At 43.9% G+C, this 72089-nt stretch overlaps 1 protein-coding gene and 1 long non-coding RNA gene across 2 annotated transcripts in view; both read right to left on the bottom strand.

Annotated features, from left to right (window-relative positions):
- The window catches only part of LOC135984064 (uncharacterized), a 15413-nt gene extending 11439 nt beyond the window's left edge, over window positions 1-3974 (bottom strand). Inside the window, exon 1 of the long non-coding RNA XR_010601986.1 lies at window positions 3857-3974. This is a non-coding gene — a long non-coding RNA (uncharacterized LOC135984064). The remainder of the gene's footprint in view (window positions 1-3856) is intronic.
- A 14687-nt stretch (window positions 3975-18661) lies between these two features.
- On the bottom strand, window positions 18662-54696 carry LOC122172146 (disintegrin and metalloproteinase domain-containing protein 29-like). The gene is made up of 6 exons (XM_065583644.1): window positions 54667-54696; window positions 52992-53184; window positions 50404-50509; window positions 34586-34769; window positions 23342-23419; window positions 18662-18937 (listed from the first exon to the last, which is right to left on the bottom strand). Exons 1-6 carry the CDS (start codon window positions 54694-54696, stop codon window positions 18662-18664), a joined length of 867 nt encoding a protein of 288 aa, XP_065439716.1.
- Window positions 54697-72089: the final 17393 nt, after the last annotated feature.

Below are 72089 nucleotides of genomic sequence, written 5' to 3'. Positions count from 1 at the left end.
ATGATGGCAAGCATTTCTGACTACCCAGGAGTTCAAACAGGTTGATGTGGAGACTGGTTTCCTGAGGTGACCATCTGCCCTGAGTTGTGAGAGTACTGAGGTGAGCTCCCTATCTCAAGAGAGATGTATCCGTTGTGAAGGGTGTTGTTGGACGTGGGAGAATGAAAGGAATGTCAGCACAGACATTGAGTTGATTTTTCAACCCATCTAGGATGAATAGTTTTGCATGATCAATCACGAAGGTGCAGGCTGACATATGACCCAGGAGCTGTACACAGTTCCTTACTGAGGTTCATGGACTCCCCTGAATGGTCCTGGCTACATATGCTAATGTTATGAATCCGTCTGTGAGGAGGTAGACCCTGACTGTCAATGAATCCAAGTATGCCCCTATGAATTGTATTTTCAGTACAAGGTGGTATGTTGGTACTTGGGAAAAAGCCAGTACAGAGGACGAGTGGGATACCAAAAGACCCTGCCTAACTATGAGCAGAGGAGACTTGGATTCATCTGAGACAAAGAGGTCTTTAGGGAAGCTAAACTTCTCCAGGACCAGAGGTCAACTGAAAAGAGGAGAGACCAAGCTGAGAGGGGTCAGTACCGGTGCTACTCTGGTCTTTGTGGGCTTCTGGCGATCTAGCTGCACAATAGTTTTCTGTGATCCAGAGGCCATGGATGGTGCGGAGGGTGCAGAGGTCAGTACTGAGACTTTAGAAACATCAGAGTGTCTCTTGTATTGCTACATTCACCCATCTCAGGCCAAGACCATTGAGCACTAACTGAGGGCAGATCATCTGATACCAAAAAGGCATCGCTATCCAAAATCTCCAATCAAAGGCATGTTCACACCTGAAGTAGAACACTCATAGGGTCATTACTTGAAAAGAACAAAAAAATCCCCAAACAGGACAAAGGGACAAAGGTCAGATAACAGGGCTTTAAAAAGGACTGCCAGGAGGGGAAAAAAGGAAGGCTATTGGACGGTGTAGCAGGGTGCTGGTGCAAAAGTACCTAATTAGCCCCTGCCCGGTCAGGTCCAATCAGGGGAAACAGATTGGGGCTGACAGAAAAGGCCTGATGCCAGTCTGAGGATTGGCAACACCTGCTGGCCTGACAAGCCAAGGGCTATAAAGGCTGGGAGGGAGCCAGAAGGCAGGGGACAGCCAGGGAGGGAAGTGGAGGCCTCCTAGCTGAAGGCTGTCTCTGCCTGTAAAGGAGGTGACTAATCCTGTAAAGCTTGTATATAAATAGACACTGATGGTGGGACAACCTTAAGTAAATAAAGACACAGGTGTTGCGCAACCCTGAAGACTCTCTGAGCCTTATTGGGGGCAGCAAGCAGGCCCCAAGAAGAGGGTGGGTCGTGAACCCTGTTACAGAAGAACAGAAGTTTTGGGAATGAGACAAAGAGACTCATCAGCCATATGACTGCCTTGGGGATGAGTAAGTTTTCCCCTTGTCAGGTTTTCCCTCTCCATAGCCTCACTGACCAGTCATTCAGGTTTTTAGGTGGCTCCTCTTTTTCTTGTGACTCAACCTTCTGGCCAAGTCACTCTTTAGTCTCACCCCTTTCAGGGTAAGTCAGCGTGCACTCCAGTAACAGTCTGTCAGCCTTGTTCCAGAGTTCTAGACTGACTTTAGGTCCACTAGGCCTTATGACACTTATCCAGAGCCTTTGTTAGGGTTTCCCTTGGTGATCTGTAAGGGAACTCAGTCCCACCCTCTACCCTAGGTTCCAGCCCTAAGGTCCACTTCCTCAGACCTCCTGCTTCTTCCATGGACGTCTTCCTACTGTGGCCTGCTTAAAAATATTCTTCCCAAGCCCTTTTAAGGCCTCAATGGAAAGATAACAAAGGAAAAACACAACAAAAATAGTCCTAACAAGTCCCTGGCCTCCCTCCTTTCAGGATATACCTGACAAGCCGTAGCCCAGCTCAGTATCCTCAAAGGCTACCCGGAAATGTTTGCAGAACTCCCTTGGCAGTACCATCCTCTACAGTACTCCTTTCTGTGAGCTAGTGGGGAGAGATATGTCCACCTCCTATGGCTGGGTCTTTTTAAATTGAGCTTCTCCCTTTTTAATCTCTTGCTCCAAGATTGGCATGCCTTGCAGGTTTAGCATGGTGGGGCTGCCTGAGGCCAAAACTGCATTTTAACCCCTTCCTGACTGGTGTGGAGGGTGTATACTCCATCACATGCCAGGAGACAGGGAGAGATGGGCATGCTTTCATAGCGGGGACAAGGGGGAGGAGAATCCAGTTTGTGAATCAATCAATGTCAGAAACAGCTAGCTTGGATGAAAAGGCTCCAAGAATTTGAAGAGAAGTCACGAGCTGCAGGGGAAAGATTCTAGACACCACAGAAAACTCTGCCCAACCCCAAAGTATCAGAGGGGTAGCCGTGTTAGTCTGAATCTGTAAAAAGCAACAGAGGGTCCTGTGGCACCTTTAAGACTAACAGAAGTATTGGGAGCATAAGCTTTCGTGGGTAAGAACCTCACTTCTTCAGATGCAAGGGAAGAAGTGAGGTGCATCTGAAGAAGTGAGGTTCTTACCTATGAAAGCTTATGCTCCCAATACTTCTGTTAGTCTTAAAGGTACCACAGGACCAATCCCAAAGAAAATTCACAGTGGTGAGGAACATGACACAGGGAAACACTTTTTGGAATGTCTGTTATTTTGTATAGATCTGGTTTTCTCATAGTACTAAGTAAAGAGTAGTGGTGTTTTGGAATGCTGTGCAAAGTTTGTGTATGTCTGTTGGCTTTCACTAGAGGTACCCCTGAAGAGGTAAACTGTAAACCAGACAGCTCACCCTTTCAGTGGGATTCTGAGGAATGTGCAAAAGCTGTTGGGGAGACTGCACATTTCAGCACCTCGGCATTTGGACTGCAGGGGTCATCTCTGCCAAGAAAGGTGTCAGAGTTGAGATCTGCTCCAGCAGGGTTGAGCTTAGGTACTGTGCCTCTAGCCACACAAAGCTAGGAACAGTACCTAAGCTCAACCCTGTCCCAGCAAGCAAAGGGCACGTGTGAATCAATGTGTGGTTTAGAACTGGGCAAAAAGAGGAAGTGTCTGTGTGTGTGTCTGGGAGGGTGGGTCTCTTTCTGTTAAAACTGTCGTGGTTTTGAGAAAATGTAATCCCAAAGCTGGACAGAATGTCAAAACCACCAAAAAATTGCAGAAAGATTTTGAAGAAAAATTCCACTTTGGGACAACCAAAACATATTTTTTCAGCTCCCCAGCTACATTCAAGGAAGGCTCTAATCAATTTCACAAGCCCTGCTGCTGGAGAGGCAGAAAGCCCCTTCCCTCTGCTGCCCTGTCAATCCCCTCGAGTTCCCAGAGCAAGTAAGGTGCTGTCCTGGTGCTCTGCCTGTCTGTCCCCTAGAGTCAGTTGGGAAAGTGGGGAGGCAGAGCTTCCGATGCTCTGCCTGCCTGCCCCCCAGTAGCTATGGGAAAGGTGGGAAGGTAAAGCACAGCAGTCCTTCCCCATCCCTTGGCACTGTGGGGAGATGGTGATTGATGAAGGTTTAGTTGCATCTGTACTAGATTTGATGAAACATTTCATTCTGCCTAATTGACATTTTCTGACTACACTCAGTTTTGGAAGAAAATTTCCAACACGGTCTAGTTTGAATTTTCTCACAACAGTCAGGAGAGCATCCAGCAGCCGGGAGCCCAACCAGACCTGTGGCAGTACCCTAGGCTAATAATGGACCAGTTAGTAAATATAACAGAGGTGCTTTTGCAGGTGGCCAGCAATGCGTGGCAGGCTTACTGCCAAGTGTAACACTGGGGGAACTGGGATTAGAAATATTATCATGTAGTGTAAACATGAATGAAATTTTACTTACCTACTAAAGACCCGAGCAATTTGAGCTCTTTTATGCACAGCAAAGCTGAGAACCAGAAGAAGAAGAAGGATGCTTCCTATTGCTATTCCCATAATGACAATCTCACTACTGGACACTTGGAAAGAAACAGACACAGAACATTACACTTTGTTTGCACTTAGGACTTACTCATATAACTGTAACAAACATTTCCTTAGAAACTCAGGCTTGTCCCTGTATGAAGTGTGCATGGATCACACACACATCCAGCTATCTCATATGTACATTCTCTAACAATACTAGCAACGAGGCCTCCACATTTGTTTTGTCTGCACACAAGGTTCCAGCACTGCTGCTTGTTTCTGCTGTGCATTCTCCCTAATCATGAATACCACGTGTTGTCAACAGCTGGGTAGGCAGTGTGACACAGTCACATGGTTGTCATATTGCACATGAATTTGGGATGTAATATAGCTGCTCCCATCCCCCCAAAAGGCCTTGAAGTTTCAGGCCGTATATGTACAAGCATCAGACCTTGGAGCAAGGCGGGAATACTTCTTTCTTTATGGGCCTAGAGTCACCACACCTAGAATTGTGTTCATTTTTCAGCACTACAGTGACGGAAATATATTTAAAAATTAGAAGGAGTAAAGAAAAAATAACAAAACTATCAGGGATCTAGAGGGCTTGATTCATAAGGAAAATATAACAGATAAAAACGTACAGCTTGGTTGAGCAATGACTAATGGGGGACATGATAACAGTCTACAATTATGTACACATTCTCAAATGAGAATGATCTCTTTCTACCAATCATGGTAATTCTACCAGAGTACCCCAGCTAATGCTAAGCTGCCACTGTGAGAGAGCCTGTCTCTCAAACACTTGTGTCCCGGGCTATATAGAGCTTTAAAGATCATACCCAACACCCAGAACTGCAGCCACAAATGAACAGATACCCAGTACAGATCACAAAACATTACTGTGATATGCCAATAGCTAACCCATTCAGTTCAAGAAGAGACCCACTGTACTCTACACCTACTACCTTCTGGAGGCAGATTCAGACCCACAGGAAGCATGGAAGCTACAGTGCAACTCCATGGTAAAGGAATATATGGGCCAGACAGGGTCCCCCCAGTGACCATACCATGGACATAGAGAAGCACTTCTCTATGGCTCCGGCACTAACACTCAAGGCACCACATGGGAAAAGGATTCTGGGAGATACATATACTGCAGAGCAACAGCCTTCATTCATGTATCTGGCTGCCTCCAGGTATCTCCATGATGTTAGCAGCACCAGAGTATGTGTAACTGCATATTTGTGCAGGAGAGAAGTTTCTGGAGGAGAGGCTAGGACTTGTTGTGTGGAGGGAGAAAGAACATTTATTGGCCTTAAAGTAACTGTGGTTCAGGATGTGTTGTCCCCATGTATTTCACTTCTGGTGTGCACGTGCCTCATGCACTCAAGACAAGACTCTTTTGGCCAGCACTGTCTGCTGAGGCTGTGTCTGCACCTATGCCTGTTCAGCCCATCTTGCTCAAGGGTATCAAGGGTGGACTGGCCCAAACCATCCCTCAGCTCCTTCACCAGTACAGAACGCAGCTGTTGTAGGAGTCCATAGAAGTGGAGGAGGGCAGGTCATGGAATACATGTGGACAACACATCCTGAGGAACTACAGTTAGTGTATGCAAAGTAACCGTTCTTTCCTCTTTCATGTTTGCAGTATTGTTGTAGCCATGCTGGTCCCAGGATATTAGAGAGACAAGGTGGGTGAATCATTGTCTTTTATTGGACCAACTTCTGGTGATGAAAAAGACAACTTTTTCCAGGAACTGAAGAAGAGCGCTGGATAAGCTTGGAAAGTTGTCTCTTTCAACAACAGAAGTTGGCCTCACTCACCTTACTCTTTCGAGTAATTATCCAGAAGCCGTGACCTCATAGATAGGAGGTTGGTGCTCAGAAACTACCTAAATAAAGATTGAAGGATAGCTTTGCCAAAGTGGGCATCAGATTTTGAGGCCTCAAATAGGGAATAGTCAGGGACTAGACTATCATTTCTCATCACATGGGGAGAAATTATGTGAAGGTTAAATGAATAGTTCTGAGCTCTAGCACATTTATGTGAAAGGGAGTTTCTTCAGGAGTCTAGTGGGTTTGGGTCTGAATGTGGTCCAGGTGAGCTCCCCACCCAAGTGTGGGAGCATCCATCACCAGTTTCTTGGTAGGTAGAGGTGAAGAAAATGGTACTCCTTTGCATACCCAGAGAAGATCCTTCCACTAAGTTAATAATGAGAGAGGATTTCTCGGCAGACCTGCACTCTCGTGTCAATGTAATGTCTGTTGAGTAGATATAACAATTTCCCAATTTAACAATCCCTGCATGCAGAACAGGTAAAGGCGAGCATGCTGTGTTACATATATGCAGGGGCCATATGTCCAAGAAGTCTGAAACAGACTTTTCTCCAGTGTTTGAGGGTAAGCTGGCAGCTGGCTGAGATCTACTATGGTGTTGAATCCATCCTGCGGCAGATAAGCCTTTGCTATTGTGGAATCTACTGCTGTGTGAACTCTGTTCTCTGAGTTGAGAATAAAAATAATTTCCCACTGTTGATTCCGAAGCCTAATGTGATGAAAAGTTGCAAGATCTGATGGATGGAGTCATTTACCTACTTTGCTGATCTTCCTTGAATGAACCAATCATCAGTGTACAGGACTACCCATAGGCGTGAGAACTAGGAGTGTGGGGAGTGCTGCAGCACCCCCAGATTTTACTGCGAAAAGTTTGCTGGTGCTGTCAGAAAGAAATTAGCATTATTTTGCCATTCTTGAGAATCTCAGAGCTGTGCTGCAGCTGCAGAGGTGTGGTGTGAGCAGTAATTGCTCTTTTTTCACATTGCTTTTGAACACAAAGGGTTCACAGTTTCCTTAGCTGGCTTTCAGCACCCCCTCTATAAAATGTGTTCCAGCACCACAGGGAATACCTGGATCCCCTGATTTCTCAGGTGAGCAGCCACTACTGCGAAGCACTTGGTGAAAACACTTGGAGTGGTTGCTAGACTGAAGGGCAGGACTCTGTACTGATAGTTTTCCCAGTTGCTCTCGTCCCCTAACGTCCCTACTCTACTTGCGCTACATTGATGCTATCTTCATCATCTGGACCCATGGAAAAGAAGCCCTTGATGAATTCCACCATGATTTTAACAATTTCCATCCCACCATCAACCTCAGCCTAGACCAATCCACACAAGCAGTCCATTTCCTAGACACTACTGTGCTAATAAACGATGGTCACATAAACACCACCCTATACCGGAAACTCTCTGACCGCTATACTTACCTACATGCCTCCAGTTTCCATCCAGGACACACCACACGATCCATTGTCTACAGCCAAGCTCTAAGATACAACTGCATTTGCTCCAATCCCTCAGACAGACATAAACACCTACAAGATCTCTATCAAGTGTTCTTAAAACTACAATACCCACCTGCTGAAGTGAAAAAGCAGATTGACAGAGCCAGAAGAGTACCCAGAAGCCACCTACTACAGGACATGCCCAACAAAGAAAGTAACAGAACGCCTCTAGCCGCCAGCTTCAGCCCCTAACTGAAACCTCTCCAGTGCATCATCAAAGAGCTACAACCTATCCTGAAAGATGATCCCTCAGTCTCACAGATCTTGGGAGACAGACCAGTCCTCACTTACAGACAGCCTCCCAACCTTAAGCAAATACTCACCAGCAACCACACACCACTGAACAAAAACACTAACACAGGAACCTATCCTTGCAACAAAGCCCGATGCCAGCTCTGTCCATATATCTATTCAAGTGAAACCAGCATAGGACCTAACCACATCAGCCACACCATCAGAGGCTCGTTCACCTGCACATCTACCAACGTGATATATGCCATCATGTGCCAGCAATGCCCCTCTGCCATGTACATTGGCCAAACTGGACAGTCTCTACGCAAAAGAATAAATGGACACAAATCTGACATCAGGAATCATAGCATTCAAAAACCAGTGGGAGAACACTTCAACCTCTCTAATCACTCAGTGACAGACTTGAAGGTGTCAGTTTTGCAACAAAAAAACTTCAAAAACAGACTCCAAAGAGAGACTGCTGAACTCGAATTAATATGCAAATTAGACACAATTAACTTAGGTCTAAACAGAGACTGGGAATGGTTAGGTCATTACACTAATTGAATTTTTTCCCCCCATGTTAAGTTCTCCTCACACCTTCTATGGGTCATCTCGATTATCACTTCAAAGTTTTTTCTTCTGCTGCTACTGATAGCTCATCTCAATTGATTGGCCTCTTACAATTGGTATGCGTACTTCCACCTTTTCATGTTCTCTGTATGTATAAATATCTTCTGTCTGTGTGTTTCACTCTATGCATCTGAAGAAGTGAGCTGTAGCCCACGAAAGCTTATGCTGAAATAAATTTGTCTCTAAGGTGCCACAAGTACTCCTGTTCTTTGTACTGATAGTGACAATTTCCCATTTGGAAGCTCGGTGAACCGTGAAAATATGTGCTTTGCAGGTTGAGAGCTGAAAACCAGTCATGAGGAGAGGCTAGAGATACCATCCTGAACTTGAAATGGTAGGTGAAGGCACTGAGCCATCTAAGTCCAGGAGTGGATACCAGCCCCCTTTCTCCTCCAGGACTGGAAAATAATGTGAATGTAATCCCCAAGGAACTTAACTAGGTTCCTGAGGCTCTGTGTGCTTGTAATTCAGGGAGAGACATGCTAGCCCTGGGAGGAAGGGGAAACCCCAGGGCAGATTCACAGTCTGCTAGGCAACAAAGAGGGTTTCAGAGGTCAGAGTGTGGAGGGGAACCCTGACAAAGGTCTGACCTCCTGTATAGTACAGGACACTAACACCACTTGCCATCCCCACACCAAGCCCAGCAACCAGAATTAGACCAAAGTATTACAGGCCTCAGGAGATTAAAATATTGTGTATGTCACAGGCAGAGAAAAAGCTGTTAGAAACCTGTTCGGTAACTGTTGTTCTTTGAGATGTGTTGCACATGTCCACTCCAGTTCAGGTGTGTGTGTGTGCGTGCGCGTGCCAGCGTCCTGAACCCAGAGATGTTTTCCCCCACTGGGGAAACATGAACATATGTGCCCTCCATATGCTCATGTTGCTAGCTGAGGGTATAAAGGGATGGAGCTGCCTCAGTCTGTTAGACCTGCAGCAGGAGTCTCCCTACAAGATATGGGAGCAGGCAGATACTGGACACAGTGTTGGTATATATCCACAAATACTCTTTATTGCTTACAAAATAAACCACTCACTCCACATTCATAAAATTACCATGGAAATTACCACATCTGAGGTGGAAGCTGTGCATTTACATTTCTTTTTAAAGCAGATTAGTAAATCTGTAATTGCACTAACATTTCACCTCAGTTCAAACCTGACATAGGTCACAAATGAGTTTTGGAATCTTAATATGATCCCTGGAAATGTGTTCATCTCACACAACAATGCAAAGCTGTGTATAAGAAAACAACTTAAAGTTCCTAATGTGCTGAAATTGGGGGGACTGGATAATCTGCATCCCAGAATATCAAAAGAACTGGCACGTGAGACAGATTGATCAGAAATCTTTACTCTTAGACTAGCAATAGCCAATGGACATTAAGTAGTAATTCTAACTACACTAACACTGCACTAATAAATGAACTAGTTATTAAGAAAAATAGGTTTTGGGTCACACAGACCACAAGAGTTGTAGACACTACCAAGGGTTCCATCTGGCCACCATAGCTGGGTGATAAGGAGGAACTGAACAATGGTTGGGCATGCTCCATTCTTTATGCCCTCAGATGGGGGTGGAGGGAGGTATGAGGGCACACAGGGTGCATGCATGGCCCCATTGGTCACTGCTGACTGAAAGAATCCAATCTTGAGTGCATGAGGTGCTTGCAAATGTGGACAATAGACTTCAGTATTGATGCAAAAATGGTTATCAGAAATTATTATAATATATTCTTAGAATTGTAGGTCATTGTAAACTTGCCTGTGACGTTCCTGAATTTTAAATACCACTTGTGATTGCTTACATACACATGATGCTTGTAGAATAGAACACCACCACTTATGTTTTTGGTTGCTTATTTTATTAAATGACATGTTCAGGCAAATTTTAAAAAATGCAGGTTTCTGTTTTCTTGTGACACAGTGGGAAGCCAGGTGTCAGGGAAGATAACACCTCTTTGGCTTTTTGCACCCACATTGGTTTACATAGACTCTAATATGCAGCTTTTATAACTTCTATCTTGCTTTAACTTTCTGTATTATTTTTATGTGATGTTTTGAAATGTATATAAGCATTGACTATTGTGATTTGTGCTTAAAATTATTATTTTAAAATATTTAATAGAAGTCTTTAGTTACAAGTTGTAAATATACTGCAAATGGCATGCCATAAATCCGAGGACCATTTTGGTCAGAAAGCAAAGAAACCACAAACAAAGCCAAAGGTCTTTCAAATAACTGGACACATCTCTTATATAAGATACTGCTTGGTATAAATACAATTTCACCTCTGGATTTCAATAATGGCTTAAATAAGTCTTTTGAGATGTATATTTGCAAACACTTTGTATCTAAGTACAAATCTCATATAATAACTTCCTAATGCCATTGTTATGTGAATAGGAGATATATTATGTACAAATATAGCAAGATCATTTAATACTACAACTGTTACTAATGCAAGAAGCCATTTGAGTATAAAATATAACTGAAGGTTACTTACTTGTAACCGGATTTCTTCACGATGACTGCACATTTACACTAATGGGTAATATGTCGCCTGGTGACACCAAACAGTAGAACCTTCTCAGGCAGTGTCTGTTAGAGCATACGTGTGCCCCCTCTTACCTGTCTCCTCTTTGTCTCCGAACATGCCAATGGTGAGGCCATATACAGGGTGCGGTGCCCTCTACTGTCTCAGTTCCTTCTACCGCTAACCCAGAAGACCATAACAGGGCTCTGAGAAAGAGGGAGAGGTGAGTGGGAAGCGTGAATATGCAGAATCATCTTGAAGAACTCTGGTTACAAATAAGTAACCTTCATTTCTTCTTTGAGTGGCTCTGAATATTTCCACTTATGGGTAGTTTGACAAGCAGTGCTGAAAAACCTTCAGGGGTGGGAACAGAGTCCTAAGTAAATGACAGTTGTAACACCTTTCTGACAGATTTGTCATCTACTCTAGAAGATGGATCCAGGGCATAATGTTTAGTGAATGTATGCACTGAGTTCCAAGTAGCAGTCTTGAACACTTCCCTAACAGGAATATGTTTAAGACAAGCAAAAGATGCTGCTACTGCACTAGTAGAATGAGACCATACAATGGGAGGCGAAGGGATTTCTGTGAATTTGTAACACTGAATGATGCCCGGTTTAATTCATCTGGAAATAGTATGAGCAAACATACTATGACCATTATGATTCTTTGTGTAAGAAAGAAACTTCATAAAACTCTTAGGTCTATCTGAGTAAAATGCAAGAGCCTAACTAACATCTAACGTATGTAATGCAAACTCCACTTTATTATTATGAGGTTTCATGGGGAAAACAGTAAATTAACTATCTGATTAATATGAAATTCAGACATTCTTTTTGGTAGAAACATGGAATCAGGTCTAAGTACTACATTATCTTTACGCAAAATTGTAAATGGTGGATTAGCCATGGGGGCTTGCAGTTCACTCACCCTTCTGGCTGATATTATAGCAATAATGAAGACTGCTTTAATAGATAACTAAAATAAAGAACTTTAGTGTGCTCAGCCAGGGAAGATGACAAAGCCAAGCATACCGCGTCAAGCAGACTGCAGATACCAAACTCTGGCAGAAGAATCTGAAGCACCAAATGATGCCCTGAAGGCTTTGCTATGTTCTGTTCTTCTGTCAGAATAGCATTAGTCATTCTTCTTTTATCCTCTGGCAAACCTAACAAAGAATGCCATTCTTTCCCACAGATGGAAATGGTAATGGGCCATCACTGCCTGTTAATTAGCCATTCTAATTACCAAAGAAAAGGACAAGAAATCCTCTCTCCCAACTGCATCAATCTTCCTGCCCACTCTATTCACAGGGGTAGAGTGAGCTTGGCCAGACCTAAATCTGTTTCTGGCAGCAGCCACCACCAGCAAATTTGGTACAGGATGGGTGAGAAAATAAGGAAAACCTTATTGAAGACCTGATACAATTCATCCACTTTTCTTGGAAACAGGCTGACAAGAAGCAGGAGTTGACCAAATTACTTTAGGAGCTTGCCAAAGATCATCCAAAATAGGGAATGACCTGTTTGTGGAGGTAGCTCCAAGGATGTCAAACACTGGATGGGTGATTTCCTGCACAGACACCGAAGGTGATTCCAAAGTGACTACTGTGTGATCCACATGTTCACGGAATTCCAAAATAGCCTCAGAAGGGGAGGATACTGAAGCCACACCCACATGCTGGTCAGGTGACAAATCAAAATCAGTATTCATTTGCTCCTGTTGAAAAAGAGGAGGTATCTCCTCATCTTATTCTCAGAAAGAGTATCAGGCAATACTGTCTGAACTACCAGTGCATCTGGAAGAACTAGATCTGAGGACTGTTGAGCACCGGATCCTCAACACATGATACTTCACTTCTCCATCCTTCTCCCTCAAAAATTGTTGTGGTGGAACCCAATAGGGCCATGGAGTCTATGGCTGCCAGTGTCTCCAGTAGGTGGGATCTGGAAACATACCCATGGGAAGAGGAACAAATGGATAGGGTAACATAACCTGGGATGAAATGGGTCTCTTGATTCCTCCAATATCCTGCCCTCAGGACGGCTCTAACCTTAGATGTGCTATGGATGTCATCAGAGAAAACATAGCAACTGGAGGATGAAGAGAAATAAAGGGTGAAAAAGATCTACCCAGAGATCCGGTAGGAGTCTTAGGAGGACACATAGAAGGATCTGGAGAAACCCTAATCATTTCCTCTACTCTTCTCCTCTTTTCAGGTGATGACAAAGCAGACCTTGGAACTGAAGAAGACTGTCTCTTCTCCTTTGTCAATGTTCTGTTGGTCAGATCTGAGGATCGCTCAGGTGGAGGAAGATGGACATCAGTCTCTATTGTTAATCTTCTCTTCGGCTCTGATGATGGTCCTGGAACTGGAGCAGAACATGAGATCAGTACCACAGGCCTGGAAAATAGTGGATCCAGAGAAACATTCAGCTCCTTAAGCAGCAGTACTTAAAGTCTGGTCTGCCTGTTCTTGCGTGCACTGGGAGTGGTAGTTCAGCAAATGGAACACCCGGAGGGAGAGTGCTCTTCTTTCAGGCACTCAAGATAGCTCATGTGTTCTGATGCTTGAAAAACAGCAGGGCACGAAGCAGATCTCTTAAAGCCCGTGCTCTTTGTGACAGCTTGCACCCCACTCTGGGGTGCCACCTGATATATTTGGGTACCACCTGTTCCACCAACCTGTGCTCCCTCATCCAGTCCTGCTGAGTCAGGCTCTCAAGCCTCCTCCAGCACACACAGAGAGTTAGGGACATACCCAGCCACAGAAAGACACAGACACTGAAGTGCACACCCCCTCTGGGGTGTAAACCCAAAATTGTATTGTCTTGTGCTACACAGAAATCTGTGCAGCTTAAGCTCATGAAAATCCCCCCTCCCTCAATGTGGAGGAAGATATGCACATCTTTTTGCCCTCCCTCCCCCCAGTTATGAATTGCACAAACTGTTTTAAAGAAAACAAAACAAGTTTACTAACTACAAAGGATAGATTTTAAGTGATTATAGGGGTTAGCAAACAGATCAAAGCAGATTACTGAGCAAATAAAACAAACATGCAAATTAAGATCAATACACTAAAGAAACTGGTTACAACTAATAATTTCTCACCCTAAATGTTGTTCTAGGCATTTCTTTCACAGGCCAAACACCTTTACCGGCCCAAACTCAGCTCTTCTCCCCTCCTCAGTCCTTGTTTCTTAGATCTTCTCAGCTGTCATCCTGGGGCAGGCTCAGTGGTACCCCAGTATATCAGGTGGCACCCCAGATAGGGAGCTGCCCATCACACTCTTCTTCTATGGTTCTGCCATAACACAAGGAACTGACTGTACAGAGTAAATTACACTGTCTCTTTTATCCTATACCTAAAACTACTGTATAATAAAAACTACACTAAGAACAACAGCTATAAACTAAACCAGGCACTATAAATGGAAAAAACCCTGGATCCAAAGGACAGGAACAGTTCACATCTGTCTGGTGGCTGGAAGGGACTGAGGTGGTAGAGAGCACAGTGCCCTCTCATATAGTCTTCTGCTCAGAACGTTTAGGGACACCAATGGGAGGGGAAGGAGTGGAGACACGTGTGCTCTATCAGGCCCTGCTTGGAAAAGGTTCTAATCTTGGGTGCTGAGAGAGTACCCGTAAGTGGGGATGTGCAGAACACTCAAACAAAAACTAATTAATTCCCCAATTAATAGCAATCTGAAAATGCTTAGCAATTTCCTTACTAAACCCAGAAATACATGATCCACCTCTCCAAAGACAGCAAAAAAGAAGCAACAATGTCTTTGTAAATGGCTATTTAAATTTAAAGACACTTTAAGAATTAGTTAAGTTTAAAAAGACTATTTGAAAACTGAAAAATGTTTATATAGAAAGTAAGGGTGTTTGGACTTATTTGAAAGAGAATATAAAGTCCTATTAAACCCTGATGAAACTCAGATATCTCAGAAAATGGACTGAATACAATAGAGGTATAACTCTAACTTTAAACAGTGTTCAGAGAAATTCCCACCACAAAAAGAAAGACAGTATAATTATCAAGTTCAGGAAAGATAATAATCCTACTGCACAGGTAGTAGCAGATCACCGTTCACTAGCTGAAACTGTTCCCAAGACCAAACCATGAAGGTGCTGAGCTAGTGAAAGGATGACAACCAATTTTGAATCCAGCCAAGCCTGAAAGGGGTGTTTTCATCCTTCCATGAAGTTACAGAAAGAAAAGGATGTAAAAACCCTCTGAATTAAGCAAACTCTTTCTGCTCCTATCCTCAACTTTACAGCATTGACTATAGCCTCTCATCTCTGCTTAGCTTGTCTCTACAAGCAAGCCAGCTAAGGAGAAAACAGTCAAAGAGCAGCATCAAGAAGAAGCAACCTTCCAGTTCAGATGACAACATCATCAAGATTTCAACATGTATGGTGAAATGAAGTTGTAAAGCCCTGTCAAGGGATTGCATTTCATGTTTCTCTTGTAATGGTTTTAATGGTACCAAAATGCTACTAGACAGACACGATGGGTGAGGTAATATCTGTTATTGGACCAACTTCTGTGGGTGAAAGAGAGAAGCTTTTGAGCTAAGCAGAACACTTCTTCAGGTCTGGGAAAAGTCGTACTTGGGGGTCACACTAAATACAAGGTGGAACAAATTGTTTAGCAAAAGTAGTTAGCACAAATTCTAAGGGACCATTCAAGGTGAAGAAGCCCACTTGTCTCTGTCACCAACAGAAATTGGTCCAATAAAAGATACTACTTTACCACTTTCTCTCTCTAATATCCTGGGACCAATATGGCTACAACACTGCAAACATTGAAATACTATTGTCATTTAAGATATAACAGCTTCTTCTGTTAAACCAAATTATTTAGCCTATTGTTATGTTGCATGATTGAAATATGACCATCTATATCATTGATATTGCCACCGTTAGACAATTGCAACAAATCTTGTACAAAGCATGGCATGTAAGGTATCAATGGAAAAGATATGATTTGCTAAGTATGATTATCCTGTTTATATGCATGTATCATTTTTGTATATGGAGCTATGAATATTGGCTTATATGCATGTATCATTTTTGTATATGGACTATGCACTGTTATCTTACATATGTGCTGTATTCCTGGGTAACACCCACAAGAGAAGATGTATATCAAGGCTAGACAGCTTTGAGTTGATGGCCCATTACAGACAGTTACCTCTCACAATAGGCCATAGAAGAAGCTCATTCTGCCCACACAGTTCTTCTGACCAACAGCCTCCAAGGGGCCAATGGCTACCCTCTGTGAGTCATCAAGCCATATAAGGACATGTGATATGCTCATGTGACCCTGGACTCCATCTTGTGCCAGTAACTTTCCACAAACTGGGTTGTGAGCCTTGTTTGAAACATAAAATTTCCAGGCACATGGCAAAGCATATAAAAGACCTCTGTGATGACTCCATTTTGTCTCTTTCCTGCTCTATTCTCTGGATTTACAACTAAAAGGAGCATATTGAACTATGGACTGAGGACCTTCTAATCTTTTGAAAGTTACTAGAAAGACTTTACAAGCCAGCAGTCTATAACATCACTGCTACAAACCTGATATAACAACATTGTGATTATTTTATGTATATGATTTACTAACCCTGTAACTCTTTTTTATTAATAAACCTTTAGATTTAGTTACTAAAGGATTGGTAGCAGAGTGATTATTGGAATATTCACCTGGCTAAGTGGCTGATCTCTTGGGATTAGAAGGACCCTAAATGTGATGAAATTGGTTTTCAGTAATCACTCATCATACAGCCCAGTGTCTGTGTGGTGAAATGAACGCTAAAATGCCTAAGGAGACTGTATTTTGACTTCTTGTTAACCAATTTGGTGAGACAGAAATTTACTTTGGTCACTGGGTTAGTATGTCTAATAATAGAATAACCACCAGCTTAGGGTGATTCTGCCCTATTTCTCAGCTGTTTGTTCTGAATCTGATATTCTCAGCTGTGACCCATTGAGGCACAGTGACACCTATGTATTCCTGAACAGGAGACATAAATTAACATTGGTAACAAAGAGAAATAGTGGGATTTAATTTGGATATAAGGTTTCATTGATTTGCCTCTTTCAACGAAGCTCATTGAATGACTTCTTTTGAGTAACCGATTGAAATAGATTTTTTGATTTCAAAGGACGTAGTTAAGATTACTCACTTTTGTCCATTTATAACCTGTTATGTTATCCGTGATAACTCAAAATGGGCTCACCTGCCCTTAAACAGAAGTATTTTGCCCATCTATAAATGGTTTTATTATCTATGATACACTAAGACAAGGCTCACTATCAATTTTGGGGAACAAGGTACTTTGGCCCCCTTCCAAGGGTAGACCAACTCTGAAAAGGTGTAATCTCTGTCAAAAGCTCTCCATAGAGAGATATATGGACAAGATTGTAACTGAAGTAACCATTGTTTATTGTTTGTGTTCTGTTTTGGTTTTAATTTTTTCCCTTTCCTTAACAATAGTCACAGTTAATAATTATGATTATTTTGCTTGTCTTTAGTTGTGGTATCTGCAAAGGCCTGGCAAAGAACCTCATATGCCTAAACAATGGGAGTCATGTCCCTGCACTGGCATTAAGAGAGACATTTATTATGATTTGGCCTATTATTTTCTATTACTCAACACTATGAAATTTTAGTCATTTTAAAGATTAAATTACTTGGTGCTCAGCAACTTGGAACAGTCCTTTCTACCCCACATGCACCCCAGAAATGTACTATATGTGGACAATCACTGGAAAAATTGGGGAGATATGGAAATTCAGTGAGTTTATAAAAACTGGAAAGTAATAACCAGTTAAAAGGAATGGGTGACTACTAGGGCTGGGGGATTTAGGGTTATGGTAAAATGGAGAAATTCTACATAAGGAAGAAGAAAAATTCAAGGGGTTTGGGTAGGAACCCCCTGGAAGGTAGGCAGGAAAAAAGTGCATCACCTTCTTCACACTATTCTTTTGCCTCTGACGTCTATTTAGGGCCAGATTTTGATACACTCATTCATTATGAATAGTACCTTATCTCCACAAGACCCCACTGATCCATTTGTAAAGTAAGGTGCTACTTGTGTAGCCCAAGGGGCTAGCTTTAGCATTTATTTTATTTGGCAGTAATGCAAGGAACCTACAGGCCTGTAACCTATAGCATAAATGGCCTAACAGTCACCCCTAAGTTTTGGAGAACTAGAAATAGTGTGTGTAAGGGGGGATTTTGTCCATAACGACACCAGCCAACGACAGGAACATGAGCTAACACTGGCTTTTGGATAGAACATCTGCAGATATCTGACCACAAGAGTGCCATAGCAACGAACTGATGTATATGATAATAAGTTGAGATCATTACTATATTAACCAATAGGAGAAGGGCACCTTAACACTAGTAGGGTGAAGGAATACAAATAAAAAAGAGGTGAGAAACCCCTATTGAATATGCATTAGATGTAGTGGCATCAGTGTAATATATTATAAAAGTTCCATTCAAGGCTGTGTGTGGGAGAAGAGAGAGGTGTAGCCCTTGGGAGGTGCCAGGATGATGGCCACTGGAGGTAATGAGGACGATGATGGTGAAGGGAAAGATAATGGCTAACATTTTCAGGTTGTTCTGCCAGGGATGGTGAGAGTATATGGATGTTCAGATGTACATTCTGTATTATCTCTATCCACTTTACTGGGTTCAAGTGTTTGTGACTTTTCTAAATGTATTAATAGACTATTGTAGAAGGGTTCTTACAGTGTGAGTGTTGCAACTGTGCACATCGGAGCTCACAGTTATAGAGTAATTTTAATAATACTAGGCCTGATCTTGGAACAAAAACTTGTCAAATCTCAGAGTGATAACTGAGAATTCTTAAGTAATCAATATAATTAATACATAATCTATGGATCGGGCTACACTTGGTATGAGTAAGGATATCAGAATCAGGCCTTTTGAGTGTTATATAAGTAATGACTTCCAGCTCCTTTCAAGGGCTGCTCCAACTGACCACATTGCTGTAGCATAGCCTGGATGTGACAAAGGTGTGGGTAACAGCTGCATGGACCACATCAGAATACAGGTTATAGGTTCCTGGCTTTAGACTAAGAAACAGGATAAAATATAAAGGTCTTAGTTTTTCACAGCACTTACTACTGGCAGTCGGAGGGGGTCCACTGTCAACACTTCCTCCAAAGCCTTTTAATTTACAATCTGGAGGGGCCCAACCAAAATCACAATGGCAGTTTTTCTTACTGTTGCACAGCTGAAATAGAATAAGGGTATAAATAACATGAACCAAATGAGCAATTTGATGAAAATACGGCCTTTCTGAGCTCTTAATACAGTCTAACTGCCCTGTACTCTATGGCATCATACTAAAATAAAAAACAGAATGGTAGTTTCTTAGCTGATACTTTAAGTTTCTCCAACTCCCTTGATAGGAGCACCAAGATAACTAGTTATCCAGAGTCTCCATTTTTGGTGGGAGGAGTCAATATACTGACTTTGGTTTATTAGTGTGCAATCTTATCATCTAGTGACTGACCAAAAGATCTAAAAATGGAACCAATTTCTCTAACCACTTAAATCAGTTCTCCTTTAGTTTACATTCTATAGGGCTATATTTTGGAGCTGAAAGACAAAATGTAATGGAATCACTGCATACCCACTCTGGTAGGTATCACCAAGCTTTTGAAAATAGAGTACATGATAGAGCAAACTTCTCTTCAGATGAGCAAATCCAATGTTTAGAATTATTAATTTATTATAAAAGACATTTTAATGTTATTGAAACCCTTAGTGAAATCACGTGTCAAGCCTCAAGAGGAAAGATAGGGAGCAAGAAAGCAACAGCAGATTCCATATGGCAGAGTTGGTTTCTTCCTTCTCTCTGGCCTGTACTATAAAAAGTAGAGATCTGGACATTCTTATCCTGGAGGAGTATGTTTTACCCTCAGAGCCAGGGGAAGCTGGTTGTATTAACCTGTAAGCCTTGAACACCATTTTCAGCCATGCAAATGCTATTGTTTCTATTTTTGCACTACACCATGTGGTGCTAGGAATGCAATTTGAAAAGCAGGTGTTGGCTCATTGGCTGACGTAAAGTAGAGAAGGACTCATTGGATTATAAAACAGGTTTTCTACTTCTAGGAGTAAATTGACGTCAGGACACAGTGCTCATTATTATAATTTAACATTTACTTTGCAGTATTGCCTAAAGGACAGAGGAAGGGTGGGCTCCCATTGTGTTAGTTTATGCACAAATATGTGATAAATGACAGTTTCTGCCAAAAAAGCATGGTTAGAAGTTGGTTCAGCTCAGGTTAATGCTCAGTAGTATAGTGTCCTCAGGCAGGAGCGGCACCAGGATTTTTGGTGCCCTAGGCAGGGGTCCTTCTGCGCTCCCAGTTGTCGTCGGCAATTCTGCAGCACAGGGGTCCTTCCATGCTCCCGGTCTTCGGGGCACTTCGGCGGCGGGTCCCGGAGCGAGTGCCACCCCACCAAATCCTGGCGCCCTAGGCAACCGCCTAGGTCGCCTAAATGGAAGCGCCGGCCCTATCCTCAGGTCAGGCCAGAAATCAGCCAGATAGGTTTTTATACTGTAGAACTAGGTTTTAAGAAACATTCTTAGTAAATATTTTTTGTTTCTAGAATTTCATGCACCACATTTATTTTTTCTAAGGTTTCTCAATTAAAATCTCTCCATTCCCTTTAATCAGGACAGCTGAATAATCTGGGTCTTTTCTTCAGGGTGTTAAAGAAGAGAGTGATGGTCCCATTTTCAGGCTCCAATCCACACACAAAATCCTCTTCCCTCCATTTGGGCAGAAGCCGTGCTTCCTCTTCCCAGGAGCACCTGCTTCCTACTGAACCCCTTAATCTCTTATAGCTGCCTCTGTCAGTACCATTCAGCCAGCTAATGTGCGACAGCCCTCACATCTTCTTCTCTAGCCTGGTACTTAAGGTGATCTTTACAGGCTGGGCTCTTCCACTCAGCCTACTGAAGAGTTTAACTGTCTCACAGTCCAGCTAAGACTAGGGCACGTATATCTTGGGCTTCTTGTTCCAGCTTCCCATTTGTGTGTGTTTGATTTAAATAGTAATTGCATCTGTGGTCTGCATAGATCACCTTACAGACGGGCATCTGACTGCTAGACACCAACTCCTGAGAATGTCGGCTGCTCAGGCTGAACATTGTCTAACTGGTTGATGGGTAAGTAATGGACTGACTGTCTCATGTTGCTTTTTTAATGAGCTTCACAGTTCCATTAGTAGCTACTACAGGAGATCTCCTTTATCACAAGCTGTAGAGACTTAGATTTTTTTGGAGCCAGAGGATCAGGGTTCTAGTCCCAGCTCTCCAAGCCTTATAGTTATGTCTAGGAAGTATCCTATCTAGTCTGTGTTACGCTGGGACTTTGGACAGTTTACCAGGAATCCCAGTGACTCCACTGCCATTGAAGCGATATTTAAAACTTTGCTGCAGTGATATACATAGATATTGCATTTCACTGGAATTTGAGGGCAAGTTAAGTCATGCTGTTTCTCAGTTATTTCAAATCCTTTTGGAATGAATGACAATGTTCATCTCTTCCTGATTCCTCTCATTAATTTTGGTGTGTAAGCTAAGCTACTACCTACAAATAACAACCCTTCATCCTGCAGAGCAAATTTCTCCTTTAAAGTTAGCACAGGATAGACTTAGGCTATGTCTACACTATGAATCTTACAGCTGTACCATTTCAACTGTGCCAATGTAAGGTCTCCCGTGTAGCTGCTCTTTGCCAGCAGGAGAGAGCTCTTCTGCCAGCATAATTAAACCACCCCTATGAGCGGCATTAGCTATGTCAGCAGGAGAGGTCTTTAGTTAACCGATATTTGCAAGCCTCACACCCCTCTGTGAGGAATATGGGTTTTACTGTATCCATTAGTAAACCAAGGAATCCCAGGGGATAATGATAGTTGTAAATGTTTTTTGTTTTTTTTTAATCACTGTCTGTGGTCCTGGAGATTATAATCTTTGCTGTCAGATGGAGACATCAGCTCAATTTTTGGCTGAGCAAAGTGAAGTGGTCCTACACTCAACTACACAGTATTTCTCTTCCTTCCTCTCTCTGTGTGTGCAGCCTCCCCAAAGTCTGTTCCATAGTTGTTGTTGGGGAAACAGATCCTTCGGGGAAAGGGGGAGAAGAAAGAGCCCCTGCCACAGGTGGAGTGGGGGGAGGAAAGGCACAGCATGGGGGGTAATACAGAGCCCCTGGTATGAGGGAAGGACAGGGGGGTTGCAGTGACTTCCTAAAATAGAAGTGGATTGGAAGGTGGCGCATAGGGAGCTTATAGAGAGAAATGGAGGACTTGAACCGGCAGATTCTTGCTTGGACCAGGAGGTTTGCCAGATAATCATTAACATACTAATACTTAAAAAGGGGTGTATGATTATTTAGTTTTTCCCCATTGGTTTTTCTTTCTTCTCGTGACAGTTTCTGGAGCTGTTTTTCCCTAGCTACTTGTAGGAATATAGACTTGGTGAACTACAGTTTTAAATTGAATTTGAATGTTAGTGCCAGTGACAGGCCAAAAGCTTGTGACCAAACACAATGAGAAGAAAAGAGGCTGAAATGAGAAGAAAGGATGTTTGTGTTAAATTTATAGTGACCCTGGAAATAACAGTATTATCTTATTTAAGGTTTCGGTTCAGATGCAGTAAATAATTCTTTAAAAATAAAGAAAACATCATTAACTGGGTACCAGGTGCAGTAAAGTATTGATTATATATACTGATTTATTAAAAAGAACTGCTTAATCCAGGAGCTGGGAAGGTATCACCCAAGTCTGATCCTATTGTGCATATTTGGGCATGCCTTATAACTATATTTTTTTGCTAAAAATATAAATGTGTATATGCTGGTATTTGTATTTTGAATGTACCAGCTGGCCTTTAGACTAATAAAGGAATACTTGAATAGAAGCTAAATTATGGTGAACGTTAGTAAATGTATTAGAAAAATTATTTCCAAAAGTACTGCTTCAGCATCTCAGTCTTCTATAGTGTCACCACACCTTTCTCTCCTTCCTTAGAATGAATTATATCTAGCTTATATAGGTCTAAAACTCTCCCATACCCATCAGGCTCTGAGGGGACTTCTTAACTGGAGACAGCTGCTTGGGTTTTTTCCCCCCTTCCCCTCTGCAGCAGTTCACTCTCTAAAAAAGGGATGCAAGATAGTGCGAGCACTGAGCTTGCTTCTGGAAGCAATGGAGTGTGCAACCCTCTACAATTTCTAAATCCTATCATGTATTATGCTCCATTAGGGCTACTGTTGAAGACTCCAAGAAACTTTAATCTTGTGCTATGAGAATGTAACACCTGAGTTTCTTGTTCTGCACTGACTCCCCAGCTGACTGTCAGTGCAACATATAGAAATAATTTATTGGCAATTAAATCCCATGATATTTTGTATCATGTGTCATATGTGGCTTTACATCAGATGGTGTATAGTTGATAAGATTCCTTCTCAAAATACTTTAATTACTGCTTTTTAAGATCTTGTCCAACTAAAATAATCTTATTAAGACTAATGTGAAGCATCACTTGTAAGAGACTAAGTTCAGTGCTCTACGTATTATACTCTGAAAATCTGAGGATGTTAAAATCTTTCCTACTTACCCCTCTGTTACTGCATTTTGTGTAATTACAATCGTAATCCAGAATTTTTATATTGACACATGTCCTGTTTATACATATCTGTAAAAGTTCACAAATAGATATAAATTAGATAATAGGATGACATTAGGAAAGCCTGTATTCTGACTGGTTATTAAATGTGGAAACCACGATACAAGTTGAAAAGAAAGGTTAATGGTAAATAACTGTTTTTTCAAAATTTCGTAGCACAGAGTCATACTCTCGAGAGTGTGTATGACCTTGGCATCACAGTCAAAACCCTCTAGAAAGCAGGAAGCAGTAAGGTCATGTATGTGCTCATTTGCAGAAGAGAGTTACTTCCACTTCTTTAGAATCCATATCAGAGACTCTGAAGAAGTGGGGAGGGTGGATCTATTTGGACAATCTACTCAATGAGTCAGTTTCAAGCAAATAGCATTTCTCCTTTAAGCATTTTTAGTGTAAAGCCTTGCACTATTGCTTTTTTGAAATAGGTATCAGCTGCCAGTCAAGACAGTAATGCTGGATGAAGGTAGGAATTAAGTTTTAAGGAGCAGCTATAGGTGGTAAAAGCTAAAAGTCATCCATAGCCTCTTGACTACTGCAATATCCTTTTTTCTAGTATCTCCACATTGCTCCCCTTGCATTGAAAATTATCGTCGTAGCTCATTTTTCTCCCCCTCCTTTGTATTCCTCTACTGCCTCCCCTTTTATTCATTGCATTGCATTTACATTTCTTATCTTCACCTGTTACCTTGTCACCTGGTCAGATTTAATCATTTTGGCCATATTTCCAGCATTACTCAATAGACAACTAGCCTGTAATTTATATCCTATGCCTTTTGCAGGATTAAGGAAAATACTTGATGGGGAGATCCCCAATGAGCAGCTGCACAAAAGAGAATCTCTTGACTATCAAATGGACATTTGGGATTAAGATTTGTGCTTTATAAATCAATCCATGGTTGAAGATTATATGGGAGATGTGAAAGCAAGGAAGTGAGTAGCTACTGAGTCAGATGGGACATCATCCTGAAATTCCTAGGATGATGGTGGTAAACTGAGATGAGATCAAAACAGGTAGGTCCTACTTCAAACTACAGATTTTCTTTGATGCTGTTGGGGAGAAAAGTTACCAGCGCCAAAGATAAAGAAGCTGTACAGAAGGAGAGATCACTCATCTTGTGCAGTAACTACAGTTCTTCAAGAGTTGCATCCCTATGGGTACTCCACTTCAGTTGTGCATGCACCCCATTTGCCTTTGATTGGAAATATTCAGTAGCTGTACCCATTCGGCCCCCTCATGTGCTCCAGACATCCTCGTGCCCTGTACCAAGGATACATCGAGCTGTGCTGGGGAACTGCCCTCAGTTCCTTCTCTACCATGAAGGCCCACAAGATGAAAATCAGAAGCATAGATGAAGGAGGGAAGGTAACGGAGCTTTGGATTTGAGTCCTATACTGAAGACACAACTTCATTGCCAATAGCAGTATGTGATCTGGTTCTGCGTGAACCAAGGCACAGTGTTGGCTGCTGCTCCACACATTTCAGCCACCAGAACATCTTTCAATAATGCTCTAGATAGAGACTGGGATCTTGCAGAATGGGCTAGCACCTCAGAAGAGATCCACCTTGAGAAACTTTGAACGGAGACTGTGGATTCCCTGGATCTGTCCATAAATGAAACAAACAGTCTGGGAGACTTTCAAAAGGGTTTAGTTTTGTCCAGACAGAAGGTTAATGCCCTTCTGACATCCAAAGCATGGAGAACAATTTCCTCCCTGGTCCGGTATGGTTTCAGGAAGGAGACTGGAAGCTGAATAATCTGGTCAATATGGAATTCAGAAAATACCTTTGGGAAAAACTTAGGACATGGTCGTAATGAAACTTTATTCCTGAAGAATACTGTAATGGGAGGGACTAAATTAAAGCCCCACTGTGACAGGTTCCCTATGTATTCGCGGCACCTCCTGCTGGTCGCTCTCAGCTGCACCCTCCTCTTCTCTCTGTAGGCAGCCTCTCTTGCTCTCATTGCTGCCACTTCCAGTCCATGGCTTGGTACTCTGGACAAGTTACCAAATCCCTCCCCTCCTGGGGAAATCAAGCTTTCCAGGCCAGCTGTCTGGCAGGCATCTCCAGCGTCCTGAGTCACTACCCAGTGTCTGGTACGGGAACCCAGGCCCGCCCTCCACATTGGGTTCCAGCCCAGAGACCCTATTATATATAGCCTAGGCCTGTCCTGCCTGTGACCTTGCTGCTGTTTCTCTGAGCTTTTTCCTACCTAATTGGTTCCCCCGCTCTCTGGGTTCGCCATTTTCCCTATTACCTCCTCTCAGGAAGTCTGAGCAGCTTGCCTTCCTGCAGCCACAAACACTCCTTCCTTCTATGGAGTGACTGCCCTTCCCTAGCTGCCATGCCCCTCTCCAGCAATCTAGCTTTCTACAGGCCCCACATGTCCTGTCCAGGTGAGCCTGTTCCTCATCAATTAACTCTCTTCCTTGCAGCCTAATTAGTAGCTTAGGACCATCTGGTCCCACCCAGCTCTCGCTGGGCCAATGTGGGGTGCATGCCCGGTAACACCCCTAGTTCCCCAACTCTTCATGCAGAAGTGGTACCACCCTGAAATCCATCTTCATGGCCAGGTGATGGCTCAAGGGGGGGTCCATGTGACAAATAAGGACCAAGTGTAGATCACATAAAAGGGTGGGCTCTCTAATTGGTGGAGAAATGGTTCATCAGCCTCTTAATTAATCTTGCTGTTAGCGGGGTGAGGAAACACTGAGAATCCCTCAACGGAGGAACAAAAGTCAGTTATTGCCACCAAGTGAACCTTGACACAACTCATGGAGAATCTTGACTTTTTCAATTCCAAAGACTAATCAAGACCAGCATAGAGGAAAAGTGTGAACAGGGTAAAACTATCACTGGATAAACCTGTGGTGAAATCTCTTCCATTTCTGAAGCTAAGTGTTTTGTGTGGACATCTTCATACTGTTTAACACTACTTGTTTTACCTCTGCAGAACGGGAAGCCTCTATCCCCAAGAACCATTGAATAACCAAGCTCTGAGATGAAGAATTCCCAGATTGGATTGAAGAGTCCAAATGGGGTCCTAAGACAACAGGTGCGGAATGGACAAAAAAGACAACACCAAGAAAGAGGCAAAGTGAATCAGATAAGGGTACCAGACTTGTCTTAGACACCCTTGGACAACTAAAATGGCCCTGGCATAGTCATATTTGACCTTCTTAAACACTCTCAAAATCAACAGTAGTGCAGGATATGCATTGAGAAGGCCCTTCGTCCAAGGAATGAGCAACACATCCCCCAATGAGTGAGGACCCCTCCCTCCTCCCAAGAAGAATGTATTGCACTTCCTGTTGGTGGCTGTGGCAAAAAGGTCCATCTTTAAAAACCCTAAAGTCACAAAAATGTAAATCCAGCTCCCATTCGTAATCCTGGAATAAGTGCCTGGTGATATTGTTGGTCATGGTGTTTTGTGAATCAAAAAACCCAACAACCCCCAAAAGAAAAAAGCTGCAGGAGTAAAAAGAATGCATGCAGAAGTCCAGCAGGAGAGTGGGACTATTGCATTGAATTCAGCATGTGGGCAGGTAGCATATGTGTGCATCAGGTGCAAATAGGTCATGGCCTCAGAGAGTGAGTACTGGCTCTTGAAACCAGAGAGGCTGAACTGGAGGAGTTAAGGGAGACAGAAGTACACAGATGAGCCTTTCTCGGACACAGCAGAGTGGTCCCCGCCCCAGTCTGACAGCCTCTGTAGTGTTTAGGAGGATGAAAATCTTGGAAGGAGAATATCAAACTGGAACAGAGGGAAATGGTCCCAGAGTGGGCACCTTCCTTCCATATCATGGCATCCTCTCACACGGAGGATACCTCTCGGGAGGGAATCCCAGTTATTAGGAAGAGACAGGTGATAATAATGGGGGATTCAAACATTAGAAACATAAATAGTTGGCTTTGTGATGACTGGGAGAATCATATGGTGAATTGCCTGCTGGGTGTGAAGGCTGTGGATTTATTGAGACATCAGGGTTAGAAGGGACCTCAGGAGGTCATTGAGTCCAACCTGCTGCTCAAAGCAAGACCAATCCCCAGACAGATATTTACCCCAGTTCCCTAAATGGTCCCCTCAAGGATTGAACTCATAACCGTGGATTTAGCAGGCCAATGCTGAAACCACAGAGCTATCCCTCACCCAATCTAGACAGTATTATATACAGTGCTGGGGAGGAGCTGGTGGTTGTGATACATGTAGGTATTAATGACATAGGGAAAGGAGGAAGAGCCTGGAGGCCACATTTAGGCTTCTAGGTAAGATATTGAAGTCCAGGATCTCCATGGTAGCATTCTCTGAAACCTTTCCAGTTCGATGTGCAGGGTCAATTAGAGAGGCAAAATGGAAGGGTGTCAATGCATGGATGAGATGACGATATAGGGAGCAGGAGTTTAGGCTTATTAGGAACTGGAGAACCTTTGGGAAAGATGCACCCGATACAGGAAAGATGGGGTCCACCTAAACCAAAATTGAACCAGATTGCTTGCATGTAAAATTAAAAAGCTTTTACAGGAGCTTTAAAACTAAGGCCTGGGAGGAAGCCAACAGATGTACAGGAGCACACAGTATGGACAGACATCCAGTAATGGAGGATATTTACATCCTAGAAAAGAGGAGAGTCTGGATGTTGATAAAGTATATAGAGGAACTGAAGAGAAACAGTCAAATGAAAAAAAAAGAGACCCCGCCCATTACATTACATAAAGGCAGGCAACTAAAAAGTGACAAATTTTAAAAGTGCTTGTATACAAACGCTAGAAATCTAAATACTAAGATGAGTGAATGCCTGGTATTCAATGAGGATATTGCTATAATAGCTATCACAGAAACTTGGTGGAATGATGACGACAACTAATGCTTGAATAATAAGAGTACAGCAGTACGAATAAACTACCTGGACCAGGATAGTGATGGTGATTGTGAAATGCACCCAGAGATTACAGAGGTTATAAAAATAGAAAATGTAATAATAATGGGGGATTTCAACTATGCCCATATTAATTGGGAACATGTCACTTCAGGACAGTCTGCAGAGAGAAAACTTGCTAGACACCATTAATGACTGCTTCTTAGAGCAGCTACTCCTAGAACCCACCAGAGGAGAGGCAATTCTTGATTTAGACCTAAGTGGCACATAGGATCTGGTCCAATAGATGAATATAGCTGAAATGCTTGTAAATAGCGAGCATTATATAATTAAATTTAACATCCGTGTTATGTGGGGGTGGGGGAGGAGGTAATAAAAGAAACCCAACACTAATACTTAACTTCAAAAAAGGGAACTACAAAAAGAATGAGGAAGCAAGTTAAATGGAAATTAAAAGGAACAGTCACAAGAGTGAAATGCTTGCAAGCTGCATGGGAACTTTTAAAAAAGACTAGAATAGAGGTTCAAATTAAATGCATACCCAAATTAAAACAAAGTAGTAAGAGGATTAAAAAAAATGCCACCATGACTAAAAACAAGAGAGTAAAAGAGGTGGGTTAGAGGCTAAAAGACACCATTTAAAATTGGAAGTTAAATCCTGCTGAAGAAAATAGAGAGGAGCATAAATTCTGGCAAGTCAAGTGCAAAAAGTAATTAGGCAGGTCAGAAAAGAATTTGAAGAGCAACTAGCAAAAGGCTCAAAAACTATATAGCATAAAAAAAAGTACATCAGAAGCAGGAAGCCTGCCAAACTGTCAGTGGGGCCACTGGATGATCGAGGTGCTAAAAGAGCACTCAAGATAAGGCCATTGCAGAGAAGCTAAAGGGATTTTCTGCATCTGTTTTCACTGCACTGTTTACCCCTTTTTTTCAGATCATTTATGAATATGTTGAGCAGCACCAGTCCCAGAACAGATCCCAGAGGAACACCGCTACTAACTTCTGTCCATTCTGAAAACTGACCATTTATTCCTACCCTTGTTTCCTGACTGTTAACCAGTTACTGATCCATGACAGGCTCTTCCCTCTTACCCCATGACTCCTTACTTTGCTTAAGTGCCTTGGTGAGTCACCTTTTCAAAGGATTAGTGAAAGTCCAAATACACTATATCCATTCAATCACTCTTGTGCATATGTTTGTTGACCTCAAAAGAATTCTAATACGTTGGTGACACAAGATTTTCCTTTACAAGAGCCGTGTTGACTCTTCCCCAACAAATTGTGTTAACCTATGTATTTGATCATTTTGTTTTTTTTTCTACAGTTTCAACCAGTTTGCCGGGTACTGAAGTTAGGCTTACTGAACTGTAATTGCCAGGATAGCCACTGGGACCTTTTAAAAAAATTGGCATCATATTTATCTTTCATCCAGTCATCTGTTACATGAACTGATTTGAATGACAGGTTACATAATTTCATATTTGAGTTCCTTCAGAACTCTTGGGTGAATGCCATCTGGTCCTGATGACTTATTACTGTTTAATTTATCAATTTGTTCCAAAACCACCTCTACTGACACCTCAGTCCAGGACAGTTCCTCAGATTTGTCACCTAAAAAGAATGGTCAGGTGTGGGAACCTCCCTCATATCCTCTGCAGTCTCCAAGGAAAGGTCTTTCACAGTATTTTGGTGCTCAATGCAGGACAACTGCAATGGAAATTAAACAAGCTGCAGAGTCAGCTGCATCTGAGGATGCTTTAATAAAGTTCTTGCTAAGAGCTCACCCTCAGCTGTGATAGCCTGGAACTGTTCAGGATGTTCCACAGAAAGGTGTTCAATAAAGCTGTTGAACTCCATATATTTGGTGTGGTTATACTTCACAATCACAGCTAAGTGTGTCACTATCTTAAAATTGTAGGGCTGCAGATGAATAACGCTTATGGCCAAACAGGTTGAGGTATTTTTGCTCCTGATCATATTGTGTAGATTTAGTTTTGTTTTGTCTGCCAGGTTCATTGACAGCTTTGACAACCAAGGAGTTGGGTGAAGGCTGCAGAAATAAAAATTCAGATTTTTTGGCAGAAATGTAATCCTTGTTTGTAGTTTTTACATGTAGGTGGTACCGTTGCCAAGATTTGCCAGATGGTCTTGGTGGGTTTTGGTAAAGCATCATTTACTGGTAAAGTCCCTCAAGGTGAGGCTGTCAAATTCAGAATGTCTAAAACGTATGCCGTAACTCTTGGAGGTCCTCTAATGGTATCTGTGGCAAGTCAGCAATTTGTTTCATCTGCTCTTGAAGCTGTTTAAAAAATTGTCAGCCAAAGAAGGTGGGGGAGGCATCATGGCCTCATCTGGAGAAGAGTTGATATTTGTTTGTGGAGTGACCTTTCTTGTCTGTTCATGCCTCTTTCTCATCAAAATTTCTCCTTCAATTGAGCTTGTTGAGGAAGAGGAGATGGAGCAAGAGACCATCTCCCCTGGTGGTCACCAAAAGGAAAACTTGGGACTCTTGAAAACTGTTTTCGATAGGTGGCCCAAGGGTCCCAGTGTGGCCACAGAGGGGAGTCATAAGGCACAAGAGATGGCAGCCAATGCTGCATATACCAAAAAGAAGGCACATGGGTTGTCTTGTCTCTAGGGCCTCTCTTTCCACAAAGGTGTCAGGGAGGTTGTTCCTATGTTGGCAGGTAGGGGAACATTGCTCAGAAATTTGGGAATCTGAAGAGAGGGAATCTCAACATCAGCTAGAGGAGGAGGTCTGCCTAGCTCGGAAAGTACTGGAGAAGCAGATGGTACTGTAGAAAGATCCAATCCCAGTGACCCTGTCAATCTCACTACCAACATACACTTGGGACCTATTAAGTGGGAGACTTCAGCTTGTCTGAGATCAACAAGTCTCTTGAATATCTAAACTTCTGCAGTACCAGGTGGATTTGCATAGAGAATGAATGAGTTTTCACTAGAGTGGAGCTTGCTTTGAGAGGTCCCGCCTGGTGAAAGCTGTCATTACAGAAGTTGTCAAGTGCTTTGGAGGTACTGAAGCAGCATGAGATGACTGGTTAGACTTCGTCAGTCCCGAACGAGTCTGGGTCACTTGTCTAGCTACCGAGAGTAGCACAGGAAGCTCTGTCAATGCAGCCTTTCTGAAAACCAAATGTTTAAAATCTCTGCTGATGCGGTTATGCTTAGGTAGTACCGAGGTATGCTTGGTACCATAGCTCTTTGAAAAGCTCGGAGTACTTAGGAGCCTGGAACCTAAGCAGTACCCAGTCTAGGACATGAGATCTCTGATTTGATTTCTGAGGACACAGAGGCTTTTTTGAAACAGACTCTTTATGAGAACTCTAACTTCTCTTCTTGGGGGGCCTTCCCAGTACCCTCTGATGTCTTTTGCCATGAAACTCTGGATGAACGAGGTGTGGAGGTTAATGCTGAACTATACGTGCTCAGAGACTGATGTACGGGGCAGGTATCTTGGCCTGGATCCAAGGCAAAGGAAGTGTTCCATCATAAGGGGTCTGAGCCTAATTTCCCTATATTTTTCTAGCTATGCTTTTAAAAGTTGAACAAATATTGCACTTTTGTGGGATATGCATGTCCCCCAGACAACAAATGCACTGGAAATGAGTGATCACCACAGATTGGGATAGATTCCCAGCAGGTGAGGCAATGCTTGAATCCTAGAGACCCTGCCATACCCTTGTTACAATTGCCAAAGGGAAACTCGCAGGTAGGGAGGAGGGGAAGAGAAGGGATACGGATTGGAAAAATAACCCTCAAACGAAGTAAAGAAATTAGAATATAATACTTAAAGTAGAAATCAATAACCACACTAAACTAAACACTAGAGGATGCTAAAGCTAAGCTTTGGGCAAAGCAGTGGGCATGACAGACCCTTCATTTCAGGGAGAGGCAGCTGAGAAGGAACTGGGAGTGGTTTGCTCCCGTAACTCTATATAGCCTCAGTATGGGGCTTGATGATGTCTGTAGCATATGTGAGGGCGAGACAAGTACTGCTACTGAAAATCTCTGATCAAAGGCACATGGGCCACTGGAAGTGGAGCGCGAGCAGGGTCAGTACCTGAAGGAGAAATGGTGTTATTTTTAAATTTCCTGGATTTTTCCCCCATTTTTAAGGCAGACTTTAAAAAGCTCTTTTAAATACTCAGCTACAGTGGATATTGAAGGCTTCAGAATATTCTGCTACAATGTCTGTTATCAATATTCAGACATGAAAAAATGGATTTACTTACTTAACCTGAGATGTGTGTACTATGCACCTAGGAGACTGGATTGTGCTGACAATCTCAGATATCAAAATAAAAATACATTCAGAGTGGACATATAAGTAGCTAATTAGGTGGATAAACTCCTGTATACCCACCCAATGGAAGAATAACATGGGACTCGGTCATCCCATCAGTTGTATCTTTACATGTGATGGAACAAATAGACCCCAGACCCCAACTGGGTCTATTTGTTCCAGTTGGATATCTGTCCAGTTGGAAGTCTGTCCATATTGTATGCTCTTTTGCATCCACTATTTTTTAACACTTAAGGATTTTGCATCTAGATTTGTAGTTCAAACCCAGAAAGATATCCAGGCAGAGAAGACTTAATTCAAGTCTAACTATACTCATAGAATGTTGCAAGATGAACTTTTTGGTAAAAAAACATTTTTCCTAGAGAATATTGTCTTTTTCGTCATGCTCTGGCATATACTGAGCAAATGAAGATGGATTCAGACAGTTTAGAAACTTCAGGAGGGAAGAATGCTGTGATGGGTTGGATCACAGAAACCCCCTTGGGAGCTGACACCTAATGTACCAAGACTACTTCTATTTCTGTTTTCCCTGGCAGCTCAGGACTCCAGCACCCTGTCTTGCTGAGCCAGACACTCCCATCTGCTCCAACACAGACCCAGGGTCTGAATCACTTGTCCCAAAGCTGCAAGTTTACCTGAAAACAGCTCACAAAAGTGTGCTTGTCATTAGCACTCAGATGTCCAACTCCCAATGTGGTCTAAACCCAAATAAATCCGTTTTACCCTGCATAAAGCTTATGCAGGGCAAACTCATAAGTTGTTCACCCTCTGTAACACTGATAGAGAGATATGCACAGTTGTTTGCTCCCCCAGGTATTAATACATACTCTGAGTTAGTGAATAAAAAGTGATTTTATTAAATACAGAAAGTAGGATTTAAGTGGTACCAAGTAGTAACAGACAGAACAAAGTAAGTCACCAAGCAAAATAAAATAAAATACGCAAATCTATGTCTAATCAAACTGAATACAGATAATCTCACCCTCAGAGATGCTTCAGTAAGCTTTTTCTCAGACTGGACACTTCCCAGGCCTGGGCACAATTCTTTCCCCTGGTACAGCTCTTGTTCCAGCTCAGGTGGTAGGTAGGGGATTCTTCATGATGGCTCCTCCCCCCCTCTTGTTCTCTTCCACCCCTTTATATATCTTTTGCATAAGGCGGGAACCCTTTGTCCCTCTGGGTTTCTACCCCCCCCCCACTGGAAAAGCACCAGGTTAAAGATAGATTCCAGGTCAGGTGACATGATCACATGTCACTGAAAGACTTCATTATCCACTTGCCAGCACACACATATACAGGAAGACTAACAGGTAAACACAGCCATCTGCAGACAATGGTCCTGGTTAATGGGAGTCATCAAGATTCCAATCCACCATTAATGGCCCACACTTTGCATAATTACAATAGGCTCTCAGAATTATATTTCATATTTCTAGTTTTAGATACAAGAGTGGGACATTTATACAAATAGGATGATCATACTCAGTAGATTTTAAGCTTTGTAATGATACCTTACAAGAGACCTTTTGCATGAAGCATATTCCAGTTACATTATATTCACTTATTATCATATTTTATAAAACTATTCCAGTTACATTATATTCACTTATTATCATATTTTTATAAAACTATTCCAGTTACATTATATTCACTTACTATGTTTTTATAAAACCATATAGACTGCACAATGTCACAAATACAGCTAGGGACAGATTTTTAAAGGCCCTTTGGGGGAATTTTCAAAAGTGCAGTGAACCCCAGACCCCTACTTACCATTTCTCCATCCACTGCTTAAAAAGGAATAGAACACATGCTGCTTGGGGGTGAGAACAGGGTGTCCTTGTAGGGATCTCTGAGGCTTTTCAGGTAAGGGGACAGAAAGAAACCTGAACTGGGGAGGAAGAGTTCAAGGCCTCCCTCTCCATTTAATTGCTGTTCCACCCCATTCACAAATCTAACTATACTTACTACAGTACCTTGTTATCGCCACATGGTGTGCCATCTCTCACTGAGCCAACATCCACCATGTCCCTCCCAGCATGAAATTCTGTACCCCAACACAAGATATCATCAACTGGAGTTTGAACTATGGACCCAAGACTTTTCATTTGAGGTATTTTTTTAACATTAACACACTGCAGTCTTCCACACAAGACATCTCTGAAAGAAAAAAATAACAAGAACAGTTGCTTAAAGGTTTATATGAGATTTGAAGTACTCTGTGTGAGAGTTGTGGTGCGTGATGGTATTGGTGAGGCCTCGCCTACAGTATGTGTCCAGTTTTGGGAGCCACACTTTAAAAAAGATGTAGACAAATTGGAGAGTTCAGAGGAGAACAAGAAAGACGATAAAAGGTTTTTAAAAAGCTGACCTATGAAGGATAGGTTAAAATAACTGGGTATGTTTAGCGCTAAGGAAAGCAAGCTGCAGGGAGGGGAGGGAAAAGGGGGACCTGAAAACTGTCTTCCACGATGTTAAGGGCTGTTATACACGGAGAACAGTTGATCACTGTCCTCCATGTCCACTACAAGGTAGGACAAGAAGTAATGGGCTTAATCTGCAGCGAGGGAGATTTAGGTCAGCTATTAGGAAAAACTATAGATAGAGTCCTATCAAATTTATGGTCCATTTTGGTCAATTTCACAGTCATGGATTTTAAAAATAGTAAAGTTCATTATTTCAGCTATTTAAATCTAAAATTTTACTGTGTTGTAATTGCAGGGGTCCTGACCAAAAAAGGACTTGTGGGGGAGGGGGATTACAAGGTTATTTGTAGGGAGGATTGCAGTATTGCTAGCCTTATTTCTGCACTGCTAGAGGTGGCGGTGTTGCCTTCAGAGCTGGGAAGCTGGAGAGTGGTGGCTTCTGGCCGGGAGCCTAGCTTTGAAGCCAGAGCTGTCTCCAGCAGCACTGCAGAAGTAAGGATGGCATGGCTTGTTATTGCCACTCTTACTTCTGCATTGCTGCTTGCAGAGCCAGGCCCTCAGTCAGCAACTGCCAGTCTCCGACCACCCAGCTCTGAAAGCAGCAGAGCAGAATTAAGGGTGGCATGATATACTATGCTAGTAGGGCATCACCTTCAGAGCTGGTTACACAGTGAACAGCCACTGCTCTCTGGCCACCCAGCTCTGAAGGCAGCACAGAAGTAAGGGTGGCAATACCACAACCCCCCTAAAATAACCTTGATACCCCCGTACAACTCCCTATTAGGTCAGGACCCCAACTTGAGCAACGCTGGTCTTCCCAATGAAATCTGTATAATATAGGGTAAAATCACACAGAAGACCAGATTTCATGGTCTGTGATGCATTTTTCATGGCCGTGAATTTGGTAGGGCCCTAACTATAAAGGTAGTCTAGCACTGGGACAGGCTTCCAAGGGAGGTTGTAGATTCCCTGTCATTGAAGGCTTTTAAGAACCAGTTACACAAACACCTATCAGGGATGGTCTAGGTTTAGTTGGCCCTGCATCAACACGAGTGGGTGGATTAGATGACGTCCCAAGGTCCGTTCCAGCCCAACATTTCAATGATTCTATGTGATCTTTTTGGACTGTGTGGCCAGCTGGGGAATCAGAGGTTAATGGTGTGGTAAGAAGAAGCAGAAGGGGTGGAAGCAAGTTCTCAGGGAAGAAAGGAAGGGGTTTGAAGAGTCATTTAAGAAATAGAGCCTATAGTCTTGGACAGCAGCCAACTTCTCCTGCAACCCCTATCCTGCTTGCTACAAACCAGCACTTCAGCCCTTTCTGCTCCTTATAGCTCAGAGAAGGTGCAGTGTAGTGTTTTTAGTTAGTTATGTTATGAGGTGCTCAAACTAATCAAAGAAATTCCAAGAGGCTTCTGCTTTCTGTCATCCTGAGGATAAGTCCCCCATTGTCAAGGGAGATAAGACCATATTTATGAGGCTATATACAAACTCAGTAAAGCTCCATTTTGAATTTTATTTTGCTTTAACTTTCTATGCCAATTTCTTACTATTTTTTTTTGGTTATAGATGTAAACATGGTTGTTGTGATGGGGGCTTTCTATGTAATATTTGATAGGAATTTTAATTCTGAAAACAGCAACTGGTAAACACCATTTGGTGTAAAAAGGAACTAAGTAAAAGGAATGTCTTATCAACACCAAGACACATCTGCCTGATATATGATTACCAGATTGGTATAGAAATAAATCCTTATCTCAAGAAAACAAACACTGTAAAGAAGATATTTTAGGAAAACTTGGTCATGTAACAGAATGTGATGATGTTCTTTATTCAAGATATTCCATAGAGGAATGTAGGGATGTGTTCTCTAAGCATAAAGTGAACCCTTTCCTTTCTCTTTTTTTCAAAGAAAAGCCTTTAAAAAAACATGTATAGTTAGAAAAGTTATAAACCTTTTGTTTATTTCTTACAAACAGCTTTCTGAAATGCGTGCTTGTATATATGTTATCTAAATGCAAAGCTTCTAATATAATTTCCTAATATCATTGCTATGTCAATGGTAAAATGTTGTATGTACCAGTATGGAATCTAATAATATAAACTACTAAACTGATTAATAATACAAGAAGCCATTTAAAGTATAGAATATTTATATTAGTGGGGGATTATTTAATTATTTAACAATATATAAGCAACTCCCTCACCCAACTCAGGAAGAAAAAAGGAATCATTTCACCATAAATTATTATGAAGAATCAACAACTTCTTTAATAACTATTTCAGAGTAGCAGCCGTGTTAGTCTGTATCCGCAAAAAGAACAGGAGGACTTGTGGCACCTTACAGACTAACAAATTTATTAGAGCATAAGCTTTCGTGGGCTACTGCCCACTTCTTTGGATTCATATCCGGGGCAGTAGCCCACGAAAGCTTATGCACTAATAAATTTGTTAGTCTCTAAGGTGCAACAAGTACTCCTGTTTTTTAATAACTTTATAAGCTACAGATGCTCTTTAAACATTATTGCATTTTAAAGAGACTGTTTAGAAAACTAAACTTTTAAAGAACGGGAGCATTAAGTCTTTTTGAAAAAAAAAACAAACAGAATTTTATGACGTGTTGAATTCTAATAAAATTGAAGGACTAGCTCAGAAAATGGACTGGATAAAAAGAAAGAATTAAAACTCCAAAAATTATCTAGTACTCTTTTGCCACAGAAGAACAAAGCCAATTAGAAGCATATGCATTATTCATTCATTAAGCAAACTGCATATTTAGAAACTGAAGGTTTCACGAAAATCAACACTTGAAGGCACGGAGCAAGTGAAAGGATGACAAGCAGCCAACTTTAAATATAAACCAAATTGAAAGAAGTGTATCTTTTTATAGTTTCAAGAAGAGTATAAAAAACTTGGAAGTGAGCACCCATCACTCTCACAGCCTCTGCTATGACACATAATACTCATCAATTTATGTGTCTACCTCTACAAACAAGGTGCTACAGATACATAAGAAGAACAAAGAAGCTATCATCAGAGAAGCCACAAGAAAATCTCCCCAAGGACAACCTCCTGAAAGGAGAAGAGGTGAGAGGAAGTTAACGAGAATGCTGTCAATGGATTAGATTTAAAGACTCTTGTCATTGGTTTTATTGTGATATTGAAATGCTTCTGTAATTAAAGATGTTAATGGCTTCTCCTTTTAGGTACCAAATGGTATATTTGGCCCTATATTCATAGAGAACCTAGAATTCCTGGAGAGAATACCAATTATAGGTAACAGAAAAAGTAGGGATTTAATTGGATTTTAGATTCTTAAAATTCCTTAATTGGCCTGTTTTAAGACATCTCCTCAAATGACTTCTTCTAAGTAATGAATTTAAATATTTTGAGTACAAAGGATTAGTTACATAGCAGTTTACTATGCTCAGTTAGGGTACATCTACACTACAGCGGGGAGTCGATTTAAGATACACAAATTCAGCTACGTGAATAGCGTAGCTGAATTCGACATATTGCAGCCGACTTACCCCGTTGTGAGGACGGCGGCAAAATCGACTTCTGCCGCTTTTTGTCGGCGGTGCTTACTACCACCTCCGCTGGTGGAGTTAGAGCGCCGATTCGGGGATCGATTGTCGCGTCCCGATGGGACGCGATAAATCGATCCCTGAGAGGTCGATTTCTACCCGCCGATTCAGGCAGGTAGTATAGACCAGACCTTAGAAATTGTATGTTATTCCTGATAATCAACAGAACTCCCCTTTCCTGAAACAAAATTATTTTGCCCTTTCCTGAAACAAAACTCTTTTGCCCATTGTGAGAAAGCAAAGTGAGATGGAGCAAGAGAGCTGCCCTGCAGGAGACTTGAAGCCTGGAGCAGGCTTGCTAAATGAGTCAGCCAGAGATATGTGGCACAGAGAAGGAACCTTAAGCAGCTGATTCCTTATAGGAGAACTCAAGCAGTCCTGGGGAAAGGAGGATGGACAGATTGACTCTGAGAAGCCACAAGGAAGTCAGTGTGGCCAGGGCAGGACTGGGCAGCTGCAAGCTTATGAGACTCTGGGAAGGAACCTTTTTCATTTGCTCAGGCTCTGAGGTAAGAGGCATAACCTAGCCATAACCTGGGATAGATTTTTGGGATTCTGTAAGTGACTGGGAAAATTCCTTTTTTAAATTTGTTTTTGGACTCTCACCCCAAGTGAGTTTGTTTGACTGCTTCTTTTTCTCTCTCTTTCAGATTATTTTAAGCTACAGGATCAGTTGGGATTGAGTGTTTGGGGACTGCTTGATCCTTTGTTCCCTGGATCATCCTTGATCATCTTTGATTAGCCTCAGTCAGCATTGTGATCACCCTCCCACTGTGTGATTAACAAGGGGGTAGGGCTGACCTAGGAGAGAAGGCCAAAGGTGGAGGAGGAAAAGCCATGTACCCCTAAGGCTGGGAGGATTGCAGCTACCACTCCCAGGAGGAAACAGAGGGTAGTGGTGTTTGGTAACTCTTCTCAGGGGGACAGAGGCACCAATTTGTCACCCTGACATGGCATCCTGGGAGTTATGCTGCCTTCCAGGGGCCGGAATCATAGATTGGGATTGTCAAGGATCATCCGGGCCTCTGACTAGTACCCTGTACTATTTGTTTATGTGGGCACTACTGCGAGGTATAACCCTGAGCAAATCAGACTACAGGGCTCTGGGAGTAAGGGTGAAAGAGTTGGGGGCATAGGTGGTGTTCTCTTTGATTTTTTTTTTTTGGTCAAGTGTAGGGGCCCAGACAGAGACTGATGGATCCTGGATGTGAATGCCTGACTGCGAGGTTATGGTGTTGCCAAGAAGGCTTTGGCTTCCTTGACCACAGGATGCTATTCTGGGAAGAAAGACTGCTAAGCAGAAATGGGGTATCAAGGAAGGGGAGGAGTATATTTGGATACAGACTGGCTAACCTAGCGAAAAGAGCTTTAAATTAGGTTTGATGGGGCAGGTGACAAAAGCCCACAAATAAGTCAAAAACACAGAGACCTGGGAGAAGGGTCGGAATCTGGGGGCACATGGGCCATTACAGTAGGGATAAGGGGAGAGGCTGTTCTAGATTTGATTTTGATAAATAGGGAGGAACGGGTTGAGAATTTTGAAGTGGAAGGCAGCTGACATAAAAACACAAGAATGGCCATACTGGCTCAGACCAAAGGTCCATCTAGTCCAGTATCATTTCTTTCAAAAGCGGCAAATACTAGGTGCCCCAGAGGGAATGAACAGAAGAGGTAATCATCAAGTGATCCATCCCCTGTCGCAGGGATTTTTAGATGAAAGTGAACATGAAATGGTAGAGTTCATGATTCTAAGGAATGGTAGGAGGGAAAACAGCACAATAAAGGAGTTGGTAGGTAAGATCAACTGGGAATCAAGTCTAAAGGGAAAAACAATAGAAAAGTTGGCAGTTTTTCAAAGAGACATTATTAAGGGCATGAGAGCAAACTATCCCACTGCTCAGGAAAGCAAAGCAGAAGATCTTAAGCACTTTGCAAAGGGTAAACAAACCCCAGGGTCAACATCTGAAACAGCCCTCAGGCTACAAGTTTCATATGAGTCCTGAGAAGTGCAGACCAATTTTTAAACATTTCTTACCTACCCCATTTGAAGACTATCTATCATAGATATGACATAGCAGAGTACTATAATCCCGTAGTGATTATTATTAGAAATAATACACAGTAGATACCCTATCCAACTCAAATCTCTCCCTTTATCATAATCCCAATTCAGAGCCAACTGTCATGTAAGCCTGAGAACAGAAGTTCTCTCTTCAGGAAGCAGTAGTCATAGTACAGGGGAGTACAGTGTATTCCTGGTACTTCCTAATCCCGAAGGACTAAGGTCTTTGTTTTGTAATAGACGCAAAGAAAATAAATTCCTTGACCTTGGCTCAATCAGGAGATCTTCAAGTGGAAACTAGGTCACATTACAAAGGGTTAATATAAACAAATGAGACGAGTATGTAGGGATAAAATTAGAAAAGCCAAGGCAAAAAATGAGATTAAAGGGTAACACGAAAACATTCTACAAATGCACTAGAAGCAAGAGAAAGACCAAGGACTGAGTAGGCCTGTTACTCAATGATAGTGGGGGGAACAATAACAGAAAATGTGGAAATGGCAGAAGTGCTAAATGACTTTTTTGTTTCAGTTTTCACCAAAAAGGCTAGTAGCGATTAGACGTCTAACATAGTTAATGCCAGTAAAAATGAGGTAGGCTCAGATGCTAAAATAGGGAAGGAAGAAGTTAAAAATTACTTAGACAAGTTAGATGTCTTCAAGTCAGCAGGGCCTGATGAAATATATCATGACATTCTCAAGGAGCTTACTGAGGAGATAGCTGAGCCAATAGTGATTATCTTTGAAAAGCCATGGAAGACGGGAGAGATACCAGAGGATTGGAAAAATGCAAATATAGTGCCCATCTATTGAAAGGAAAATAAGAACAAATTGGGAATTGCAGACCTGTCATCTTAACTTCATTACCCGGAAAGATAATGGAGCAAATAAACAAGCAATCAATTTGCAAACATGTAGAAGATAATAAGGTGATAAGTAACAGTCGACATGGATTTGTCAAGAACAAATCAAGTCAAACCAACCTAATAGCTTTCTTTGACAGGGTAACAAGCCTTGCGGATGGGGGGAAGGGGTAGATGTTGTATATCTTGACTTTAGTAAGGCTTTTGATATGGTCTCACATGACATTCTGATAAACAAACTAGGGAAATACAACTTAGATGGAGCTACTATAAGGTGGGTGCATAACTGGTTGTATAATCATTCCCAGAAAGCAGTTATCAGTGGTTCACAGACAAGCTGGAAGGGCATATCAAGTGGAGTCCTGAAGGGATCAGTTCTGGGACCAGTTCTGTTCAAGATCTTCATAAATGCTTTAGATAATGGCATGGAGAGTACACTTATAAAGTTTGTGGGTGATACCAAGCTGGGAACGGTTGAAACTGCTTTTGAGGGTAGGATTAAAATTCAAAATGATCTAGACAAACTTAAAGAAACAGTCTGAGGTAAATAGGATGAAATTGTATAAGGACAAATGCAAAGTACGCCACTTAGGAAGGAACCATTAGTTGCACACATACAAAATGGGAAATGACTTCCTAGGAAGGAGTACTGCAGAAAGGGATCTGGGGACCATAGTGGATCACAAGCAAAACATGAGCCAACAGTGTAACACTGTTGCAAAAAAACCCAATCATTCTAAGCTGTATTAGCAGGAATGTTGTAAGCAAGACATGAGATGTAATTCTTCCGCTCTACTCTGCACTGATTAGGCCTCAACTGGAGTATTGTGTCCAGTTCTGGGTGCCACATTTCAGGAAATATGTGGACTAATTGGAGAAAGTCCAGAGAAAAGCAACAAAAAGGATTACAAAGAAAACATGATCCATGAGGGGAGATTGAAAAAAATGGGTTTGTTTAGTCTGGAGAAGAAAAGACTGAGGGGACATAACAGTTTTCAAGTACATAAAAGATTGTTACAAGGAGGAGGGAGAAAAATTGTTCTCCTTAACCTCTGAGAATAGGACAAGAAACATTGGGCTTAAATTGCAGCAAGGACAGTTTAGGTTGGACATTAGGAAAAACTTTCTAATTGTCAGGGTGGTTAAACACTGGAATAAATTGCCTTGGGAGGTTGTGGAATCTCCATCACTGGAGATTTTTAAGAGCAAGTTAGACAAACACTTGTTAGTTATGGCCTAGATGAGGGGTCAGTAACCTTTCAGAAGTGGGGTGCCAAGTCTTCATTTATTTACTGTAATTTAAGGTTTCACGTGCCAGTAATACATTTTAACGTTTTTAGAAGGTCTCTCTCTATAAGTCTATATTCTATAACTAAACTATTATTTTATGTAAAGTAAATAATAGTGCAACAAGGTGAGAGGGGCCGGCGGCTAGTATCCCAGGCCAGCAGCGGGCTGAGCGGGGTCAGTGGCCAGGACCCTGGCTGGCACAGGGCCGGTGGCTGGAACCCCAGACCATCTACAGGCTGAGCGGGGCCGGTGGCCAGGACCCCGGCTGGCAGGGAGACAGTGGCCAGAATCCCAGACTGGCTGTGGCCTGAGCGGGGCCAACGGCTGGTATTCCAGGCTGGTGGCCAGAACCCCAGACTGGCAGTGGCTGAGCGGGGACGGTGGACAGAACCCCAGACCATCAGCAGGCTGAGCGGCTCAGCCTGCTGCTGGTCTGGGGTTCTGTCTGCCAGCTCCTGCCAGCCGGGGTCCTGGCTGCTGGTCCCACTCAGCCCGCTGCCAGGCCAAGGGTTCCATTCATCCGGGCAGGCCCTGGCTGAGCGGGGTGGACAGCCCGGACTCCGGCTGGCAGCAGAGTGCCACTAAAAATCAGCTCTTGTGCCGCCTTTGGCACGTGGGCCATAGGTTGCTGACCCCTCGTCTTGATAATACTTGGTCCTGCCATGATTGCAGGGGACTGGACTAGATGACCTCTTTAGGTCCCTTCTAGTCCTATGATTTTCAAGAATGTAACTTTTTTTAGAAGTTCTCCACAAAGAGACATACAGAAGAGATTGAAATAGAAATAAACATTTGTTAAGAAGAATAAGGTTAATATTAACTATGTCAAATTCTCCTTATTTCTTGACCAAACATCCCAGAATCTTTTCTATGTTAGCCAAAGTTTCTTGCTAAACTCTAATGTCAAAGAGGATTTTTGTTTTGACAAATGAATGTCGTTGTATTAGTAGTCCTGTACTTTATTATCAGCTCTTTACTCTCATAGACTCATAGACTTTAAGGTCAGAAGGGACCATTATGATCATCTGGTCTGACCCCCTGCATGTTGCAGGCCATAAAACCGTCCCTACCCCTTCCCTGGACTCTGCTGCTGAAGTCCCCAATCCTGTTATTAGTGACTTCAATCGGCAGAGACCCTCCTGCTAGAGATCCCTGCCCCATGCTGCGGAGGAAGGCGAAAAACCTCCAGAGGCTCAGCCAATCTGCCCTGGAGGAAAATTCCTTCCCGACCCCAAATATGGCGATCAGTAAGACCCCGAGCATATAGGCAAGAGTCTCCATCCTGACCCCTTTTAGCCATTATGCTATTTACCCACCATTGCTTGGTTTGAACTTTAGCTGATCCTAATATTGGTGTTATCAATAATGTGAATTTTAGCTGGACCTTAGCCTGTTATTAAATAATGGATTGTCTCCTTTGTTCTCAAATCTTCTGAAACTTACAGAAATGTCCAGAAAGGAGCTACTTGTAATTTATGGGGGCAAGTGTTTTCTTTAATTGAGAAGATAATCGATTGAAATATGCTTTTAACTCATCAGGAATTACTCTAATAGATTTCTGTCATAATGACTTGGTGATAGAACTTTTTTGTACCTGATAAAATAGTATATGGTTGAATAAATGTCTATAGCTTATCAGTTATGTAAACTAAATTCCATGGTCAATAGTTCCTTTTCTTTTTCTCTTTTCTGTAAACACAGTATATAAAGAGATACCTGTTATTATAGATGTGTGCAGTAAGGGATAAAATGGTTTAATTGCAAATGGATGCTCATAAATGTTCTGTAATTAATAACATTAGTAACTGACTAAATAGAAAGGAACATGTAAGGTGTGTTCTATAATCAATATTTCAGCAAAACAGCAGTGTATGGAATCATGTATAAGCATTAAGAGGTAACTGTAGTCACAGTGCTAGCAGTGATAAATTAATTACAACTACAATTGCCTTATTGATTCAATGTAAAGATAAAACTTGAGAGAGGAGTTTTCTTTGTTCTGAACAGTATATAAGAGATGAGATTTAGGGAGTTAGTCAGACGTGGAATCAAGTAGGCTGCCTCACTTCTCCAGTCTCAGATTTGGTACATATGTTTCCTTTTCTGTATTCTGTATAGTGCTGCATTGAGTAGTGCTTCATTGTCTTACTCAAATAAAGCTCCAGAGGAGTTATTTGACGTTGACTTATTAAATCCAAACACATAACACATTGGTTTTCACCTGTGTTCTATCATTTGTTTGGTTTATCTGGTCTTTAATAAAATACCCACAGTTAACAATTTTAATTATTTTGTTTGATTTTAAATCATGGTGTGTTCTACAGTATGTAAAAGAATCCCTATGACTAAAGTAGTGAACATCACATCTCTGAGTTGGCAGTAAGAGAAACAATTAGTAAAACCTGGACTACCATTCCTTGTTTCTCTAGACTAGGGGTGGGCAAACGTTTTTGCCCGAGGGCCATATCTGGGAATAGAAATTGTATGGCGGGCCATGAATGCTCACAAAATTGGGGTTGGGGTATGGGAGGGGGTGAGGTCTCTGGTTGGGGGTGCGGGCTCTGGGGTGGGGCCAGAAATTACAAGTTCAGGGTGCGGGAGGGGGCGCCGAGCTGGGGCGGGGGATGGAGTGCGGGGTGGGTTGAGTGCTCTGGCTGAGGGTGCAGGCTCTGGGGTGGTGCTGGGGATGGGGTGCAGGAGGGTGTTCCAGGCTGTGATTGAGGGGTTTGGAGGGTGGGAGGGGGATCAGGGCTGGGGCAGGGTTTGGGGTGCAGGGAGAGGCTCGGGAGTGCAGGCTCCGGGCGGCGTTTACCTCAAGCAGCTCCTGGAAGCAGCGGCATGTCCCTTCTCTGTCTCCTATGCAGAGGCACGGCCACAGGCTTTGCATGCTGCCCCATCCACAGGCACCGCCCGTGCAGCTTCCATTCGCTGCGGTTCCTGGCCAATGGGAGCTGCAGGGGTGGTGCTTGGGGCGGTGGCAGCATGTATAGGAGTCAGAGGGGGCCATGCTTTTGCTTTCGTGAGCCAGATGGAGCGGCCTCCGACCCTGCTCCCCGGCTGGAGCACTGGAGGGGGGCCATAGTGCTGATTCCAGGAGCCACATGGAGTGGCCCCTGATCCTGCTCCTCAGCTGGAGCGCTGGAGTGGGGCAAGTCCCAGACCCTGCTCCCCAGCGGGAGCTCGAGGGGCAGATTAAAATGGCTGGGAGGCCGTATGTGGCCCATGGGCCATAGTTTGCCCACCCCTGTTCTAGATTAAATAATTTTATTTTGTTGGCAGTGTTGTTGTAGCCATATTGGTCCCTGAATATGTGAGAGATAAGGTGGGTGACATAATATCTTTTATTGGACCAATTTCTGTTGGTGAAAGAGATAAGTTTTGAGCTACACAGAGCTTTTCTTTTTGAAAGATTGTTTCTTTGACAAACAGAAGTTGGTCCAATAAAATATATGTTCCTCACCCACCTCGTCTCTAAATAAGTTTTAGTAATTTTAGGAATAAAATTAATTGGCACACAACCACCTTTCCATCCCACAGATAAAAGGAGCTGCTAGTCCTGTAACCATAACACTAACTTCCTGGCAGTTTAGAAGAAACGGAAGTCAGAGAGTGACTATGTGGCAGGGACATTCCACTCAGTCTGCAGGTGAAATAGGTCATATGTTACTTGCCAGGTAAAAAATAAGCAGACAAGACACACTGCAGCTTGGGGGGCACATCTCTACCTAGTGCTGCTCTAAATGAGTGAGAAAAGGTAAAAGGGACACTTCACTGGGGAGCATCCTGACTGAACTAAACTAATCCTATAGAAAGCAACAAATTAAAGAGACGCAGTCACCAAAATGAATGAAGACAATCTAATTATTAACATTTATTGGGAAACTTGGCAGGATCAGCTATTCAGCCTCCATTAACAGAGGATGAGACGCGTGAGGCAGATAGAGCACGTTATAAAAATTGAACCCCCAAAATTATGTTTTAGGAAGAAAAGATCTGTTACTGAGGGCAGATCTACACTACCCGCCTGAATCAGCGGGTAGAAATCGATCTCTCGGGGATTGAATTATCGCGTCTCGTCGGGACGCGACAATCGATCCCCGAATCGACGCTTCTACTCCACCAGCGGAGGTAGGAGTAAGCGCCATCGACGGGGGAGCCGCGGAAGTCGATTTGCCACTGTCCTCACAGTGGGGTAAGTCGGCTCCGATATGTAGAATTCAGCTACACCATTCGCGTAGCTGAATTTGCGTATCTTAAATCGACACCCCCCCCATAGTGAGGACGTAGCCTCAGTGAATTAAAATCTAACTTTTCAGTCAGATTTTGTGTTTCAAAATGCTGCTCAAAGTTGAGACACTGAGTACCAACACATAATGGGGAAGTTGTAAGCATCGCTCTGTAGAATAAGGAACTGTGCTCTATATGCATACCTGAATGTATGTATAAGTGGCTGTGAAGTTACTGACAAACTGTGACCGCATAGATCATTGTTGCAACCACTGTTATATATCTGCAGCAAATATTGTACAAAGGTTGTCTTGTGAGGTGTCTATAGAAGAGGTTCTGATTTGCTGGTTATAATTATGCTATCTATATGTGTCGGACCATATCAGGGAATTTCTGTATTAAAACCATAAAGTGTATGTGTATAACAAGTCTGAGGCCAAGAGAGACAAGGGGTAAGATTGAATTCAGTTGAATTCCCCACAGCTTAGGCCTCTTGCTTTTCCATTTCTGTGTCTCTCCTTCTCTGTGAGAAACATGCAAGGTCAAACTGCTAATTGTGTTAACACATCCTGAGACAAAAAGTCTGTTCTCAGAAACAACTGTAATTGTTCTTCTAAACAGAACACAGACTCTAGGTATCTTTTAACTTGTCTGTTATGTATGTTAAAGTTTAAGTAGATTTGCAACATCCTGAGAGTTGCTAGAAGTTAAGAAATAGTAAAGTAATAAGTGATAAATGTATGTTAAAATAGAGGATGTATGTGAATGGATGCTTGATTTAGATAAAGGATAACTTGATTTAGATAAAGAATGAATGGTCAGGGAAGTGCCAGCCTAAGAATTACAACTTCAGTCTCAATTGGCTGAAGAATGCGCAGACTAGAGATAACTGGATGACCCCCGGAGGGCAGGCCGGAATCCACCCAAGCGTTACCCCCTCTCCCCCGCCCCCCCGGATGGAGGACTGAAGACTCCGGAAGAACAAGATAACACTCAGACATTCAGCCATCAGGGATATGCCACCTGCTAATTGATAACCACCTCAAACAAACATCAGCAGGATGAAGCAATTCCCACAGACTTGTATAAGGACAAAATCCTATAAGAACAGACTCTATAAGACTGAAAACTTTTGAGTCTGGTTCTGCAATCACCCTCCAGGAGCATCGGATGCACATCTGACAAGGACTTGGCTCCACCCTCATGTGCAGCTACCTGGCCAGTGCTCTGCCATGAGCAACCTCTAGGCTGGTAATTATAACAACTCTGCAGAACTTGTATGAATGAGTGTGTGAATGAATAAGGAATGGTAGTGAAATAATATTGAATTGCATATCCTGATTTCTCGTTCTTTCTCTATATTTACAATAAACCTGGCATTTTTGCCTCATCCCTCTTATAAGATCGTGTTGGTATTATTTTATTAGTGTAACATATGTGTGTACCATTTTTGTAGTTGAAGTTATGAATATTGGCTATGTACTTGTATTTCAATGTGTTTGATTCTAAATAGCCTCAGTGAAGCATTTGGTCAGCTTCTTGAGAAAGAACTATTCTCAGTAAGTGCCCAATCAAGAAACACTTAACTGACAGTGGACTTTGGGAGACGCCAATCCACATCTGAGCTTTCCTGGAAACATTCAAATGAACATGTAAACAATGGTGTCTGCCTGCAAACTGAGTCATGCATAGACATGTGACTTGCCCATGTGATTCCAGACTCCATCTTGCTGCTGTGATTTTCCACAGAAGAACAAATGGGTGTCCTTCCATGGGCAGAAAATATAAAAGGCCCTAGAAACCCTCCATCTTGTCTTCAATCCTGCTTCTAACTTCTGGAGGAATCTTGCTATAAACTGAAGCTCTGAACAAAGGACTGAATGACCCATCCCAGCTGTGGATGTACTCCAGAGACTGAATTTGAACCTGCAGTTTATTACACCACTGCTACAAGCCTGAACCAAGAACTTTGCCATTACTGTATTTAATTGATTCCATTTAACCAATTTTAGCTCTCATCTATATCTTTTTCCTTTTATGAGTAAACCTTTAGATTTTAGATTTTAAAGGATTGGCAACAGCTTTATTTGTGGGTAAAATCTAATTTGTATATTGATCTGGGTATGGGGCTTGGTCCTTTGGGATCAGGAGAACCTTTTTTCTTTTACCGGGGTATTGGTTTTCATAACCATTTGTCCCCATAATGAGTGGTACTGGAGGTGATACTGGGAAACTGGAATGTCTAAGGGAATTGCTTGTATGACTTATGGTTAGCCAGTGGGGTAAAACCAAAGTCCTCTCTGTCTGTCTGGTTTGGTGTGCCTTGAAAGTGGAGAAACCCTAGCCTATGGCTGTAACTGCCCTGCTCTAAGCAATTTTTCCAGAATTAATACTCTCAGAAGTGTCTCACCAAAAGCAGCATCGTTACAGTGGTGTTTTCCTATTACTTCAATTTCAACTTTTTTGCTTGTTTGCATCATTTTATTAATTTGACTTGGGATTTTTTAGGATGTTTGAGATAATGTCTGTGGACTAATCCCTGACTTCAAATTTCTCAAAATACCTTTGGACCTACTAACTGGATAAGTTTCTTGATCAGTGGACTTTCTGAGTCTGAAAGTACCAGAATGGGGAAGTTCTTGGCATACCCCAGAAGGAGAGGGTCCCATTCTGATTTGCCAAGGGAGTCCCGAGGAGGAATTCCAAGGGGGAGGAACCACCCAGCCACCATCTTCAAAAACTGAAGGAAAAGAAAAAGCCTTGCTGCTGGCTTGTTGGCTACAAACTATGAGTTGCTTGCCTGCCATGGCGGCTGCCCTAGTTGCTGCTGTAGCCCTTGACTGAAGGACTCTGGTTTTGCAATGTTACCATGTTTGACAAAGAATCCTGTGCTTCCTCCACCCTCCTGGCTGACCATCAAGGTCCAGCAACAAGCAACATCTACGATTCAACATCTATAAGCAAGTAATCTAGTCGCCAACAAGTCGTTCAACACAAAACAGCAGAGCTGAGTAGACCACCAGCTAATCTTTTCAACTGTGTACCAGCTTCCTGAAGCTGAATGAAACCACAAGAGTTGGGAGAATGTTTTCCACAGCCTAGGCTGCACAGAAGAATATGTAGAACTCCCTTTAAAAAAATCAAGCCTTATCAAAACACAGTGGAGCTGAAAATGAAAGGCTTAAACTGTACTGCTGGTGAAAGGCTGCTCTGCATCTCTTCTCACTTGTGTATGATTTATTTTCCTATACTACTACTTAAAATAAGAGGGTTTTATTTACAGTGGTTTATTAGTACATTTTCCAATGGTTCAGAAACATCAATATGTATATATATAACTTACTTCTCTTCACATTTATTGTAAGTAAGTCCATCCCCACCGCAGTTGCCACACCGGTCACCTTCAGTATTCACTGCTTTGAAACAACTCAGTGGGGCCAGATGTGCTGCTGCAAAGTGGGGGAAAAGCACAAGGTAAATTACAAGACAGAAATAAAGCACAGAGTGCATTGTACTAATTCCTCCAATCATTTCAAGGGGCTAAGGGGAAACTGAAGTTATTCACCTGTAACCATAGTTCTTTGGAATGGACTCTGCATATTCACACTTATGGGAGGTACCCCTGGTGCAGATGTGATGGTGGAACCTTTAGGTAGCAGTGCCTGTTGGAACTCTCACATCCTCTCCTACCCCGGTCCTCACTGTTCCTGAATTTTTTGAGGGCAAGGCTATAAAAGGGGACATGGTGCTTCACCCACCTCCATGACTTGCACTGCCTCCTCCAAGTCCCAGGACTCCAAGGAAGGAGGAGGGTGGGTTCCGAGTGCAAATATGCAGAATACTTCTTCAAGAATTCTGGTTACAGGTTTACTAACCTCTATTTCTTCTTCAAATGTCCTCTGCATATTCCTACCCATGGGACAGTGTGACAAGCAGTACTCCCTTTAGATAAAGGTGAATCCTATAATTAAAGGGAGATTGAAGTATTGCCCTGCCAAATTGTGCATCCAATCTGGATGCTGAATCCAAAGAATAGGGATTTGTGAAATGTTTGCGAAGAGCTCGACATTGCAGCACTAGAGATCTGTATAAAAGGAATACGTCTAAGGCATACCATTGTCTAAGGCATTCCATTGAAGCTTCCTAGTGGAGTATGTCCAAATTCTCTCCAGAATAGAGTCTGATGCTAAAGTTATAAGTCTCATGAAAGCATAGACTAGCCAATATTGAGAGTGTAGGAGACTAAAGCCCTTTTTTCTTTTTGTTATCAGGATAGAAATGAATAGATTATGGCACAATCTGAATTATTTAGCCCTATCGAAATAATAAGATAAAGACCTTTGGGCACCTAAAGTAAGAAGCATGTTTTCTCCTGCACAGGTGTGGCCTTAGAAAAAATACTAGTGAGTTAATTGACAGATAGATGTAAAATTCAGTCACCAAATTAGGGATGGGGATGTAGCTCTCCTCTATCCTTATGAAAAACAGTGAATGGTGGGTCAGCCATGAGGACCTGTAATTCACACACTCTTCTAGCAGATGTGATGGATCAGCTAAGCAAGAGACTTCAACCCCCATTAGCCCTTCACACTGCATTTCCCTTTCTTGGGAAAGATCACCCGGAGCTTTCATCCTCCTGGTAGGGTCCCCCTTGGCGAGCAGGTCTGAGGCGAGGCTCCTGACTAACCAGGGTCCAAACTTCACAAGACCCCAACAGAGGATCGGGCGCATATAGAGGACCTTTTAATACTCTGTGGCTGTGAAGGCGGGTGAAACTTCACTTTCAAATTTAGCAATCTGAACAGCTTAATGGCTTTAGTTTGGTGTCTCTGGGCACTCATGGGATTTACAAAAAGAGAAGGAAGAGTTCTGGAGACTAGCTTGCCTGAAAGCAGAACTGAACTTTTAGGCCGCTATAGGTAAGGGGATCAAGTCCTACCCTCACTGACAGTTCTGGTTTTGCCTTTAGTCTGATCCTGAGAAGAAGAATGCTAAAGTAGAATATCTTGAGTTTAGTGATATTTCCTAAGGAAATGCTGGATCTAGCAAGAGCTTACAGCTAATTCCCTGTAACCAGGAGCCTCCTCACAAGACAGCATAAGAAAGAGTGTGTTCCTTTCCTGCCTCCCTGACCACAACACAGAAATGAAGTAGAACTGGTTACTCTGCCTCTGCTGCTGCTTCCTTTTATATGGTCCTTTTGGCCCCTGATTGGTCGCTCCAGCAGCCCCTCTGATTGGCTGCCGGGAGGACTTCTTCTCTGCTTTTTTCTGGGGAGGGAAGAGGCAGGGCCACAAGGCCTCCAGCAGGTGGCCTCTGAATCTAGTCTACCCTGTCACACCAAAGTAGATACTGAGAATGATTACATTCTTCCTGGGTGTCTCAGCACTCTTTCCTCTTTAAAACGTTTCCCATCTCATTAGCTCTCACGTAGCACCTTCTGTAGCCAAAGAAGACTCCCATACCACTTAAGAAAGTATCTACTACAATTTTCCAAACCAGCTGTTCCCAAAAGTCAGCTGCTTTGTGTGCGAGGAGCCACTTCAAACCTCTTCAATTGCTTCCTGGGCTGAGGAAGCATGTAGGATCCAGCAGCAGAGGAAGAAGTGTACAGTGAGACTGTTTAGATATTGCAGTGATTGGTGTTATAGAATAACCATCCTAATATATAGGTATGATATGCAAAATCCACTGATCAGACAGGGCAAGCTCAGGGAGAAGGTCAACTTCCCAGCAGAGGTGAGGCAGGATCAAACAATACTGCAGCCACTCCCAGCAGCCACACAAACTCTCCCTCCTTTGTGGCAGAGCCTCCTGCCCAAAAAAGTCTGTTACCTAGCCTCCAGACAACAATCATATAAGAACTGGCCAATTTCCTAAGAGTTAATTCATGCTGCTATGCGTTTTTGTAAATAATAATGCAGGTCTTGCCTTTGCCAAATACAGCTTTGCACTGTCTCTCGTGGTTATGGCATTTCCCTTGGAAACAACAGTCTTTGTCACCGCATGGAGTTCCATCCTGCTTAAATACATCCTCTGGGCACCAGCTTGAAGTCCCATTGCAGTACTCAGGAAGGTCACACTCACCAATACTTTCTCTGCATATTTTCCCTTGTCTATGCAACTGTTAAAATAAGAATACAAGGATCTGGAGGGGATTTCTCTCTGGAGGCCTATTCCACAAGCCGCCATTTGCCTTCTTAAAATATGTTTGTTCTAGGAGTCCCCAAACATCTAACAGGTAAGAAAAAAAGCCACCTGCAGTTGCTTTGACATTTATTTTAACACAGATCAGGTAAGAGGAAGATGCAACATAAATACTCCTAGTGCTGTTAATTAAGGAGTGCACTCTAATTCCAATATTTAAAATATTTATGATTCTTTCCCACTCCCAAATGATAAATTCTTCATATTTTTAATCAATAACAATGAACAATGGAAAATATAGTTTTTGCCTATCTACTCTTTTTTTTTTCTTTCATGTGTAGTCTGCTGAGACTATAGCTGGGGTCTCTTCACCCACAGTGTTCTGTCATTGAGGAGCGGGGGACGGGACCCACCTATCAATATCCTCTACAGAATGAATACTTAGTAGAAGTATTACTGTAGCATCTCGGAGCCGTAGCCAAGGACCTAGATCTCACTGTGCTCGGCACTATATAAATATGGAACAAGAAGACAGTCCCAACCCCAAAGAGCCAGAGCCCAAGTATAAGACAAGAGACAAATGATGGATTCAGATAGATAGGGGAGCATACAAGGAAACAATTTGACTAACTATTGTCAATTTTTGGTAGGCATTAAGGAAAAGGAGAGTTTGAGGTGGGTTTTGGAAGGTAATTGCTTAGTTTTAATCAATGTTTATGGAGAGTTCCTCACAATCATGAGGGGCAGCATGGGAGAAAGCATGAAAGTCCTTGTTTGAAAATGGCTGTCACCATGGTCTCCTGCAGATGATCTGAGGAATCTCTGAGAGCTCGAGAGGGTGCAGAAGAGGAACTTATTTCTGTTTAAATAAGGATATCTTGCACTGGGAGCTGGAATAGGTTCTCTTCCTTCATGTGAGCCATCTTGACAGTGGCCAGGCTCACATGACTCTGGACATATAGGCACTCCATGCTATGGCAGGAAGCCAAGAATGACGATGAAGGAAGAGAAGGACAATAGACAAAAATTAGAAGTCCAGGTAGGAAGATAATATTGGGGAAAATATCAATTGGGGGATGTTTTGAACTCAAATACGGTATGTCTACACAGCATTTGGGAAGGAGCCTCTTAGCCAAGGTCCACAGACTTGTGCTAGGAGGGCTCGTGATAGTGCACTTTTTTAGCTGTGTAGCTGGTGCTTTGACATTTTGACTCAGGCTGGAGCTTGTGCTCTCAGACCCATTCCTTCTGCCCCAGGTTTGGAGTGTGAGCTCCCAAGCCACAACATCAAAGCACTGTCTACACAGCACACTACTAGCACAAGTCTGTTGACCTAGGCTGGGAGGCTCGCTCCCAAAAGCTGAGTAGACATTCCAATAGGGCTTGGAGCCATGCACTGCCAACGGAGGCAGAACATTCTGGAGAGGATGTTGATGGGCAGGTCCTTTCAACCTCTCACCAGTCTGTCATTGACAGCTTTAGCTGCCATCCTAGCTGAGGGCCCTAACTGCCAGGTTATAAAATCATTCTCACACTTTCCCTGGCCCAATGACTATTCAGACATGCATAATGATAATGGATTGTTATCCAAAAACATTTGATTTGGTCAAAGTCATTCAGAGAACTCTACATGAATTAGCGAATGGTTTTGGATTGACTAAAATTTCCTTTTTCAGCAAATAAACTATTTGCTAAAAACAAATTGCTCAACTTTAATCCCAACCCATCTACATGGGGTTAGCAGATGCAGCACTTGAGCAGGAAATTGTGAAAATGAATAGTATTGCCACTGGCTACTAACTTTTAAAACAAGTAATGAAACATTCAGTTTACCATAAAATACAAAACCTACCTGACAGTTTTTGCAGCAAAGTCCAGAAACACAAGCAGCACCTTGTTTTATTGTACAATTGGATAGGCAACAACCACTCCGTAGGCACACCTTCAAGTAGAAAATGAATGGCACCTCACCTTAAAAATCTGTTGTGGGACTCTCCTGGCATAACAGCACTCTTACCATTTATTGTTTGATTTCAAACAGTAACAAAGCTTAATGAATTTGAGAGACAAACTTCTGTTTCTTACCTAGTCCTAATTACGTATAATTTTTTAAAAGGTATTATTATTACTTCTATTATTTGCTATTTCTTCTACTCAAGGAATCCAAATAGAATGCTGCCTACAAGAGAGGAAGGATGGTCCAGTGGTTAGGGCAGCCACTTGGGACTATGGGTACTGGGTTCAATTGTCTGCTCTGCTGTGAGCTTAGGCAAGTCACTTAGTTTTTTATTCGTCAGTTCCCTATCTGTAAAATGGGAGCAATAGGGAAGTACGATCTCACATGGGTGTTGTGAGGATAAATACATTTAAAAAATTTAAAAGATTGTGAGGTGCTGACATTACAGTTACATAAGTACCATAGCTATATGTAATATTTCTAATGATTTTAAGATATTTGCAAACAAAATTTAATAATTTCATTTTAATGTAAACTTTTAAAGGCAGATGCACCAATATACTAGAGTAACACAAAGAAGCCATAATGTACTTTATGAATCTGTCACTCATTTTCTAATTGACTCACTGGCTTGCAGGGTTGTGTTGGTGAGACTGGTACTATGTGATATTAGGTGTGGGGATAGCATAGTCCATGAGTCCCAATGTCGCCATGCTTCAAGGGCATCCCCTGTACTCCTGCCTCAGTTCTCCTGTCTGTGTTGCCAAAATGGGAGTAGTGCCAAGACAACCTTTTAAGGTGGGGAGCCTTTTAAGCACTGATGTTTGAGCTAGTATGCAGCTATGCAATCTTTAAAGATCAGTGAGTTTAGCCACATAAGCTGCATGTTTCCAGTCTCCCCTCGAACCAGAGCCATTCTACCCAATAGAATTGTGGCATGTAAATTAGCTGCAGATGCTGGGTGGTGATTGATTGAGTTAGCAGCACTGCAGCTGTGCCACCCTGGCATTTCAAGTGTAGACAAGCCTTTAGTTATTTAGGCACCTGACTGCCACTTCTTGAAGTGATGCTATATAATAATTATTACAAGCAAGAGCGTATCTCTTGGGCTTCCAGATCCTGGGGAGAAAAGACCAAATCCTTTTAACTCTGAGTCTAAAGGAAACAAGGAGTGAATATGGGATGGTGGCAGCAACAATACCAGATAGAAAGGATATGTGTCAGCTGTTTACCAGAGAAGAAGCAGGTCCTCAAAGTAACTGAAAGTTTATATATTGTCACAATGACCTTTACATCTTTTCTTAAACAATTGCATATAAGATGGAGACAGAAATAATTAATTTAAACAAAGTGGGTTATACTGATATCACTGACCAAATCAGGCCAGAGAAAGGAACCCAGAAGAGCACTCCCACCTCCACATGCTAACTCCAGAACCCCAGCTGGGATGTGACACTTCATCTCTTTTTCTCCACACCCACCCCCAATCTTCCTCTTACTTCCTCACCTTATTTCTTCTCTTTCCTAACACGCTCCTTTTTCCTTCTGTTTAATAAATGCCTGCTTGAGCTGGATAAGACTGTATATTTTGCAACATGGCTGTAAGCCTGTGACCAGAAAGGCAGCTAAAAACAATGCCCTAAACATCCCAATGGTGGTACAAGTTTGTCATGTCAAAGAGTGACTGATAAGACCCTGTGTTGTGCCTGTGTTTCTGCGACAATAAGGTTGCAAGTTAGAGTCGGCATCAGACACAGAAACTGCATTTTCTATCTTTGGTGTTCCTTTCTCTCCCCTGTTGTGTATTTGTCTTGTTTTGCCAGGATCGGACTTCAAGAAAAATGAAAAAACAACAGTTCTAATCCATCTCCATTGACCTTCCTCTCTTCTCCCCAACAAGAATAGATATTATTATGTTTGACACCATCTAAAACACTGTTAAATAGGGTTTTTTTCCTAGTAAAAACTCTGTCCAGCTAAGGAAAAGGAAAAAGGGATATTGTCAAAATAAAATCCTTATTTAATACTTTACATTTCAAATGCTTGAACTGTTTTTCCCTTTTCTTCTCCATGGTTAATAATAGGGTTCAATGGATTTGGGGTGCTTGCCTTAATACTAAGCAGGTTGTGGTGTCTGTATACCAAATCTTGTTTTACACTGGTTAATGTTGAACAATGACTGGGTTATGTTAACAACTTTGACTCTTTGGGCTCATGTATGCCATCTAAATTAGTACAACAAGCCTACTATGGAGGTGCTGGTAATGACTTCATAATGTTGGCTGAGTTCAACTTTGCACTTAAAGCCAGGATTCAACCTCTTTGCTATTGTGTCCAGCGTAGTTACAAGGAGCTGGCCATGGACTGTAATGCAAGTGTGTGAAAAACATCTCAGGTGGAAACAGGAGGATCTCTGGGTGGACAAGCATAGCAAGGGGCATTCCTGAAGTACCACGGTTTGCTGAAGTTCAGAGCAGTATAGTTGGGTTCAGAGACACCAGATCAGCAGGCAGGGGAACAAGATTCAAGATTCACAAGTGCAGAGTGGATCCCTTTTGGCTGAGGCCAGAAGCAAGATCTACAGGCCTTTCTCTTGTCAACTGATCCTCTGGGAACCACTCCACTCTGACAATGTAACTGTACTGGCTGCTCACATTCGCTGATGGAGACTCTTGGATTAAGATTTTCATTCATGATATAAGGGACCTTCTCAGTTCAGGATTGACTTTCATTGGGGGGGCCAGTGCTCTATGTTCAGGATAACAGTTCTGTTTGCAGCAGAAGTAAGGGTCCAGTACTTCTGACCAATCCTGCTGGAGTCCAGGTTTGGTGCCATTAGTGGGGTAGAGAGGAAGAAGCAGAAGAAGAAACAATCAGTTGCCTCTTTGTGCGTGGCTAAAACATCACTCTTTCTCCTGACGTGACTACTCTGTAAAAGCCTTGAGCGTTGACATTAACACAAGTGGGGGAAATCCAATTTTAAACACTAGGACCAAGCCGATATGGCATGCACTCTGAAGATGCATAAAAAGGCAGGAAGCCATCCTACCTAGTGAACTGGCCATGAATAACGTCAGGCTGGAAATTAGAAGTAACCAAAAGAGGAGTGAGATTCTGGAACAGCTTTCCAATAGGAGTAGTAGGGGGCAAACTAACTACTTTTAAGATGGAGCTTGATTGGATAATGAGACGGGGATTCCTGTGATAGCAGGGGACTGGACTCAATGACTTCCAGTTCTTTGTTCCACAGAAGCTCCAACCCAATGACTGAAATAAATGTTGCAGATGGCTTGTGCTTTGCACACCCTTTCCACAACCCCCCACATCTGTTGCACCCTCCCTTCACCAGTGGAAGCACACAGGCTTCTTGCAAAAGGACCCTCTGTGGCCATCAAGGATGGGGGCTAGCTTTGTATAAAAAGGGCTCAATCATGTTTTAGGCAAGTAATACATACAGTAGAATTCACATAAGAAATGTACACAAAGTGATGCCTCATTATACATGATGGCCAGTTTGGGGCATACACAATTCCTGGCGGGCATTCACTTTCTTTTTTAAACATCCTCATAAAGTTAATTGTGTACTCAAAGAGTAATTTGCTTTGTACTCAAAGCTGTAATTTTGATGTGCATAAGATGAGTTCTTCATATGTAATAACAAAATAGTCGAATCCCTGCTTTTTGTGCAAAACTCAATCCAGTCTTAACTATGGAACCATGAATAGCACTTCCATCATAAAACCATATGTCTCATGGAGTAGTTTTGAAGTTGGATAAAACCAACTTACTAATGCTTCTGTAAAATATACCTAAAACTAAAGACTTTAATTACTAACCTCATCCATACCACAGTCACATTCCTCCTCATCTTCTATTACACCATTACCGCACATCTGTGTTCCAAATATTTTCTTTTCTGGTATGTTAAGAAGGCAAGTTTTTCCTGGTTTTCTTATCATGTTGAAATAGACTGCTCTGGAGCAGTTACTGAACTCTGTGCATATGTACCGCCTGGACAGGGAGAAAATATCTAATACTAGAGAGCACTTTAATCTGTTGGTATATCAACATGCAATGACTGGAAATTGAAGCTAGACAAATTCAAACAATTGAGAACTAAATGCAAAAAGGTGTAATGGGAATCTTAAATGTGGCATTTTCCTAATTTCTAAATGCTTGACTTTGCAACCCAAACAACACTCTTGAAGTAGAAAGGTGTATTACCATCAGGCCATTCACCCAGATGAGATTTGGAGATCTGATTTAAAATTATACTAACTTCTCTAATACACAACACAGAATGAAGACAAATTGACTATGCACTTGTTACCTGGGGTTCTTTCAGACCAAAGCTCTTGGTAACTTTTACTCTGTGCGAAGTGGTGTCAGGAAATAAATCAGGGGAGACACGGTCATCCAACCGATAGATGGCTGGCACAAACAGACAACACAAGAGTGCTTTCATTTAAAGCTAAACTTTACTTAGCTTCCAGCACTTACACATGTCTGCAACAGGTTAGTAAAACAACCCCAACCCTAAATAATTACCGAAGCTGAGTGTGGCGCTCGAGTGGCACAGCAACAGCCCATCTGCCGGTGGGGAACACAAGATTCATCCAGAGGGAGAGTCCCGTCCTGAAGAGTCCCCCTACCTCATACTTTCCCCCCTTATTTTATACAATGACATGTCCCTTAAAGAAAACTTGTTACAAACAGTTTCAATGGTCCAACAAGAGGTTTTCTTCTGAGTATTGATTAACCAGGTGTGGGTTTTTTCAGAGTTTGCAGCCTTGAGGCCCCAATAGACATTCCTGGGGCACATCCTGTTTTCTAAAATGCACATATCAGCAACTTCAACACAGTTCTTATCAGGAAGGACGTGGGGTCAAGCTGCCCTTTCTGTGGCACCCCAAATTCCCTCCCCTCCTTCCGTGGTCAAGCTGAGACTGTTGAATGGCCAATTTACAGCCTGCTGACTTGGCTGCTTTTAGCAATAAGCCATAGTGGGTTTCAGGCACTTTACTGTGGTTTGCTGACATCTCCCCGGCCACCTCAGTCCCCCCCCCCACGTCCATTCAGGTCCCCTGGTAAGTAGGATTCCAAAGAAGTGGGGATAGAGGGGTGGGGGGTGTCCATAGGCAGGGTCAATCTCAAAGAACTCCAGTTACATGTACGTTATCTTCATTATTATTTCTTTGTGGGGCCTCTGCATACCCCCACTGATGGGATAGACTAACAAGCAGTAACTCTAACACAAGAGGGTGGGATGCAGATTCCTATAGACTCTAAGTCTAATAAGTAGTTCTTAGTGAAAGTATGCATTGAAATCCAGGTTGCTGCTCTACAAATTTCCACAAGAGGAAAGTGTTTGGAAAAAGCCATTGAAGCTGCCTTAGTCCTGGTAGAAAGTCCAACAGATCTTGTACTCTTGTCCCATTGATCTATACAGGGACCATTATTGTAATGGGTCCTGCTTCTGCTCTCCACTATCCACAACTGTCAGGGAGAGGCCCAGTTTGGAGGAAGGGTAGAATAGGTCAACCTGGGACATAGCTGGAGAAGCCTGGCTGAAGCCAGGGCAGGAGTCTCAGCTGGAGGTGGGTAGGAGGCAGAAAGGACCCAACTCAGCATGCACCTCAAGTAATGTGTGACCCTCGAGTAAGCTGCTGCCTACAGTATGTGTACACAGCAGTATAGGGCAGGAGACAGCAAGGAACAACTTCTTCTATGGTAATGGCTTCTACAGTGCCCGCTAATGGTTTATGGGATGGGAAGAAGAAGGGGAGCTAAGTATTGGCAAGGGGCTAGATGTTGCAGAGAATGGTGGGGATAAGGGATGAAGGGGTGACGTGCCAGTCTTCTATCATCTCTCCATGTCTCAGTTTCCTATCTGTAAAATAGGGATAATTATGTCAAATTGAGACCTACTAAAGAAAAAGCACTATAGAAAAGCTAGGGTTTATTATTAATTATTATTATTGTTACTACAGTAGAACCTGAGAGTTAACGGACACCTCAGGACACGTGAAATGTTTGTAATTCTGAATAAAGCACAGTTCAGGCTCCAGATCCAGCAGCTGACACTCCAGGCCAGGTTGTGAAAGTGGCACAGATCGCAGCATTGCCCTTGGTCTGCTGGCTGCGGCTGCCTTAAGCTGACAGCCCCAGCGCCTTGCTCTAAGTGGCTGCCCCACGTGTGGGGGTGAGAGTGGAACAGGCAGCCCAGATGTGCCTAACTTTCAGATGCAATACAGGCACAGTATAGTGATTGCCTTTTTTGAGTGTGTCTCTGCTGCTGCCGGATTGATTACTTCTAGTTTCACATGGGGTCCGATTGACCAGTCAGTCCGTAACTCTGGTGTTCGTATCTTTGAGGTTCTACTGTACCTAGGCTTGCCACAGTAGCATAATAACTGCAAACTTTGGTAAGTACTACAGTATCTAAGAGTCCACTAACTTCCACTAATAAATATTTTCCTTCAGTTTTAAAAACTATTAAATTAAATGCCATTTTTTTTAATGCAAAAAGACGGTTACTCACCGTTGTAACTGTTGTTCTTCGAGATGTGTTGCTCATATCCATTCCATTAGGTGTGTGCGCGCCGCGTGCACGATCGTCGGAAGATTTTTACCCTAGCAACACCGGCGGGTCGGCTGTGGAGCCCCCTAGAGTGGCGCCTTCATGGCGCTGAATATATACCCCAGCCGACCCGGCGCCCCCTCAGTTCCTTCTTGCCGGCTACTCCGACAGTGGGGACGGAGGGCGGGTTTGGAATGGATATGAGCAACACATCTCGAAGAACAACAGTTACAACGGTGAGTAACCGTCTTTTCTTCTTCGAGTGCTTGCTCATATCCATTCCATTAGGTGACTCCCAAGCCCAACTTAGGTGGTGGGGTCGGAGTGAGACATTGCTGTGTGCAAAACCGCTGATCCAAAGGCAGCATCGTCCCTGGACTGCTGCACTAGTGCATAGTGTTCTGTAAACGTGTGGACTGACGACCAAACCGCAGCTCTACAAATGTCCTGGATCGGAACTTGCGCCAGGAAAGCCGCCGAGGAAGCTTGGGCCCTCGTGGAGTGAGCGGTGAGGTGGGGTGCTGAGACACCTGCCAGGTCGTAGCAAGTCCGGATGCAAGACGTAATCCAGGAGGATAGGCGTTGTGATGAGACCGGTGAGCCTTTCATTCGACCTGCAACGAAGAGTTGCGTCGTCTTTCTAAAGGGCCTTGTGCGGTCAATATAGAAGGCCAGGGCCCTGCGTACGTCCAGAGAATGCAAACGTTGATCCTGGCGAGAAGCATGTGGTTTAGGGTGAAAGACCGGGAGAAATATATCCTGGTTGATATGAAATGGAGAAACCACCTTAGGGAGAAAGGCAGGATGTGGACGAAGCTGCACTTTATCCTTATGGAAAACTGTGTAAGGGGGCTCGGATGTAAGCGCCCTGAGTTCAGAAACGCGCCTTGCTGAGGTGATGGCTACGAGGAAGGCTGTCTTCCAGGATAGGTACAGAAGTGAACAGGTGGCCAGTGGCTCGAATGGAGGACCTGTGAGCTTGGAGAGAACCAGGTTGAGGTCCCACGTCGGAACGGGCTGACGTTGTTGTGGGTACATCCGGTCTAAGCCCTTGAGGAATCTAACGACCATCGGGTTAGAGAATACCGAGGACGCGAGTTCCCCTGGATGGAAGGCCGATATAGCGGCCAGGTGAACTCTAATTGAAGATATCGCCAATCCCTGCTGTTTTAGGGAGAGGAGATATTCCAAAATAAGAGGAATAGGTGCGTGCAACGGGGACGTGGCTCGTTGTTCGCACCAACAGGAGAACCGCTTCCACTTGGCCAAGTATGTGGTCCGTGTTGAGGGCTTCCTACTGCTCAGCAGAATCTGTTGGACAGAGTGTGAACACTGTTGCTCTGCCTGGGTGAACCATGGAGCAGCCACGCCGTGAGGTGAAGAGATTGCAGGTCGGGGTGACGCAGCCGGCCGTGGTCCTGAGAGATGAGATCTGGACATAATGGAAGCGGGATCGGTGTCTGAACCGAGAGTTCCAACAGCGTGGTGTACCAATGTTGTCTCGGCCACGCTGGAGCGACCAGAATTACCTGTGCCTGGTCTCTGCGCAATTTGAGCAGTACCTTGTGGACCAGAGGAAACGGAGGGAAGGCATAAAACAGGTGGTCCTTCCAGGGAAGGAGAAACGCGTCCGAGAGGGAGCCCGGGGCTCGACCTTGCAGGGAGCAGAACACGTGACACTTCCTGTTGTCTCGAGATGCAAACAGGTCTATCTGGGGAAACCCCCACTTCTGGAAAACGGAATGTATGATGTCCGGACGGATAGACCACTCGTGTGTTTGAAAGGACCTGCTGAGTCGGTCCGCCAGAGTGTTCTGGACTCCAGGGAGGAACGATGCCGTGAGAAGGATTGAGTGGGCGATGCAGAAGTCCCACAGGCGAATGGCCTCTTGGCATAGAATTGACGAACGTGCTCCTCCTTGCTTGTTGATGTAAAACATGGCCGTGGTGTTGTCGATGAGAACTAACACGCAGCGACCACGTAGGAGGTTGAGAAATGCCTGGCACGCCAGGCGCACCGCCATCAGTTCCCGAACATTGATGTGCAGGGCTAGCTGGGATGCAGTCCACAGGCCCTGGGTACGGTGCTCGTTGAGATGGGCGCCCCAACCCAGAGATGAAGCGTCTGTGACCAGGTGTAGAGAGGGTTGTGGGGCGTGAAACGGCATCCCTTCGCAAACCACATTGTGATCTAGCCACCATGTGAGGGAGGTCAGGACCGAGTTCGGGATTGTGACCACCATATTCAGGCTGTCCCGATGTGGGCGGTATATTGATGACACCCAGGTCTGGAGTGGGCGAAGCCGAAGTCTGGCATGCCTGGTTACGTACGTGCAGGAAGCCATGTGACCCAGCAGGGTAAGGCACGACCTCACCGTGGTAGTTGGGAAGGCCTTGAGTCCTTGGATGAGGCTCGTGATGGTGCAAAAGCGATTGTCTGGCAGGATGGCTTGTGCGCGTCTGGAGTCTAGAACCGCACCGATGAATTCTATTCTCTGGGTAGGTTCTAGAGTGGATTTGTCCTTGTTGAGTAGGATACCCAACTTGTTGAATGTGCGCACTATTATGTGGACGTGATCGCGAACTTGTTCTTTGGTGCGACCGCGTACCAGCCAGTCGTCTAGGTACGGGAACACCTGTATCCCTTGCCGACGAAGGTACGCTGCCACGACAGCCATACATTTCGTGAACACCCGTGGGGCCGAGGATAGGCCGAAGGGAAGGACTGCAAATTGGTAGTGTACGCTGTTTACCACGAATCGCAGGAAGCGTCTGTGAGGCGTGTAAATAGCAATGTGAAAGTATGCGTCTTTCATGTCGAGGGCGGCGAACCAGTCTCCAGGATCGAGGGAAGGGATAATGGCCCCCAGAGAGACCATGCGGAACTTCAACTTTACTACGAATTTGTTGAGTCCGCGCAAGTCCAAGATGGGTCGCAGACCTCCTTTGGACTTGGGGATGAGGAAGTAACGGGAATAGAATCCCCTGCCCCTTAATTCCACTGGAACCTCCTCTATGGCCCCCATGGCGAGGAGCGTAGAAACTTCCTGTATAAGAAGTTGCTCGTGAGAAGGGTCCCTGAAGAGGGACGGGGAAGGGGGGGAGGAGGGGGGAAATGAAGAAAACTGGATAGCGTATCCCCTCTCCACCGTGCGGAGGACCCAACGGTCCGAAGTTATAAGGGACCAAGCACGGTGGAAGTGGGAGAGGCGATCCCGAAAGGAGGGGGCTGGATCCTGGGGGATGACTGGGGCGCCGTCCTCGACCGCACCTTCAAAAGTTCTGCCTGGGGCCTGAAGGTGGTCTAGGTGGCCCCTGGTTCTGGCCGGGTTGAGGGCCGGTCCACCTTCTTCTACCACCTCGCCCTCGCCTCCGGGCCGAGTCCTGTCTCTGACGAGGCGGGGGGGGGGGTAGAAGCGCTGAGGCTGCGGCCTAAATGGCCTGCGCTGGGGGCCCACAACATGCATCCCCAGGGAGCGCATGATTGTTCTCGAGTCCTTGAGGCTCTGCAGGCGAGAGTCCGTCTTATCTGAGAACAATCCATGACCCTCAAAAGGCAGATCTTGTAGGGTTTGCTGCAGCTCCGGAGGCAAACCCGAAACCTGAAGCCAGGAGATCCTGCGCATAGCGATACCCGAAGCCAGGGTCCTCGCCGCTGAGTCTGCAATGTCCAAGGAGGCCTGCAAGGAGGTCCGAGCCACCTTCTTGCCCTCCTCTACCATGGCTCCAAACTCTTCCCTGGACTCTTGGGGAATCAACTCCTTAAACTTCCCCATAGAGTTCCAGGAGTTGAAATTGTAGCGGCTCAGTAGCGCCTGTTGGTTCGCCGCTCTAAGTTGTAGCCCTCCGGCTGAGTAAACCTTACGGCCAAACAGATCGAGCCGCTTAGCCTCTTTTGATTTAGGCGCTGCAGCCTGCTGGCCGTGGCGCTCTCGTGCATTCACTGATTCCACCACCAGTGAACACGGTTGGGGGTGGGTATACAAGTACCCATAGTCCTTAGACGGGACAAAGTATTTTCTTTCCACCCCTCTCGCTGTGGGTGGAATGGAGGCAGGAGTTTGCCATATCGTATCCGCATTCGTTTGTATCGTGCGGATCAGAGGTAACGCCACCCTCGATGGGGCATCTGCTCCAAGGATATTCACGATCGGGTCGTGCACCTCCACTATCTCCTCCGCCTGCAGGTCCATATTACGGGCCATCCTACGCAGGAGATCCTGGTGAGCCCGAAGATCTATCGGAGGGGGACCCGTACATGAAGTGCCCGCCACTGCCTCGTCCGGAAAGGAGGAAGAGGATGCCTCCGGCGGTACCGGATCCAAGGGGGGGTCCTGATCCCCCTGCTCTTGGGCCGGGGCATCACCTGCACTTGGGTCCCTGGTGTCGGGTGGCGTGGACACCGAAGCCTCCATGCCTCCTGGCGGAGGCCGAGAGATGCTGGATTCTGGGGCCCTTCTGACCGAGTGACCCGAGTGAGAGGTCGATGGTATTGGAGCCCCTTGCTCTTGGTGGTACGCCCACGGGGTCCAAAACGACCAGTGAGATGGTCCATGAGAGTGGTCCTCTGCCATCTCTTGCCAGTGGCCGAAATTTTGTTCCTCGGCGTGCCCTTGAGGGGGGTATGCCGATCTCGACAGGTCCTCCGAGGAACGAGACGCCGATCTTGACGGCCATGGCGGTGCCGAGAGAGATGAAACCATCCCGGTGGGCTGCGGTGCCGCACGGTGCCGGTCCGGAGATGATCTATCTCTGCGCGGTGCCGGCGATCGGTGCCGGGACCGCGACCGGTGCCGATGACCTCGTCGGTGCCGGGAGTCGGATCTGGACCTCGACGAGGATCTGGAGTATGCCCGGTGCCGGGAGCGACCCCTCGACGTCGAGCGTCGACCGTAGCGGTGCCGAGAGCTACGTCTCGACGTTGATCGGTGCCGACGATCATATCGGTGCCGAGACGAAGAGCGGTGCCGCGAAGAAGATCTTGGCCGCGAGTACGACCGGTGCCGAGACGATATTCGGTGCCGGGACTGCGAGCGGCGTGGGGACCTGCTTCGGGACCTGGATCGGTGCCGAGGTTCCAGCCCTTGTGATGGCGGGCGCATCAAGGCAGGTTTCCCCCTCGACTGGACCGGGCGAGTCAACGGTGCAGTCGGTGCCGGTGGTTGAGGCGGTGCCGGCTCCGTGAGAGCTATTAAGTCTCTCGCCGCCGCGAAGGTCTCTGGAGTCGACGGGAGGCACTGTATCACCGCCGGCCTGGGGGGAGACGCTATTTGCACCGGACTCAACGGCCTCGGCGCCGGAGTCGACGGTGCCGGAGGCACCTGTTTTCGTTGCTCCACCGGCGGACGCGGCTCTACCCCCGGCACTGGGGGAGCTGGCGTCTTCGGCACGGATGTCCCCGTCTTATGGGCTTTTTTATGCCCTGGGGATAAGGACCGGCGCCGAGGCACTTGCTGTGTCTGCGGTGCCGACGAGGTCCGGTGCCGGGGAGGCTTGTCTGACGCCACTCGCGTGGTCGTCGTAGCCGGTGCCGCCGGGGCACTGCGCACCGAGGTGCTAGGTGCCGGGGCCTTGCCCGTGGAAGGAGTGTCCGGGCTAAGAGCCGCCTCCATCAGAAGTTGCCTGAGCCGAAAGTCCCGCTCCTTCTTGGTCCTCGGTCGGAAGGCCTTACAGATTTTACACTTATCTGTCTGGTGTGACTCTCCCAGGCACTTCAGACAGGAGTCGTGCGGGTCGCTCGTGGGCATAGGTTTAGCGCAGGAGGCGCACAGCTTGAAGCCGGGAGCGTTGGGCATGAGCCCGGCCCCGCGGCCGGGGGAGAAAGGGGGGAGACGACCCCCTTAATCCCCTGGACTACTTAGAACAACTTTAAAACTACTTAACTAATTTACAACAAACTCTAGAACTATAACTATAACTACAACTATGATACAACAAGATAAGCTAGGGAAAGTGGAGAACAGCTAAGCAGCGCTCCACAGTTCCAACGACCGTCAGGGGCGGTAAGAAGGAACTGAGGGGGCGCCGGGTCGGCTGGGGTATATATTCAGCGCCATGAAGGCGCCACTCTAGGGGGCTCCACAGTCGACCCGCCGGTGTTGCTAGGGTAAAAATCTTCCGACGATCGTGCACGCGGCGCGCACACACCTAATGGAATGGATATGAGCAAGCACTCGAAGAAGAATTTAAGGTTATCCATTGATAGCCTGTGCCCTTCCAGAAATGGCAGAATTCAGATTTCTGAAAACCAGGAAATTCTGAGTTAAGGTAAAATTCCAACCTCAACTCTGACACCTTTGAGTGATACCCCAATATGCCCATAACACATACCCCCATTCTACATTTTCACTGTAATGGAGAGGTGGTACCTGCACTTCCCCTACACTCAAATACTGATCCTGCTCTCTCCAACCAATACTATCCTTGTAAAATTTAACAACCACTTCATACTGTTTTACAGCCTCTTCACATCTGCACACTGGATACCTCCCAAACCTATTATTTTCCCCTATCAATATTTAAATCCACAGACTGATCTCATAACCCACCTTACAATGAAATCTCCATATATCACAATCACAGCTCTTGCAAGCTGTTCCAATTTATTCCTCCACCATTCAATACAGCTCCACCTAACACAGTGAATGCCGCAGGAGTGAATGCAGATGATTCTCAGTGGCTATTGCCAGCTCCTGGGGAAAACAGTTATACTTTGGTGGGATATTATTTTAACTCTGTATTTCCTGGTTTTCAGAAATTTGAGTTTTGCTGAACTCAATACTCTGGAAGGGCAGGAGCTAATACATGAATGCATTTTTTTTGCCATTTAATAATTCCTTCTTTGGCACATTTATGAAGCTGAAGAAGAAGGAGGGTATCATCTCTGATACCTAAACAATGGACAGATGATGATCTTTTGATTTTTTGAAAAACAAACACCTAAAGATTTAGTTGTATTTCATGACTCATGGGTCTTAAATCTGAGTGCACAGGGTGAAGCCAAACTCCACCCTCCACCTGACAGCCTGCTGCCAACTGCTTACCTAGAACCTATGAAGCCCAGCCCCAGTTTGAGGATCTGCCCCTGAGGTCCTATTGGTGGAGTCCTAAAGCCTCTGATTGGCCTTACTGAAGCCAGCAGCAAAAAGAGGAAGGTTTCAGAACAACTGGGCCCCTGCCTGTTCTGGACTTGGCAACTTGCACTTCCTGCTTCTGCTCCTATAGCTAGATTTCCTGGCATCTGATTCATGGTTCTGATCTTCAGTTTGCCTCCTACCTCTATGGCCAAGGTATCCTGACATGGCCTGAGTCATGGTTCAGATCTCAAGTTTGTCTCCTGCTTCTGACCTTCCAGTATCCAGACCCAGATGACTTTCAACTCCTGTCTTCTGATGTGGATTCTGGCTCTGACCAATAGGTCTGGCTGCCCACGACTTGGCCGTAAGAGTTTGTACAGGCCACAATAACCCTATGGGACTAAGCGTGGTATGAGAAGGGTGGACCCAGCAGCACCACCACAGCCACTGGAAGCATCAGACTGACCTGAACAGGCCTCTGCCTCCAGGTGGATAATCAGCGCTGCAGGCCCAAGTTGCACAACTGGTTGGGAAAAAAACAGTGGCTGCAGGAGCAAATGAGGCAGCTCAGTGCCCAAATACCATGCCGTGAACACAGCCTGCAGCACCTTGTCTTGAACAGGGGCCTGCAGTACCCTTGCCTAAATGATTTCCAGGAACCGCTGGCAGTTCCCAGGCTTCATGAACCAGTACTGCCTTCTGTTTCTGATGCATCCCAAAATCAATGCCTATGACCAATCCAAGACGATTCTTTTTAATCAGTCTGCTGACAGGAGATGTGTTAAACTGGGCCTCCCCTATGCTCAAAGACAATAGGCCAGTACTTTCAAACTGGAATGCCATTCTCCAGTCAGTATCAACAATCTTTGATCACTTGCTCTGAGTTTGAACCAGTGAGGACACTTTGAGGGCATTCCAGCTAGGGCAGGGCACAGTAGCCTCCTCAGTGGCACATTTCCCCTGCCTCACAGTGGATACAGAGTGGAATGAAACAGCACAACTGTACAAATTGCAGTGAGGCTTGCAGGAAGAAATCAAAGACGAATTGGCCCATGTAGATACACCTGTGGGGCTAGGTGCCCTTGTGGACCTTACCATCTGCATTGATGATTGGCTGTAAGAATAAAGAGAGGAGAAAAGGGGGACCCTACAATCCCTCCACCCAAGTGCCATGACCTCACTTTTTGTATTGCCTGCTGAATCAATACAAGCCAATGTGGCTTGTCAGCAACTGAATCCTAAAGAATAAAAATTGTGCCAGCAGCACCACTTGTGCTTCTACCCCTGTGAATCTGGCCAGGCCAGTATGAACACAAGGAGTGTAGGGAAAAAAGCTGGCCTGTCGACAGTAAGGGGAACCAGCCTGGTCCTTGAGAGATGAGAATTTCCCTATACTCTAGCCCTCACCGAGATTTGCCCTAAGCCACATTGAGGGCCTTCCCAATTGCACATGGCAATCTAGCTGCATATGAAAGGGGACCCCTGACAGCTTTCTCTCCAATGGATTCAGAGATCTGGTGATTTCAAATGCCTCTGCAACAGACCCTGGCAGGACCCCTTCACTGTGCTAACCCCCTTATGTCACATTCTCACACTGGGGTAAGCCCCTTCGTTTCACCACCTCCTGGGACCAAACCTCATAGCTCCTCTCAGCAAGTCCACCTGAATTGGACACTTAGAGAAGACTTAGACATTGAAAAAGGAACCATGCACTTGCTACGTAGTCTGGAGTGACTCCCACCAGTATTGTAAAAAAAGAAAGATATATTAGATGTCTGGAACACAGTGTAGGAAGTCCTTAGGTTAGCACAGCGAAAGGAAAAGTTACAGCAAGTCCATCTTGGTCTGCTGTGGAAGTTTCTTCACTGGATGTTTTCAAAAGGCTGGACAGCCATCTTTCTTGGAAGGTTTAGACATAAAAAATCCTGCATCTTGGCAAGGTGTTAGACTAGATGACCCTTGCGATCCCTTCTAACCCTACAGTTCTATGGTTCTATGATTCTAAAACCTGACTTCTTGGTCTTTATTTCTGCCATGCCAATATAAAAAAACCCTTATACCTGTACTTGTAAAAATTCAAACTATACAACTATACTAAAACAAAACAACTATCCAACTGAGCTCCTAAAGATACAGATCTGGAAGTATCCAGAGTGGTTTCTAATCCTTCAGCTGGTGGTGAATGAAAGGAACAGGCTGCTGAAGTTCCAAGCCAGTTTAATATGCTCACCATGGAAATTTTGATGTTTACTAAGGGGCTGGACAAGAGAGGCATGTGAGCAATCCAATGTAACCTGTTAGGTAGAATTCCACCATTTAGGCTATGCTAGTCCAAGTATCCCATGAGTGGGAATATACATGTGGACAGAGTTTTGTTTTTGAAGGTAAACCACCTGATGGAGAAGTTAGCCCTGAATTATGAAGGGAGTGCTTCGTGCTCTGAATAGGGGTGGGTAAAACTGTTTTGTTTTAGTCATTAATAGCCTCATCCAGCTGATTCCCCAACAATGAAAAAATGTCATAGCCAACAACGTACCAAGGCTTTAACTACAACATCCTGAGATCCAAAAGAGAAGGATGCTGCATTTGGTTTTAATGTCTGTTGCTCAAACAAAAAAGGCAACATGAAGTATATGTCATCAAGCCTAGCAGGAGAATTACTACACCTGTACCCCGATATAACTCTGTCCTCGGGAGCCAAAAAATCTTATCGCGTTATAGGTGAAACTGTGTTATATCGAGCTTGCTTTGATTTGCGGGAGCATGCACCACCCCCTCCCCCCTGGAGTACTACTTTACCACGTTATATCCGAATTTGTGTTATATCGGGTTGTGTTATATCGGGGTAGAGGTGTATTTAAAACCTAGAGACTTCTGTATAGTTTTCAGCAGAGTTGACTCCAGAAAAACAAGCAAATAGGGGTCTGTTCAAAGGGAAAAACACTTACAAACCCTTTGTAAGTATTGTTCTTCAAGATGTGTTGCACATATCCATTCCACTCTTAGTGTATGTACACCCCCACGCACAGTCACTGGAAATTTTTTCCCTTGGTACTTCTCAGGGTAGCTCGAGCGTGCTAAACAACCAGTGGGGCCCCTCAATAATCGAGATACAAAAGGAGCGCTTAAAGACGATAAACGGCTGAGGATGTTAGGGAGATTCCCAAACCTGAGCTGGCTTTTGTAGGTGACAAATCTGAGGAACTGTCACAGATTGAAGTGTCACTAGAGGAGGTTTTGGAATTAATTGATAAACTTAACAGTAACAA

The sequence above is a fragment of the Chrysemys picta genome, chromosome 1, assembly GCF_011386835.1.
Source record: "Chrysemys picta bellii isolate R12L10 chromosome 1, ASM1138683v2, whole genome shotgun sequence".
NCBI lineage: Eukaryota > Metazoa > Chordata > Testudines > Emydidae > Chrysemys > Chrysemys picta.
This window is presented reverse-complemented; position numbering and strand designations above follow the sequence as displayed.

Coding starts and splice junctions, on each gene's coding strand:
- LOC122172146 (XM_065583644.1), bottom strand. CDS start 54,696: ATGGCAGCTAAAGCTGTCAATGACAGACTG. Junction 34,770..50,403: donor TACAATAAATGTGAAGAGAA/GTAAGTTATATA, acceptor TTTTTCTTTCAG/AGATGTCTTGTGTGGAAGAC. Junction 18,938..23,341: donor CAAAATGCAGTAACAGAGGG/GTAAGTAGGAAA, acceptor ATTCTATTTCAG/CTGTGCAACAGTAAGAAAAA.